General features: G+C 46.4%; 2 protein-coding genes across 2 annotated transcripts in view; both read right to left on the reverse strand.

Moving 5' to 3' along the window:
• Positions 1 to 6,813: 6,813 nt before the first annotated feature.
• On the reverse strand, positions 6,814 to 19,557 carry Htr3a (5-hydroxytryptamine receptor 3A). The gene is made up of 9 exons (XM_051156380.1): positions 19,271 to 19,557; positions 16,692 to 16,858; positions 15,509 to 15,553; positions 14,450 to 14,559; positions 12,664 to 12,833; positions 9,099 to 9,259; positions 8,548 to 8,758; positions 8,242 to 8,463; positions 6,814 to 7,611 (listed from the first exon to the last, which is right to left on the reverse strand). Exons 1-9 carry the CDS (start codon positions 19,335 to 19,337, stop codon positions 7,313 to 7,315), a joined length of 1,452 nt encoding a protein of 483 aa, XP_051012337.1. The 5' UTR covers positions 19,338 to 19,557; the 3' UTR covers positions 6,814 to 7,312.
• A 23,794-nt stretch (positions 19,558 to 43,351) lies between these two features.
• Positions 43,352 to 71,261, reverse strand: part of Htr3b (5-hydroxytryptamine receptor 3B) — a 28,559-nt gene continuing 649 nt past the window's right edge. The window contains exons 2-9 of the mRNA XM_051155844.1: positions 66,657 to 66,823; positions 55,294 to 55,338; positions 54,935 to 55,044; positions 53,793 to 53,962; positions 52,898 to 53,055; positions 44,657 to 44,867; positions 44,387 to 44,569; positions 43,352 to 43,587 (exon numbers count right to left, since the gene is read on the reverse strand). Coding sequence (XP_051011801.1) covers positions 43,352 to 43,587; positions 44,387 to 44,569; positions 44,657 to 44,867; positions 52,898 to 53,055; positions 53,793 to 53,962; positions 54,935 to 55,044; positions 55,294 to 55,338; positions 66,657 to 66,823 — 1,280 coding nt within the window. The remainder of the gene's footprint in view (positions 43,588 to 44,386; positions 44,570 to 44,656; positions 44,868 to 52,897; positions 53,056 to 53,792; positions 53,963 to 54,934; positions 55,045 to 55,293; positions 55,339 to 66,656; positions 66,824 to 71,261) is intronic.

Consider the following 71,261-nt stretch of genomic DNA (forward strand, 5'->3'; position numbering starts at 1 on the left):
CCTTTGATGCTGATGACCTGAGCTCAATATTGAGAACCACACAGTAGAGGAAGAACTGGCATAGATTGTTGTTTGACTTCTACATGTGTACTATGATACACACATGAGGGAGAGAGAGGGGCCAGGTGTGGTTGTACACCTTTGTAATCTCAATGCTGGGGAGGCAGAGTCTGGCAGAAGCCTGGGCTGGCAGCCAATCTAGCGCAATCAGGGAGAGCCAAACCAAAGACTGACCATGTCCTGAAAAACAAGGTGGGGAGCACTGGTGGTTGATCTCTGGGCTTCACCCTGAGTTTCACACATACCTGGGTACAGGAGAACACACACACACACACACACACACACACACACACACACACACACACAAATACATTTCTGTGTTAGTTACTTTTCTGTTACTGTGATAAAACACTATGACCAAAACTTATGGAAGAAAAAGTTTAGGCTTCCAGATTCAGGTGGAGAGTCCATAATGGTGAGGATGGCATGGTAGCAGGTGGCCAGGACAGGAAGCTCACACACACACACACACACACACACACACACACACACACACACACACATACACACACACACAAAAAAACTGGATTATGTGTTGGGGCTAGAGAGAGGGCTCAGCGATTAAAAGCTCTTTCTGCTATTGCCTAGCACCCGAGTTGGGCTCCCGGCACACATACCTGAAAGCTCACAATGGTCATTTAACTCCACCAGGGACATCTGACACCTCTGACTTCTTCCAGCACTTGCACACTCATGTACATGTTCCCCCGCAGAAGCATATGCATGTGCATAATTAAAATTCGATCTTTTCCCCAAAGATTTTTTTGATGCAGGGAAGCCCATGAAGGAGGTGGAGGAGGGACTGAGGGAGAGGGGGAGATGGAGAGGGGGAGAGAGTTGGAGGAAGGTAGATATCAATGTCAAGCTGAGCTAAGACATTTTGAGCTTGGCTTTGAAGGTAGGAAGAGCTAACTCCCTGCAGCTGGTACAGGTAGCCCAAGTCTGGGAAAGGCAAGGAGGCAGATTCTCCTTTAGACTTTCTAGGAGGCACTGAGCCCTGTGGCTCCATCTTGGACTTCTGTCCTCCAAGATGTCAACAGCAAACAAATGATACCACCACCATCACCACCACCATCACCCCCCCCCAAAAAAATAAACCCAACAACAACACAGTTCTCATTCCAGGTGAGATAGATGGCTTATTTTGGGTTAAATATGAGAGGCAGTGGCCAGCAATGTGGATTCAGTTATCCTGGATGACATGCTCCACTGTGGACATAGTTACAGTCACAAGACAAATGCCAGTCCGTGCATTTGCCAACTGCACTGTGGTAGGTGGGTCACAGTAAAGCCGGGAAGTCCCTGCTGTAGGGCTAAGGTTCTGTGCCATCTCCTGGCATGCTTAGCTTTGGTTAATGGAAGCTCATGTGCAGTCTGTTAAGTCCAACGTTTTACCCGGTAGTCAAAAGCATGTCAGCCTCGATTCAGACATGGGTGATCAATGGCTATTAATGGGCACTAAAGATAGCCCGTGGTAATTTTAGCTTGGGATCTGCAACATTCCAAGTCTCCACGGTTTTGGATGTTCTAATTGGTCAATCAATATGCACAGATCTGGCTTTTTTTTTTTTTTTTTTTTTTTTTTTTTTTTTAAGAAACTTCAGTTCACAAATACTTGCTACAGGGCAGGTGTATTAGGTTGAGGATTTGACACAGATGGGGGAAGGCAGCACGATTAGTGGGCGTGGCAGTAGCCATACTGTGGACATTGTCCATGTTGTCCTGATAGCTAAAGGAACGATCCCTGAAAGCCCTGCTTAGGATAGCCCTGTCTTCCTCAGTCTTTCCTTAGCCAGGCTCCGGGGTGAGTGAGCATCCCTCAGGCACTTGCCCTGTCTGTCCACTGACTGATCAGCTCCTGTTACTTGTGCCCAGCACCCCACTCTGTAGCACCCCGCTCTGGCCCTTCTTTCCCCAGGACAGTAAGGAGTGGCTCCAAGTTGGTGTAGCATGGGCTGGAATTGGACAGAAAAGAGAAACAGAGTCCTCCGAGGTCTTGTGCTGAGAGAGCTTTGGGTGAGAGTATTCTGCGCTACCAGCCATCCAACTTTGCAGATGGGTGGATAAAGCCTAGGATTCTGTCAGCACATAGGCAGGACCCTCAGAGCGTAGGGCTCAGTTGAGTGACAGAGGGGACGGTGACACAGCTCAGGAATGCTGGTCCAAAGGACAGGCTTGGCCTTGAAAGAAGGGGGCTGTAGACACCACTGGTGAAGGATAGGGGTCTTTATTTGGGAGGCACAGCAGGGAAGGGGGCAATAAGAGACTTTGTGACCGACTTTCCATAAAACTTCTGGGCTTTGCTGCCACCTGGTGGACAGAATCTAGAAGTCATGGTTGTGGTTGTCTTGGCCAGGTATTGGGTATTTCTTTCTGAACCTTTAGTGGGGGGAAGTTTTTAATAGCTGGGGGGTGTGAGTTCCAGAGAACCTGTAGTCCCAGGTGTCACACTCACTAAGCTCTTTCTTCTGTGGGATTACTGCTCATTACAAAGGGACACAGTAGTGCTGCCTTGGAGACCTGGCCAGGCTCAGAATGAGATCCTAGTGTACGCAAGGCTCACACACAGTCAGAGAAGGAACTCAAAGCTGATGTTTTATGGAGGAACTCTATTAAGAAGCCGAGAGTATGGAGTGCGTGTGAGACATACCAAGGGGACAGAAGGGACACTAATGTCTGTATGCAGCATGGCACAGGCAGGCTCGCTTTAGCCTGTGGCATTAAGGTAAGTTCCTAGCTGGATTTGGCTTTGCCTATCCTTACTATGGAACAAGCAGGGCAAAGGTACCCATCCACCACTTACCAGGCTCAGTTCTCACTGGTGCCCTGAGCCAATCAGGAACGACCAGCATGATGCCAGATGTCTCTACTAGAGCCTTGTCTTCACAGGGATTGCAGAGCCCGTAATGCCTATGATATGGGAACCGTGTGAGCCCCACTTTACAGATGAGTAGGTGGACATACAAAGAGACCCGGGATGGGGACAGATCTTCCACTTGGGGTCTGACCCTCCAGGACACGCTCATATTGTTCTCAATAAACATGTTTCAGAAAACAATGGGATGTCCCAGCACAGCTCTGTGCTCTCTCCTCCTAAAAGCTCCAATAGCAAACTGAGGCAGCTCTGTCCTCCCTGGGCACCCTCTCCCAAGCGACAGAAGATAAAGGTCTCTTTTGGAAAGGCCACTAGGAAATGAGAGGCAATTTGCTCTTTTCCAGACTCCTGATTTAATAATCATTGTTAGCATTGGCCTCACCAGGAAGTTCTTCCTCCAGTCTAACCTCCACACTTCCGGGGTGGGGGCAGGGTGTGGAGTGGGGAAGAGATTGAAGAGCTAGGCTTCTATTTCAGGATGGGGTATTCTTATTCCCAAAAAACCACAGTTTGAATTTCTCTGGCCATCACAAGCTTAAATTATAGAGGACTAAGTTAGAAAAATGGAACAACAACACTCCCCCCACCAAAAAAAAAAAAAAAAAAAAAAAACCCACCCAACTCCCAGCTGTGTGCTTGCCTTGGCGGGGCACCTTCAACCCCACAAAGGTCAAGGCACAGGCACCCCATGTGGCTGGAGGAGAAGAGCGAGGAGTTGGTGTTAGGCCAAGGCAGTTGTGTGGGGTGGGCTGTACCAATCTGACTTTATTCTCCCTGCCTCCAGCGCAGCAGTCACAGGCGCTGCCCCTTCTTGCCCAGCACTCCCCTCCCCCAGACATGCAGATCGAGGCAGAGGGAGTGATTAGCATGGGACATTGTCCCCAGATAATGGGCCCCAGCTGCCTCCTGAAAGAAGAGACAAAGCGCCTGGCGGCTCCACGCGCATTATCCCCTCGTTAAATCTCTGTTATTAGATTAGATTCAGAATGTATTGATTCAGAGGCAGGGGGAGGGAGGAGAAGCTGGCTGGCGAACACTGTGCTGTACTCTCCCCCCTAACCCCCATCACCAGGAAACTTTTTCCTCTGAGCTAGCCTAGGGGAACTTGCTGTCTCCTGCGCTGGCCATTAAGCTCAGCCTCCCTGTTCCGGCACTCCTGAAAGCTGCCAGGTGTCCACTCTAGGGCACGCCTTTGAAGCATTGTTGAGCACAGGTGGGCAACATCGGGAGCAAAAGCGGTTTCCCTCCTGGGAGCCAGTGGCAATCTCCTGGCACCCTCGCCTGCAGATTTGCGGAGCACCAGGGCTCAGCACTGCAATGCACTCTCAGTTGTCGCTGATGGAGCTTTCGGGGAGACATACCGGGTGGGGAAAGGACATGGAGCACTTGGAGTGTGAGACGGGGAGGGGAGGGTGGTGCAGTAGGGACATGGCAACTGGAAGCCGGTCCCTTTGCGTTGGACAGAATCAGAAGCAGTGGGGCCATGCAGACTAACACAGTTCTGCCTTTAGAACCTGGAGTGTGCTGAGCTACAAGGCTAACCTCAAGTAGAACCAGAGGCTGGGTCTCTGCCTTGGCCTTTTACTGACTCTTTTACCTAGAGCCTTGCGCTTTCCTTCTCTGGGCCTATATGTCAATCACTCAAGGATTGTCTGCCTAATTTGTCTTATTCCTACCTCAGACTCCCCCCTCCCCAGATGAGGACAGCTCTGGGCTAGATGCCAGTATCTCCTGAGAGCCACCTTGACCCCTCACGCCAAGGACTTCTTGGGACCACCAGACAATGATGGGTGGGAGTAGGCAGGTCTTTATCCAGTCAAAGACTGATTAATTATTCACGTCTCTTGCCACTTGCCACAAGTCTCCCTTCATTTAATCCTAAAGCTCATGTCAGTATCCCAAGCATGAATTTAGGGTCATTGTACCCTTTTATATGATTTATTCCAATATAGCTATGTTGGATAACTCTCTCTGCAGGGTCTCACTATAGCTCGGGCTGACCTGGATCTCATTATGGATGCTAGGCTGACATTGAACAAACAGTAATCCTCCTGTTTCAGCCTGAGCGTGGGGAGTTAGGAAAGGGAGGGAGGAAGGAAGTGAGTGGAGGTGTCCTCAGACAGAGCAATGATCTCCCAGGACATACAGTCCAAGGTTAGCATTGATGAGTAGAAGTTGCTGCACCGGAGACATTCTCCAGCACTGGGCCTCAGTTTCCCATCTATGGTAAGCATGACCCATATGCCGGATCAATGCTCCTATTGGATGTGGCCAGTGGACCAGAAGATGTTACATGTGGCAGCTCATTCCTGAGGTGGTTAATTGGCCGCCTCAACGCTGGGCTCTGTCGCCCCATTGATTGCGAATGAAGGGTGAGAGGGGAGAGATGGGGAATCAATAAGCTGATGAGTGTCTTACTAGCTCTGTGGTTGAGCACTTTGTCAATAGCCACCCACTTAATGGCCAGTGGTGCATTGACTGTCCATCTTTCTAGCCTTGTGGCCTGGGACATGAGAACCTTCTGATAGCGTGTGAGACTATGCCCAGCAGTCCTAGTAGGTACGGCAGCTTTTGGCTCTAAAACCAGGGTCCAAGTGAGGAACTGCACAGCCTATTCTGAACAGTGAGAACTGTCCCCACCTCTTGCCTAGTCTTGCTCAGCCAAAGGCAACTCTGGGTCCCACACTCTCCAGTTCCTAACAGACCCTGATGTCCACACAAGCAAAACAAAACTAAACGTGAAATCCTGAAGCCGTCTCAAAAGGGCATGTGTCTAGGGTAGAGGTGGCCATGAGACTTCAGTCCCAGTTCACCTGAGAAGGTCGCAGCTAGTTAGAAATCTAGGAGTTCTTTCTATACGATGGGGATCTGGGGACAAGAAGCAGCTAAGAAAAGGGAAACCCGGCAAGCCTTTTCTTCAGTCTTAGACTCTTCCAGGTGTGACAAAGCCCAAGGCCCCAAGAGTTCTGCCCTCATCTCAGCCTCCCAGATGGTTTATGAAATGAAATTTCAAAGCTTGGCAGTTTGAGAATGTATTGCGCCGAGTGTTTATACTGACTCCCTTATTGTTGGCAACCCTGGGATACTTTAGGTCATAATGAAACTGTTTGATCATCATCGGAGACACTTTTGATGGGTCCTGTCCCTGTAGCCTGATGTTTGTCTAGTCTCCCTCTACCATGCTTTACCACGAGTGACAAGCAACTCAAGATAGAAATAAGGTAGGAGCAAGCTAAAGTGTCAGAGGAAACCTCATCTATGTGCTCATGAGACTGAGACAGAATATTCCCTTCCTTATATGCCGGTTAAGTGGGGGGCATTGAGTTGGGGACGTTCCTTAGCATCTCTTAAACCCTGGCATCTCGGACTGGTGGCCAGGATAAGATGTATCTAAGAGTGCTATCTCAGCTCTGCCTTCCTCCCAGTCCTGGTTTTCGGTTAGGGGTGCCAGGCACTGGCTAGTAAAAGTTCTCAGAGGAGTCCCTCAATCCAAGCCTTGCAGTTTCTGCCACATCTCCTAAGCACCAAGGGGTTGGGTGCTGGCCGTGGTGCTGAAGGCTTGTCTCTTATAGGGGAAGCTTGGTCCTTGCTTCCCATGTTGACCATGAATCCAGAACAGTGGCCCACATGGATGCTTCCAGAATCTTCCAAGTGGGTCTCAGAAGGCCTTCCTTCTCTCCTCTCATTTAATAAGTGGTCAGCATTGACCTTCAAACCGTAAGCCACCTCCTTTTGTTTCGTCATGATGGCTATCACATTGTCCTCTGGTTCTCTGGCCCAGGAAACAGCAGTCAATTGAAACTGCTGGCAATTCCACCCTACAACCTTTCCCCAAAGCTGAACATAAATGGCCACAGACAGAGAATAAGATATCATTGCATTTTATTATCCCTTACCCCCACTGACTGATGAAGCTAAATGCTAGGGGAGTAGCTACAGGTGAGCTGAAGAGGGAGCCATTAGGGGCTGGGTAAAAATGAATGCAGAAGTCTCAGACACCTATGCTAGAGGATTTGCTTTTCTTCCATCGAAAAACAAATTTTGTGCAAGTGAGCCGTTCCAATGGCCTTAATCATGGAAGGCCTGGGAAGGAAACGGGGGCTTTATGCGTTGATGAGTAAAGTCAGAGGGTAAGAAGGTACTCGGTTTCTCTTGATCTAAGATATCATGCTTTAAAACCATGATGGGGATGTTGGGGATAAAATGGGGGAGGCGGAATGAGTCTTCAGCGCTAAGTTTAGGGGGCCAAGGGTCCAGACACTGTTTGAGTTTACTCAGAGGAATTGGTGTTGAAAACAGGATGAAGAATCTAAAGGGAACTCCTCCATCCTTTTCCTAACCAGCCCCATTACCCCCTCCCTGCCAGGTTGTGCGCACTCAAGAATAATGCCAAACAGACCAGAGCGTGACCAGGGTGATGCTGTAGGCCAGCACAGCCAGCAAGTAGATGCGGAACAGCAGCCTGTCCAGCACATATCCTACTCGCAGCCAATCTCGAGCCACCTCCCGCATCTCATCCCGCTTCTCCAGGAAGTGGCGGATGGAGGATAGCTCTTGCAAGAGCCCACGCACGGCCAGCGAGGCCTCTCTTGGTGGTGGGGGAGGGCTACCTCTGCCCCTTGGAATCTTCTCCAAGTCCTGGGGTCCCCCAACATGGCTGCAGTGGTTTCCCATGGCTGGAAGAACAGAGAATGGGTCTGAAAGGGAAGGCAGCGAGATAGCCTGACGCTGTGGAGGTGGAGTGGGGTGTTAATGGCAGCCAGAGTAAACCCTGGGTGTCTTCCTCAGTTGCATGCTACCTTTTTATTTTCTCTCCCCTTAAGACAGGGTCTCACTATGTATTTCTCACTGGTCTGAAGCTCACTATGTAAACCCGAATGGTATCAAACTCACAGCGACTCACCTGCCGTGTCTCCCAAGTGCTGGGATTAAAGGCATGCACCACCATATCCAGCCCCACCCTGGCCCTTTGCAGCCCATGATCTCATCCTTTACTCACCTAGGCTAATAAGGAGGTTTGAAAGCAAAGCAAAAAAAAAAAAAATCCTGGCTGGGCCTGGTTGTGCATGCCTTTAACACCATCACTTGCAAGAGAAAGAACAGATCTCTGTGAAAGCCAGCCTGGTCTATATAGCAAGTTCCAGGTCACCTGGGCTATCTAGTAAGAGTGGAAAGGGAGGCAGGGTTCCAGTCTGATTGACTTCTTTGACTGAAGCATCTCCTGCTTCCATCCTGTATCCAGTTCCCAGGTCCTATCCAGCATCCCTGGCATGCCACCACCTCCAGATTCTATGTGGATCTCTCACCTGAGCAGTCATCAGTCTTGTTGGCTTGGAAGGTGGCTGGGGGCCTATGGGCCATAGGCTGCTCCCCTAGGCAGAGCAGCCAGGCCATCCTCTCTAGGACCAGGTGCCTCAGCCAGGCAGGTACTGGCCGCTGTAGGTCTTGCTTGTGCACCAGCCGCACGATGAAGATGGTCTCAGTGAGGCTTATCACCAACAGAGCCATGCACACCACAAAGTACACACCTGAGCCAGAGAAAGAGACACGCTAAGTGTAGGGGGAGGGCAGATCCTTGCCACAGTGAATTCTTCTCCAGAAAGAGGCCTTACCGATGAGGGGAGTGCCAATGGCCGTCGCCGGCAGTGTGTCTGACACAATGATGAGAAAGACTGAGTACCCCAGAAGGAGTGTGATCTTGAAGGAGACTCTCTCGCCACTGTCTGGGGGCAGACAAAAGCCCACGATGTCCACAACCATGAGGAAGATACTGGGCAGCAAGAGGCTGACTGCATAGAATAAAGGCCGCCGGCGGATGACCACCTGAGACCAAGATAGAAGTTTGAGGGATGACTGGGCAGACAGGATCCCAGGAACCACCACTCCATTCCCAGCTCCTTCTCCTATAGAACTTCCAGCCTGGATTGCTCAAGGAAGAAGAGTAAGAAAAACCATATTCTGCCTCTGGCGCTGGGCTTATGGCTAATGAGAATAAACATGGGATGCTTCAGTTGAGTTCCCATCTTCCTTGCTCAGGTTGCATGGGATGTGTATGTGCCTGGAGTTGGCAAAAGGCCTACTACGTGCTACCCAGTTTGCCTCCTTATGCTACCCTAACGTGGAGGTCTAGGTGCTTTGGTCATCCACCGCCATGCCCACTCACATAGAACTTCATTTCTGCATAGCTGTTGCTGGTTTCCATACTGAACTCCTGAAACTCAGGCAGCACCCCCAGCAACTCCCACTCGCCCTGATTCATGAAGATTCTCTTGTCTGACCTCACTTCTTCTGGTGGTCTCCATAGGGAAATGTTGATGTCCTGGACTGAGAGAGAAGACAAAAGGCGTTAGAACCCCAAGCAAAGAAGGTGGGGTATAGAGTGGACGATACCCAAGGAGCCTTGTTGTCAGCTCTCTTAGACCTCAGACCTCTGGCCTTAACTTTCAGCCTGGTTTTCTCAACTATACAAAGAGAAGCGATAGAACACACTTTGTCTGTCTCACGAGCCTATAGTGAGGGTGTGGTGCAGAGAACTGCAGGAAGCAACCGTTAGAAAGCTGTCTCTTGCCGGGCGTGGTGGTGTACGCCTTTAATCCCAGCCTCTGGGAGGCAGAGGCTGGCAGATCGATGTGAGTTCGAAGCCAGCCTGGTCTACAAAGTGAGTCCAGGACAGCCAAGGCAACACAGAGAGACCCTGTCTCGAAAAACGAAAAAAGAAAAAAAAAGAAAAGAAAGCTGTCCCTCCATGCCTGTGATCCCAGCACTCAGGGAGGCAGAGGCAGGTGGATCACTGTGAGTTCAAGGTCAGCCTGGTCTATAAATCAAGTCCAGGACAGCCAAGGCTACACAGAGATACCCTGTCTAAAAAACGAAAACAAAAAAGAAAAAGAAAAAAAAAGCTGTCTCTGTGTCTGTCTCTCACGCTCGCTTACACATACCTTCCAAACAGCATTTTATGTTTCTTTGTTAGAGTTTCTCATCTAGGAAATAGGTAAAGCACAATGTTGTTACCTCTGTCTTCAGAGAACTGTCTTTGAAGAATTTTCAAAAAGAGAGAGAGAAATCCTCCTCTGTCTGTCTATCTATCTATCTATCTATCTATCTATCTATCTATCTATCATCTGTCTATCTATCTATCTATCTATCTATCTATCTATCTATCACCTATCTATATATATCTGGAAAGACAGCAATATTCGCTGGAACAAAATATTGGAAAACGTCTAAATATCCAGGCAGGCTTGGTGGCATGTGCCTGTAATCTCAGTACATGGGAGTCAGAGCCAGGAGGATTTCCAGGACATGTTAAGATCTCATGTATTGAATTCAAAGCCCAAAAGTAAAGTGGGGGGGGGGTGGATACTAGAGAAGGCGTTCAACAGTTAACACTTGTTGCTTTTCCAGAGGACCTGGGTTTGGTTCCCCACACCCTGATGGCAGCTCACAACTGTAACTCCAGTTCTAGAGGATCCAATGTCCTTTTCTCTCCATGGACACGAGAACCACACAGGATGCACATACATACATGCAAGCAAAACATTCATACACAGAAAATAAATTAGTTAAAACATTTTTTAAGTAGCGAAGGGGCTGAGGAAATGGCTCAGTGAGTAACGTGTCTGCTGTTCAAGCACAGTTCGATCCCCAGAAGCCACATAAGAAGTCTGGGTGTTGTCATACACACTTGTCATCCCAGCTCTGGGGAAGTGAAGACAGTGGAATCCCTGGGGCTCAATGGCCAGCCTAGCCAAATTGGCAAGGACAAGGAAGAATCCTCCCTTTAAAAAAGAGAAGATGGAGAACAACTGAGGGAGGCACCTTGGGTTGACCTCTGACCTCCACATATATGAGCACCATGTGCATGCACATGTGCAGTGTACACATCACACACACACACACACACACACACACACCTATCAAAAAAACAAAAGAAAATATCTAAATGTCCATTAGTGAAGAAAAAAAAAAAACCATTAAACATCTAGGTGAGTCTATTGCAACTAAAATTTATGAGGAAGACCTCATACACACTAACTTTGAAAAAGGTCAGGGCTGAGCATGGTGGGATTAAAGGCCCATTCCTTTAATCTATGCACTTGGAAGGCAGAGACAGGTGAATCTCTATGAGTTTGAGACCAGCCTGGTCTACAGAATGAGTTCCAGGACAACTAGGGCTACACAGAAAAAGAAAAAGGAAGAAAGAAAGAAAGAAAGAAAGAGAAAAGAAAAAAAGAAAAGAATTCATTGTTGAATCAAGTAGCCATATAGAATATGCATTATGCGATTTCCATAGGTAGCACATGTGTGTGTGTGTGCACATGCATGTGGGTGGAAATGCATAGAGAAGGAACTGTAGGACTCTATCATGTTACGTTGTATTTAAAATATCTGTATGAATGTTTTGCCTGCATGTATGTTTGTGTATTGTGTGTGTCAAGTGCCTATGAAGGCCAGAAGAGGGCATTGGATTCCATGGAACTGGAGTAGAGACAGTTGTAAGCTACCATGTGGGGTGACAAGACCAGAACTTGGGTCCTCTGGAAGAGCGCCAAGTGCTCCTAACTGATGAACCATCATTCCAGGCCCATAACTGAAGTTTAATGTAACAAGTAGGTCAGACAAAAAGGACTAGCTTGCTGCAGTCCAGCAGTATGCCTTTCCCAGCCCTCCACTGAGTATCTGCCATTTATACACTCAATAAAAATTCTTAGGACCAGACACTGTGCTGGAGTCTAATAGTGAACCAGAGACCATGTTCCCACTCCTCCAAGATTATATCTGTGAGAAAATTAGACATAGACTGAACAAGTATTGGCAAGTAATGAAGTTAGTAAGAAAAAACAGGGTTTAAAAAAAAACTGCTAGTCTAGGGGGCTATGGAAAGTCCTCCCAGGAGCTCTTGAGAGCTGGGGCATAATCGGCTGAGTGGAGGCATTGACCAGGCTGTGGTTGGGGTGCGGGGAGCAGGAAAAGGAGGAGAGACAGACAGCCTAGGAGAGAGAACAGCCTGTGATAAAGAGATCAGCCAGGACCTCTAGGCCTCCAGAGGAAGGCAGCTGGCCTGGCACACACCCGATGAAGCTACTGTGAAACACTGTGGGCAGGACCAGGTCAAGGATTTGGACTGGGTCCCAGGACTGCTGGGAAGCCATTGAGGGGTTTAAATGACATGATCAGATTTGCATTTTAATAAGAACTCCCTGGCTGCGGTAGGAAGCGTGAACCACAGTGGGAATGGTGAACGGGGAAGACCAGGGTAGGAGGGGGAATAAGGACACACCGGGTGGGGAGTGGGGGGGGGGGTGGGGTTGGCCAAGGGCTGAAGAGGATTGGGTGGGTCTGAGACACATTTCCTGTCAGGTCTTCTTTGAGATACTGGGTGAGAACTGTCCCTAGCTGTGTGCCTTGGAGCCCATTCACACCACCTCATTAATCCTGGGGGACAGTGAGAACAGCGATACTGGTGCCATCTGGAGGAAGAGCAAGCAGAGGCTCATAGACGTTCGAAAGACAAATGGCATGATATATTGCTTGTCTAGCATGTTCAAGGCCCCAGAACCACAAAGGAACAAGACAAATGAAAGAGCTGAGCCAGGTGAAGGGAAGAGAGGGAGGGAGGGAATAAGTGGTACCTTGATTAAGGGAGGATGTATCAGAGAGACGCTCCTGGCCCCAAGTCCCTAAGAGCCCCAACCTCTGCCCCACATACCCCAAGCCCACATACTCACTGGTATGCAGCCAGCTGGTGAAGGTCAGCGAGCAGTTCTGCACATCAAAGGGGAAGTTATAGATGTCAAGGCTACAGGCGGTCACCACCTGCAGGGGTTTGTAGTTTTGGACTTCGCCTTGATGACTCACATACACATAAGGGATGCTTGGAGACTTCCCCACGTCCACACTGGTCAGGGAAGAGGGACGGATCAATCTGTAGGCTGAAGGGGCAGATCCTGGAAGGCTAAAGATCTTTTGAGTAGCCCAGTAGGGAAAGGAATTCAAGGAGGGTCTGGACAGCAAGAAAAATCCAAACATTTTGTCTGGCCTTAATTTTCCAGTGTTATCAGTCTTAGCTTTCTGACCTGCTATTACAAAAATAAAGGCTGTTTCTCTTGTTAACTCCTTTAGCAACCCTAGCTCTCAAAGGCAGAGAAGAAATCCATGGATCTCAAAACCACTGGCTGTAGGGAGCTAGCTAAGCTGTCTCCAGGCTGTCACACCCATCCCACACCAGACAGAGTAGAACTGACTCCCAGAAAGCCAGTGGTTAGATAGGAAAGAAGAACAATATGTTCCATTCTGACTCTGATTTTTGCTTTGCTTCCCATGTCTAGAAGCCCCCAAAATGAGAGCAGCCATCTAGAGGGAAGAGAATAGAGACCATGAGTAGGAAGTCCAGGAGCCCTGGAAAATCCAACAAGGATTGAGCCCATCCTCTTGACTGAGCCTGGACCCCCAAGGCATGAGGTAGGCTGAGCCCATGGCCTTCTATGTGGTAGACTGAAAAAAATGAAAAGCTAAGATAAAGACAGAAAGAAATTTCTAGAACTCCTGGCAGCTGTGCTATGTGGGGCAGTCAAGGGTGGGTCAAATTCCATGGTCTTCTTTAAGAAAATGCCATGGAGTTGGACAGCACAGTTGATACTGCATGAATCCCTCTGGTACATTCCCTTATTATTTGAGGAAAGGTCTTACGTATTTCAGGCTGGCCTTAACCTTTCTATGTAGTCAGGAATGTCCTTGATCTTCTAATAATCTTACCTCCATCTCCCAAGTACTGGGGTGATGGCCATGTGCCACCACAGTGGGTTTAGTCACGGATGTAGACTTTGTGCCTGCAAGGCACATACGCTATCAATTGAGTCATAGTCCCCAGCCTACTTTCCTCCTTCTATCTGTATTTTCCCCCATGCATTTCCCTTGCCTTTGAACTTGGGTGCCCAATTGGTGGACCCTGGATGAACTTTCAGGATGGAGAGAAAGTCAGCTGGCTGGAGGCAATGGGATCATGCTGGGCTGCTGGAAACAAAAGCTAATGGGACCTACTTCACGCTGGAGGTGCCAATTGTGGCCCATTAGGCACACGTGTGGCTTGGGAGAGCCCAGTCTGTGGTGCCCAGTCTCTTCTGTGACCAGGAGCATTGGCTGCCATCAGTTCAAAAAATGTACTGGTCCCCTCTGAAAAATGCAGCTGTCTCCATTAAGTAATTAGAACTCAGTGTGACATCACTCACTGGCTTCTGTTCCTTTGATGGAGGATCCTGGACTAAGAAGTATAAGGTTGTAGTATCCAAGAGGGGGGGGGGAGGGAGAGAAGAAGGGGGAGAGATGGAGGGAGAGAGGGAGGGAGGGAGGAAGAGAGGGAGGGAGGGAAGGAGGCAGGGGATAATCAAAGAAAAGAAAACTGGGTAAAGGAGAGCTTGAACAAATTCTAAGCTGATCCAGAGAGGTAATTGTCGCTGGTTCCAGCTTCCCTGGCCATAGCCTCCCAGCCCCCTATGCTTTGATGAGAGGACTCACAACTCATTGATGAGGATGTCAGGGACCCAGATGCTGTCTGTGGGGATGGACAGTTTGGTGACATTGTCAAAGTCCTCAGGAGTCCACTGCAGAAACTCATCAGTCCAGAACTGTGGAAGAAGCAGACACTGTCATAGGCAGCTCCCTCTGTCTTTTGTGAGGCTCACCTGCAAATCAGACAATAGGTGGGCATCTTCTAGGGGGAAATCTGGGCATTGACCTACACCCTTCACTGGCTGCTGAGAGACTCCCCCAACCCCTACAACTCTCGATCATCTGTGCATGTGTAACAGCACAGGCCACTGCTGCCTCTTCTGGGGAAGCCTGTAGCCCATTCTTGTTGGTCTCCTTGGCCGTGGGACTGGGTGTGTTCTGAATTAAGGGGTCCTTCAGTGAGACAGAGATGGAGGTGTCTGGTAGGGATACACATCCCTCTATTACACTCCCTGTCCCATAAGTGTGTGATGGTTATAGGGCATGACCATGGCCAGGTTCCAGAAACCTGTGTATGCCTGATGTGTCTACACAGCCTCTAGGACAAGGCCTCTCTGGGTTACTTTTCTCCTCAGAAATCAGCCAAGGCCGGAAACATCTGTATATCAGTGTGACCTACACCTGTCAGAACTGGACAAGTGACAACAAGGCAGCAACCTAAGGGTTAAGTGGATGGCTTCTTCCTGTTTCAATTGCTCAATTTGGTTGTCATCCAATTTAGTGTAGAAGATTGAAGAACTTTCTAGAAGTTGGAGCTGTTCACATTAAAGTAAAGCCACACCACTGTGGTGTGAATTCTCAGGCCAAGAATTATCCTTCCTCCAGGGTTAGCTAGTTAGCACTTGTCGGAGATGCTCCAAAGCATCTGAGAAACCAGGGGTTGGGGCTGGGAGGATGCCCCCCCATCTTCCCCTGACCTCAAGATGGGACATTTTAGACTCTTAGATCTTGATTATGTCTACTGTGCATCAGAACCTTCTCACCACTTCCCTTCACCCTGGCCATTGAGTTTCCTGAGTCCTTGAGAGGGGGACATCCAAGGAAGTGAGAAGCTGGTGTGCTCACCTGCCGGTACCAGATGTAAGTGGTCAGTACCTGGTTCTTCTCATCCTAGGAAAGGAAAGGGAGCTGGCAGGTGGTCCCACAGCCACACACCAGTCAAGCAGGAGCTGGTGTGGACACTGAGTGTCTCATCTGCTGGGACGGCAGGACAGGGGAAGGGGATGGACCTGAGCTGCTGGCCAGCCAGGAGAAGATGGTCTGTGAAGAGGACAGAACTAGAAAGAAATGAAATGGTCTCTTTTCAGCTTCCAGGATACATAGTGAGGGCATCGTGGTATATGCCTGTAGACTAGAACTCAGGGGGCTGAGACAGGTAGATTGTGTGAGCTTCAGAACAGCCTGGAAATACAGTAAAACTGTCTCAATAAGACAGAAAACAAAACCCTAGAGACATGAATTGTGTATAGTTTCTGTTGCTATATGTTTATCATATTCATATATATATTTAATAGTATGTGTATAGATACCTTACCTTTTATTATCTCTCTATACAATATATTATATGCATAAATATATGTACTACATATGTGGACAGCTATGCTATGAAATTAGAATTCAAAACTACAGAATGGAAAAATTGATTACTCTCCTTTTCCCATCTGATTCTGAGTCTGCCTTTCAGCAGCAGCACAACAACCTGCCTTTAGCTAGTCTCTCCAAAGGTGTTCTAAACACTGTGATCCCCTCCTGTATGGGGCAGGGACGTGTAACCTAGCAAGCGGTAAATTCAGGTCCCACCTTCCCACTGCAAGGCAGAGAGTCAAAATTCTGCAATTGCCTTTTTGTCAATCTCCATGCAATGCTGAGCCTCATCTGCCTAGCAGTGCACCCCACCCTACTCTTGTTATTGATTAGTTAATTGACCGATTAGTGTCTACTGTCGCCATTTAGTGACACCTGCCACTCACCTGTGTAAGGCACTAAGGGTATAGAGATGATATGGGGGACACAATTCCCCTCGTGCACTATATGGATAGCCACCTGCAGGTGACCACATCTGGGAAGGGGTGCACCTAGGCCGCCTGGGTTTGTGGTTTGGGCAGCCATGCAGATACAACTTCAGTCTGTCACTAGCCTTGGTGCCAGAACACAAGGACTAGGGCTCTCAATGCCCACTGTACTGGCCAGTAGGCGATTTGGCCTCACATGGCTTCTCTGACCCCTAAACAGGTCGAGGGCAGCTCACCACGCTGAGGATGGCGTACAGGATGACATCGATGGAGACAGTAGTAGGCTTCCTCCAGTCCCGCACAGGCCGCACCCCTTTCCTGTAGTTGGCCAGGAGGTGATCGGACAGCCTGAGCAGAGTGGGCCGGGCAGTGCTGTGGGCTTGCGTGGCTCCCCTCCAGCTGCCTGGGAAGGAGAACAGTGTAACGCGGACGCCAGAGCCCTGCTTCTCTTTGTCCCAAGTTTAGACTCTGTTAAAGAATTTCATCCTGTCGTCAGGTGAACCAGTTCAGAGAGTAAAGACATCTGCCACCAAGCCTCACGGCCTGAGTTCAATCTCAGCATCCGCCTGGTGGAAGGAGAGGACTTCTGCAAGTTGTTCTCTGACCTCCTCATACATGCCAAGGCATATGGCATATGTGTGAAAACACACACACACACACACACACACACACACACACACACACACTAATACTAATAATAACAATACATAATTTTTAAAAAGCCTAGCTCCAGGCCCTGGTGCTATGCTGGGGATTTTGAGCATTCCTTGCTTTCCTTCTGGAAAACAGTGGCAGTAACTAGGAAAGGAAGAGTGACATGTGAAAGCCCCACTGCTGTGGACAGCACACATACTAAAATTGAGACGATACAGAGGTTATGGAGGACCCTGCACAGAGATGGCATGCAACCTTGTGCAACAGTCCATATTTCATTATGTAAAATGAAAGGCAACATGCAGTAGATGTGGACAGCACAGCCCAGAGAGCCAGGGCCCAGACAGCAAGAAGGTAGGACTGAAGAATGGGTTGGTCCTTTGCAAACCAGGGGCCAACAAGGCTGGTTACTATCAAACAGTACTGTGTCCTCATCACCTGCCCTCACGTGTGTCAGCAGGTGACGAGGCATCCTTGCAGGCTCTTCTCTGGTGTGTCATCGGCCTGGCCCCATAAGCTTCCCTCTGGTCTAGAGGGACAGAGGTGAGCGAATAGCAATGGAAGACAAGTGACTATTTTTAAGTTTGTGGTATTTTGTTTTGCTTTTCAGACAAGATCTCACATAGCCTAGGCTTGCCTAGAACTTGCCATGTGACCAAGGATGACCTTGAACTTCTGATCCCTCTGCTGTCACCTTCCAAATGCTGGTATTAGGGGCTTTGCTATACCTCCACTCCTGGAGCTGGGTGTGGTGGTGCACACCTGTAATCCCAGCACTTGGGAGGCAGAGGCAGAGGCAGGTGGATCACTGTGAGTTTGAGACCAGCCTGGTTTACAAAGTGAGTCCAGGATAGCCAAGGCTACACAGAGAAAACACTGTCAAAAAAAAAAAAAAAAAAAAAAGAAAGAAAGCAAAAACCAAACCAAAACAAACAAACAAAAAAAACCCTCCACTCCTGGTTTATGTATGCAATGCTGGGCATTGGAGCAGGGCTTTTGTGCATGTGTGCTAGGCAGGCCTCCACCAACCAAGCCCTATCTCCAGCCTCGAGAGACTTTTTTTTTTTTTTTTTGAGAATCTTCTCTGGAATAATGGAATGGTATCTGCACAAGTCTTCCATTTCAATCTCAGAGCAGCCTGCCAGCGTAGCTAGCAAGACAGACCATTATACAGACAAGAATCCCCAAGGCTCAGGAGGGTAAATAGCATGCGCTGCTAGCCAAGAAACTGAGATCCAAACCAGATTCCGCATCAGCACCTGGGACTCTGAGAAGCTTGTAAGGGGGGGGCGGGTGTGATGGGCTTTGGGGGGGGGGGCTCTTGGAGATCTAGCTACTGCAGCCAGACCTCAGAACAAGGTCATGGCTGGGATGGCAGAGCAAGACAGGCAAGGGAGCCCAAAGCACTGACCACATGCACATCTCTACCCTGCTTCTCCCAGTGACAGCTTGCAGAGGAGAACATCCTGTTCCTGGCCTTCACGCCAGTCCTACCCCTTGGTGGCATTCTTCTCATTGTCCCCCAAGGTGCTAAAAGCCAGCTGTGTGGAAGGAACCAGGTCCCCTGTGGCTGAACGACCTCTTTCTGAGGTAGTCAGCAAAGGGTTGGGTAGAACGGGCAGGGAAGTTTGGTGTCACTGGAGGTGAGCCTTGGAGGAACCTGGGGAGGAGAAAGCTCATGGGACCCATGCAACCGAACCAGCAGACGCGAGAAAAAAATGGTCCTGGTCCTCGTTCTGCTGCTGGAAAGCTGTGCGGCCCTGAACGAATTATTCTCCCTCTCTAGACTGTGATTATAAGAAGAAGAAGAAGAAGAAAAAGTGGACCGAATGAGCTCACAGGTCCGTAGCTGCTACCATTTGTTACGCTGAAAGGCAAGGCAAAGAGACCGTCTCCCAGCACCTATCTATGCAGTTCTTATAGACTGACAACTACTCCACTCCCTTCTCAGCATGGGACTCACTTTGGATTCAACTTCTCACCTAATTAGACCCCACACCTTAGAGTGCTTCCTCACTCATTATCAGTGAGATAACTGACTTTCCTGTAGCCTTTCCGTGGCTCCAGCCTCTCCTACCTTCAGCCTTTTGAGACCTAAGGTCTTCCTCCCACCCACCCACTCATCCTAGGTTGCTATTCCCTTCACCACCAAACTCCTTACCTTCTCCCTGGGCTAGTCGCATGGCAAGGAACACCGCCAATAGCACCTGCGGGATGCCGAGCAGCATGGCAAGCGTCCCAGGCGTGGGAGGGCCTCGGTGCAGCCACTCAGGGTGAGTCCCCCTGACTGCGAGCCTGCACACCCTCTGCCAACCTCATGTCCCAGGCAGCCTGCTTTTCCAACTGCTGTCTGCACCTTGTGAGGCTGCAGCCTGGCACTCCCGGGCCACCAGAGTTGGGGAGCCGCCAAGTTTTCTAGCAAGCAGCTTTTCAGCTAGATCAGGTTTCAGGGCGGGAGGGAGAGGAGGGGAGTCTGCTGGCAGATGTCAGGAGAGGGAGCTCAGCCCACCCATTCAAGTAGGTGGCTTGGCTGCATCTTGCCCAAGAAATGTTTTGGGGAGAGGCCCTAGAGGATCTGTGAAGCGAAGATGCAGCCTGACAGTTGTGAGTTGTATACTGTGAGTCTGTCACTGTCACTGTTGTCCCTTTACAAGTATAGCATGGGGAGGGCCCAGTGGTGGCTTAAGGGGGGAGGGTGTGGGGGTGCAAGAGACATACCTTGGCTTCCCAAGGTGACGTGCTGCCCCTAGCAAAGCATGTGACTGGACATTTTCTGCAGACCTAGAGGATAGCGGGGGTCACACTAAAGGTTTGATCCTTTATCCTCATTCAATTAAACATCTTTTAAGATTTCATTTTGATTTTTTTTTTTTTTTAAGCCAGGGTCTCATGCAGCCCAGGCTGTCCTTGAACTCACTAAGAAGCTGAGAATGGCTTTGAACTCCTAATCCTCTTGACTTCACCCCTCAAGTACTAGAATTACTTAAGGCAGGTGCCACCAAGAATGGAGGGAAACTAAATGCGTTTTTTACATAACTTTACCTGGTTTCCTGGGCTTTAACAGATATCATTAAACATATAACTTTTTGTGATTGCATTCTTACAGTGTGTTAGAGGACATAGCTGAGTACTTGCCTGGCATGTACAAAGCCCTGAGTCCAATCCCTAGCAACACGGGGTGGGGGTTGGGGGGGAGAATGCTTTAGACTAGGGCTGATGGTGCTCACCTGTAATCCCAGGGAGGAAGAGGCAGGAGGACCAGAGGTTCCAGGCCACCCTGAGGTACACAGCTAGTTCCAGAGCATTTTGGGCTACATGAGACCCTGTCTCAGGAAACAAGCAAATAAACAAAAAATTAATTAAAAGTTCAATAACCAAATGGACCAGGCACTGTGACACTGTGATCTGCACCTGCAACCTCAGCGCATTTGGGAGGCTGAGATGGGAGAGTGGTGATCTCTGTCTCTGTCTGTCCCTGTGTCTGTCTGTCTGTCTGTCTGTCTCTCTCTCTCTGTTTCTGTCTCTCTCTCTCTGTCTCTGTGTGTGTGTGTGTCCCTCTCTTCCTCACTCCCCCCTAACAATAGTAACGTATATACTTTAAAGATTTATTTTTACTTTTAATTATGCACATATGGATGGGTGTGGGAGAGGTGGGTGGATATGCACGTGTGTGAGTACAGGTGCCTTTAGAGTCTAGAAGAGGACATTGGATCCTCTAGAGCTTCAGATACAGGCCATGTAGGCCGCCTGTCATGGGTGCTAGGAACTGAATGTGAGTCCTTGGCAAGAACAATATATGCTTTTAACCTCCAAGGCATTTCCCCAGCCTTGTAAAAAACTTTTTTGAATGTCATGTGTAGTTGTTTTTATACATTTTATTAGATATAATAAGTACGTGCAGTTTTCATCATAGAAAATTATGAAGAATAATTACAAGCACCCATAGGCTTCCTACCCCAGAAAGAGTATGTTCTTCTGTGAGTTCCTTCCATAAAGTATATAGTTTAAAAAATAGGAGATTAGAAAGATAGCTTAATGGTTAAGGGCACTGAATGTTCTTCCAGAGGACCCAGGTTCAATTCCTAGCACCAAAATGGCAGCTCACAACTGTCTGTCACTCCAGTTTTCGGTGATCCAATGCTCCTTCTGACCTCCTTATTCTCTTGTATGCACACACATAAAAATAAATAAATGAATGAAATATACTACATATATCATTTCATAGCTTTCTCCCCTTCTTTTAAAAAATTTTTTATCATTTATTTATTTTTGTTTATTGATTTTTCAAGACAGGGTTTCTCTGTGTAGCCTTGGCTGTCCTTGACTCCCAAGCTAGCCTTGAACTCACAGAGATCGGCCTGCCTCTGCCTCCCCAAGTGCTGGGATTACAGGCGTGTGCCACCATGCCTGGTTTATGTAATGGATTTAATCTTGAGTCAAACCAAAGATCTCATATATGTTAGGCAAATACTCTACCAATTGAACTAAGTCCGAAGCTCCCTAAATTATAGTTAAAAGATAAACATATGCCTTGGACAGGCTGCATCCTTTCCTCATGCGCATGTGCTATAGGCTCTGCACACAGCACTGTGACATTTCTTGGCAGAATCCCTTCCTAGGGACGCTAGCCAGGATTTGGTTCGATAAGGTTCCATCAAGCTCACAGAGCTCCCGTTGCTCTTCTATAAATTCATTTGCTTCACCACTAACCATTCAGAAACACAAGCAAAATCAACCCAGAGATTTCCTCTTGAAAGACTGGAAGTGCGACCAAGTGGCAGACCAAAGGACACTTGGTAAATAGGGGATTTTAAAATCATAAATAATGTGTCAAGCCAGACATCCCCAGAATGAATATTCTCAGACTCCATGGTTCATAGAAAGGCAAGGCAAGACAGGAGGGCCCAGGGGGCCACCTGAGCTTCTAATCTGAGGACCAAAAAAAAAAAACCTCAGAGATGCCAGCTGGAGGCCAGCTAAAACTCCTAGGTTACCACTAGCCTTTGCTTGGGGGCCACTGTACCTGCAAAGTTACTGCAGATGGCTGCAGGGTCTTGCCTCTCATTCATATGCATTGTGAGGCCTGCAAACAGCATGCTGCCACTCCTTGATGGGCTCCAGGGCTGGGTCTTCAGCAGACTTAGGGTCACTATGGCAGCCACTTCACCATTAATGAGCTGGCAACTGCTCCCCCACAGCCTAATCGCTCATTTGAAGACAGAAAGTCAGGAGGAAGTATCCTAGAGCCACCTTGTCCTGAAAGGGGCCACACCACGGTGGGAGAGAAAAGGGAAAGGAGAACCAGAAGATATTTGGCGGGGGGGGGGGGGGGGTGGACCTAGAGAAGAAGAGGGAGAACTAAAAAATAGAGGGAGAAAGAAAATGGGGGAGGAGACAAGGAGGGAAAATGGGAGGAGGTAAGGAAGAGGATGCATATGAGGCAAGTGGAGGTAGAGTGTGAAGTGCCCCTTGCCATCCCCCTGCCCTGGGAAGTGGGCCCTCTACACTGTAGAATGGGATGCCCACCGTGTATGTACATCAGGACCTATTAAGAAGTAGGATGGATAGGGCTGGAGAGATGGCTCAGAGGTTAAGAGCATCGGCTGTTCTTCCAAAGGGCCCGGGTTCAATTCCCAGTAATTACATGGTGGTTCACAACCCTCTGTAATGGGATCTGATACCTTCTTCTGCCAAGCAGGTATACATGCAGACAGAGCACTCATAAACACACCCCCAGCTGCTTGTGAGGCTGAATTAAGGGGACCAGGGTTCAAGCATGGCTGGGGGTATATACTCAGCTCATAGCAAGCTTGCCTAGATTCAGTGCCCAGCCCTTCACAAAACCAGGCATGGTGGTGCACACTTGTAACCTCAGTCCTGGGGAGCAGGAAGATCAGAAGTTTAAAGTCAGCTTCGATAATACAGTGAGTTCATGAGCAACCTGTGGTACACATAACCCTGTCTCAAACAAACAAACCTGCAAGCAAAAAGTTTAAGACTAGCCTGGGCAACTTAGCGAGACCCTATCTCAAAATTATAAAGACTAAAACAACAATAATGGCATCAACATAATCTCTAGATGTGGCAGTTCATATATGCCTATATTAACTATTTATATAAAACTATGTGCCTATAGTCAGCATGAGAGAGCTGAAGGCAACAGAAGCAGGAGTCTGAGGCCAGCCTGAGCTACATGAGATCATAGCTCAATCAAAGAAAACCCCTCCAAAATATAAACTAAATAAAAAATATTTAGAGTATTCAGACGGCTAAAAACAGTTCAGTTGAAGGGCGTACCTTCCTAACACTGCCACCCTTTAGTATAGTTCTTCATGCTGTGGTGACCCCCAACCGTAAAATCATTTCAGTGCTACTTCATGGCTATAATTTTGTTATTATTATAAATTGTAATGTAAATATCTGATATGAGATCCCCAAGGGGGTTTCCACCCACAGGTTGAGAACTGTTGTTCGCTCTTCAACACTAAGAATTAGAAAAACAAAACAAAACAAAACAAAAACCCATGAGAAAGCCCAGAGATCCTGTCCCACGGGCCGCAACCCTTCACTTCTGTGTTCAGTACTGGAATCCTCTGGGACATCCAATTGGGTTAGGAGGAAAGAGGATGCACTGTATGCAGCGTGTGCATTAGAGAATTAGTCCCTCAGATAACAGGATTAGAGGGAGCCGAGCAGGCCACGGCCGCTGATGGAGATAGATTGCCCCGGAGCCTTTCTGATGGAACAGCAATCAAGTTTCCCCCGAAGAAATGTCCTAATAATGGATTTGATGGCACAACAGTCAGAGGGAACTTGGAGCCACAGCCAGTGGCGGGGTGTAAATTGCCTCAGATGAAACTGTGGAGTCACTTTTGCCCCCTTTAAACAAGATAAGAATTAGCGTGAGGCCTTGATGAACTCGCCTTGGCCAGTGGGACGAGGGAACAGCAGAGGCCTGGCTAATTTGATTCCCGAGCTCGGCTTCAGGCCGCCAGGCTCCTCCCAGGGAATGGAAGCAGACACTCAGATGGCATATGGCAAGGAGCCAGTCTGCCTAATGAAAAGCTCTGAGAGTGCAGAACCCACAGGCCTAGCCTGGCTCTTTGTGTCCAATATTCCCAGCAATGGAGGAGGAAGGCCGGACCCACAAAAGTACATGCTGGAGTGTGTTGTCAGCCATCCAGGGATGCCGTCATGCATGCACCCTCCAACCCACTTCCCAGGTTGAAACAGAACTCAAGTGAGGCACCTGCTCGTGCCTTAATCCTCACAGCTGGTTTGGGATAGAGCTGAGATCCTCCAGGCTCCTGGCTCTAGCGTTTTCCATTGCAGCTGTGTTTTCTGTCTTCCACAGTAAATTTTTACTAGTCTGTAAAACTTTTACCACAAAAGATCCTGGCCATTTAAAACCTATAAAGTTACAAAAACTGTGGCCAATGGCAACATCTGGCCCCACTATGGGCCCACCTGCCAGGGAGAGACCAGGAGAGGCATTTATCTGTCTGGCTTGTCCTTACGGTGTTGATTGAAATGCTCATCTTTCTCCATCACCTTGTGGTCAGGGCTCCTTGGAGCTCTTGGTCTCCTTGGACCCCCAGGCCTGGTATTTGCTAATAATGAGTCTCATTGGACCCACTTCTGTCCTACTGAGTGTCAGGCCAGGAGAACAGACAGGTGATCCCAGCTCCATGGACCAGATGTATCAAACATAGAGGCTGAAAGATTCAAGGATTGTTTATTCATGGAGAGACTAGACACTGGAAGGGTGAGGAGTGTCTGACAATGTCCTAGTTCTCTACTCAAAGAGACAAGGATGGCCTACGTAGGGAAGAGAGAGGAGTAACAACATTCTAAACAGGAAGAGGGTCTCTCCCTTCCTGGCTATTTCCCCCTCCATTTGAGTGACTAACTTTGGTGCCATCAAAGCTCTGGATCCTTGGGATGTCTGCACTGCACCGTCTTAGTAACAGTAAGTACATATACTGCCTGGTTTTTTGTGTCAACTTGACACAAGCTGCAGTCATCAGAGAGGAAGGAGCCTCAGTTGAGGAAACGTGTCCAGGAGATGCAGCTGTAAGGCATTTTCTCGATTAGTGATCAAGGGGGAAGGGTCCAGCCCATTGTGGGTGGTGCCATTCCCGGGCTGGTGGTGCTGGGTTCTATAAGAAAGCAGGCAGAGCAAGCCAGGGGACGCAAACCACTAAGCAGCATTTCTTCATGGCCTCTGCATTAGGTCCTGCCTCCATGATCCTATCCTGTTTGAGTTCCTGTTTTGACTTCTTTCAGTGATGAACAGCAATATGGAAGTATAAGCTGACTAAACTCTTTCCTCCTCCAACTTGCTTTTGGGTTGTGGTGTTTTGTCACAGAGATAGATACCCCAAGACGTGACCATTTGCTGAGCATCTACTGTGTGGCAGATTCTTGGTCTTAGTTACTCATTGCTTTCTATGAAAAAGATGTTAATAAGCTCGAGGAGGTGGCACACACCTTTAATCCCAGCGCTCAGAGAGACAGAAGCAGGCAGATCTCTGTGAGTTCGAGGCCAGCCTGGTCTACAAAGTGAGTCCAGGACAGCCAAGGCTACACAGAGAAACCATGTCTTGGAAAACCAAGAAGAAGGAGAAGGAGGGAGGTCCATGTATTCCATGTATTTTTGTGTTGGGTATAGGTTCATGGGATGGGACTGCACTGGAGGATAGAAACGCTTGTTTTCTCCTGTTACCAGATGAAGAGGGCTTTTCTAACTCCACTGGATACCATAGCAACCCCAGAAGGTCATGATGGCTTGGACACTGTCCCCAAGTGGTGGATGGGCGGTTGATGTTGCTACTTTTTACAGGCAAAGCAGATATTAAGACAGCAGGCAAGGGGACTGTGGACTTGTCAAGCACTGGGGTGGCTCTACGGAGCTATTTCAGGACCGTGAGAAGAATTGGATCGATCTAAAGAAACAGAGACTCCAGACCTTACAAGTTTAGACTTCAGTCATTACAAACCTTTCTGCTTGCCTCCCTGTCTCTTATATGTGCTCACGCCCTTAGCACATACTCACATTGAGCTGCAAGTGGTGTGTCCAACCTCCAATCCCAGCACTTGGAGAGCTGAGGCAGGAGGGTTGCTGCGAGTTTGAGATCAGTCAAAGCTATACAGTAAGGTCCAGGTCAGTTTGGACTATAGAGTGAGACTCCAATTCTGCCCCCTTCCCATATATGAGTGTGTGTATTCACACAGGAGTGGCCAACCTTCCCTGTCCACATGAAGTGGAAGAGAAGAAAGGTGACTTTGTCCCTCATTAGGCTAGCGTAGTGGTGGCAGTAATGGCCTGAGAGAAGCTGCGGAGAAAGGCAAGCCCTGTCCCACATGGAGACAAACCGGGGGACGTTCTTTGCTAAGTCTTCAACAAGCCACAAAGGAGCTGAGGATTCACTGACAGAGACACTGAAGAAAGAGCAGGCCAGGTCTGGGCTCTTCATGTCTTCCTTCCCCGTCTCGGAAGAGAAAGATGGAGGCCTCGTTCCAGGTTTTGAAATTACAGTAGGACTGGGATTGATTAGAAAATATTCTATAATCCCAGCACTTGGGAGGCAGAGGCAGAGGCAGAGGCAGGTGGATCTCTGTGAGTACGAGACCAGTCTGGCCTACAAAGCAAGTCCAGGACAGTCCAGGCCACACAGAGGAACCCCGTCTTGAAAAACAAAAACAAACAAAACAAAACAAACAAAAGGAGAAAAAAAAAAAAAAAAGAAAAAGAAAATGTTCTTTCTTTATTTTCTCTTTTCTTTTTAAATATAAGTTTCAAATTTAAGGAATTGCTTAAAAGGAATAAACTTCCATACATATTTCATTGTGTCAGTTCTCCCTGCCTCACTCCGATTTGAGTAAGAGCATGACTCGGCCTCTTGGGTGTGCCTCCTTTTTGGAAGAAATTGCAGCCTTTTCAATTTGTTTCATTATCTTGAGGATAGCAGCTTCTCCTGTGTCTCAGCCAACACCACCAATGCTAGAGAACTCCCCAGGGCGGAGGTCAGTCTGAATGTACATCTAAAGTTAGCAAGCTCCGAGAAGGGTAGGTGTTAGTGGGGCGCTAGCCCATGTGGCCACCCCAGAGCTGGGGCTAGGGGCAGAAGATCATATAGCTTATGTTTCTCTCAAGGGAATTAATGAATCCCAGGCGGAAGGATCCATGCAGGCTATCTTACTTGTGTGGGGGAGGGTGGGGGGAGGGGTGTGGCCCCTCATCCATCTGGTGACCCTTAGAACTGGAGCTGGGAGCCAGATATTGGTTTGCCTCAGATTGCTCTCATACTTGAAACCTAATTCCTTGCTTCTGGGAAAAAATAGAGCTTTAATGTATTATAATGAGTATTTTCTGAGAAAATTTCAAAGACAGACCTCAAAGCCCCCCTCTGGGATTCCAAAACAAAGTTTCTTTCAATCTTTAATTGCACTTGGTGCAATCTGAATCATTTCCTTTTCCCTGTAGAAATAAGTCCCACGTCCAATCCCGTCCTTTAATGGTCTCTTGGTGGAAACATAAACACCACAGATAGTCCCGGCCCCTTCCAGAGAGAAGAAAACAGGCAGAGAATGATGCTGCCAGCACTTGTACAACACTAAGGGGCTCTCGGTGCACTTGCCTTAACACTCTATGTGAACTCCTGATGCTCCCGGCTAGAGACCCCATTTTTCTTCTATAGGCGAGGTACTTCGGTTCTCAGACACGGAGGAACTTGCTACAGGTGTCCATGCTTGGTTAATAACCTTATGTCAGGCCAGGGCAGCACCCCAGAAGATCTGATCCTGTCTTCCCCCCCCCCCCCACTGGGAAAAGTAAGACACAAAGAAGAAAAAAAAAAAAAAAAAAAAAAAAACCACAACAAACTGTGATGGCCATTGCCTCTGGGGATGGGATAGATAGGATACAAGGAAGATTTATTTTTCACTCCCGACCTTGTTTGCTACTAAATTGTAAATATATGTTATATGCAAAAAAGGCAAAACGAAACAAAACAAAAACCAAAACACTTGAATGAGGTTCTAAGCAGAAGCAACAAAAATGGTGAACTGCAGGCCAGTCTTATCCCATCATGGAATGCCTGTGTGATCTTGGACAAACCGGCTAAACTATCTAGGCCTCTGTGTCAAACCTGCCAAACTGAATAATGTGATAATTGCCCTGTCTGCTAAATTTGCTTATCTATCAAATTTCCTTGGATCTGTGGCAGCCGTATACTTAACACTTATTAATATGAATCTGTAAAGGTGATACAGTGTAACTTGGCTCAAATGGTGTATATTACCTCTCCATTCTCTTTCTCTACCACACAGAAATGATTCTTAAAAAGCATAATTTATGTTAATTGTTTTCTAGGACCCTTTGCTTAAGGACACTAATCTCACTTGAGAGAGCTCTGGCCTTGGAATCTAGTCACCTCCAAAAGGTGCCATCTCCACAGCTGTTACCCTGGGGGTTAAATTCCACCAGCGTTGGAGGGACACAGACATCCAGTCTTTAGTAATACTGAAGTGTCTAACCTTGATATTTTTGTGTCTGAGTTGGATGTAGCCAATTTTACCCTTATAGGTTGCTGTAAGGATTAAATAAGATGCATAGGGGATAATCAGATGGCTCAATAGGTAAAGGTGCTTACTGCCAAAGCTGACGTCATAAATTCAATCCCTGGGACCCAGATGGGAGAAAAAGGAACCCAACTCCTTACAAGTGGTCCTCTGGCTTCTGAATATGCCCAGTGGTGCACATACACACAAGAAATGAGTGTAATAACATTTTTTTTTTTTTTTACAAATTAGATGCATGCAAAGGATGTAGGCTCACGACTTAACATAAGAAAGGGATCAGAAGAATTAACAAATGAAGGGAAAGGATAAAAGCATTTTAGCAGAATTAGAAACAACCAAAAATGGCTGTTCCCGAGCAGTTTACACAGCCCACACAGTGGCCAAGGGTAGAGTCTGGGAGTAAGAGTGGGATAACTAGAAGAAATGTTATGCCGAGATCACCCAGATCTCATGACTCCCCAAAAAGACCACCAGGACTCGATACTGATACAATATACACAGGGCCCCACATTACGAGCTCAGAGCTTCGGATCACAATCCTTCCTGATGCAACAGGATAGGAGAATGACACCGGAGCTTCGAGGGTAGTGGGTTTACAAGGAAAAGCTGTCATTAGGGGTTAGGGTCACAGGGAAGTAAGGAAAAAACCATAAGTGGAGGTTGTGAGTCTCAGGAATGCAGACCTTCAGGCAGGTTGGGTGGAGGCTGAATCTCCAGGGAAGTTGTTTTATCTCAGAGAATAACTGGGCATTAATTCTATCTAATTGTTCCGGTGGAGTTTCTGGAGAGCGTTGGCAGGTCTAGATTATGGCAGTGCGTGGTCTTTCCCAGAACGCAGGAAGTAGTGAAGTCACCAGGAGGACAGCTTCTCACAGGGCATGGCATTAATTGTAGAATATACATTACATATAAAATATGGCATTAATTTTGCTCTTACAGCAACAGTTTGCTTATGTCTCAAGAGACCACTGTCTTCTCAGAGGTCACCTTCTTGGACTATCTTACCTAGATTATGCCCCAAATTTCTTTAACATTTTTCTATGATAGATGATATTGTATATTTTACTTTTTCCTCTTGTTTATTACTTGTCTCTCATCTCTGAAATATAAGCCCCACAAGGCAGGGAGTCGTGTCTCTTCTGTTGGCTGTTGAATTCTCAGAACCTAGAAGAGGGCCTTTGACAGCAGAAGCTGTTCAGTCAATATCCATTGGCTGAAATTATAACTGTTACAGCTCTGTGGGGAAAGGGTCCACCAACGGAAGTGTTGCAGCTCTGAGGCGAAAGGTATCCTGGGAGTCGGGAGCCAAGGATTACTATGAAGTCACACAGCACGACAAACCTCACACAAGACATTTGTTGGGAAAGACACAATGGGGTGGCTGCCTCTGCTCAGGAGAGAAGCAGCAAAGAGCTAAGCAGGAGGCAGGCTTACATAGGGTTTCTTGGCACAGGTGTGGGGGAGAGGTAGGTGGGAGAATAGGAGTGGGGGTGGGGGTAGGGGTAGGGAGGGTGGAGTTTTCTAGGGTGGCTTGGGACTGGTGGGATTCTGTGGCCTGATCTTGGAGCAAGCTCAGGGACTGGTGGGATTCTGTGGCCTGGCCTTGGGGCAAACACAAGGATTGGTGAGAGTCTCTGGCCTGATTTTAAGCTTTTGTTTCCTCTGTAGGGCAGAGCTTGACCAACCAACAGTGTCTCAAGGAACTGGAAACCCCTCAAGACACAAATGGGATAGAGTAGTCTGGGGACAGGGCCTGGCCACTCAGGTGCCTCTAGGACCTACAGAAATGAATAGCTGAATCAATGACATCAGAAGGGAAGAAAAGCAGGAGATCCATGCAAATCTACCTGTGCTCTGGGGCTCTTTCTGCCCTCTTGGGGAGGCCTCTTAATTGAGACAGGAAGGATGTCTACATATTGAAGCTAGGACTGTTGACTGCCTCTTCTGGGCCTCCAAAGGAATTGGGCGGATGCCTTTTCTAGGGGAGATATAAATAAATATCTATTTGCCTCACTAATTACCCTCCATGAACACACCAAACAAACAGTTTTACCCAAGTCTCACTTGGTGAGCCAATAAGCTTATTGGAGTTGTTTACAGGCACATGGGTGGCTCGTAGACAGCGCATTACCAAAAGCTCACATGGGAGATGAACCATCCTCCTACATCCAGAAGGGATTGAAGGCAGTAGCTACCCAACGCCCCACCCATCTGTCTCATATTCTTCCTGTTTCTTTCTTGATATTCCTGACTTTTGAATAGGGTATAAAGATGTTTGATTATTTTCTTTCATTTATGGCTGGGCACAGGGTCTCCATGTCAGAGCAAGAGCCACTTGCTCTCAGTGGTTTGACTGATTATAAGTTCTCACCAAAACTACCACCAGCTGGAAAAAAAAATAGTTTCCCTTCAAGATGAAGATGACACCAATAACCTATGGGTGTAAACACAAATGTATAGAAGGCAACTGGACAGGCATATCACGTTTTCTTTTTTTCTTAGACAAATGTCTAGTCCATCCTTTATCTCTCAGCATTCAAGTAATATGGCATCCAGGAAAAAGTCTTTCAGACTTCATCTTCAAGACAAGCTGAGACCTCTCATGACAGCCCCTTTTGTTTCTTCAGAACTCTCTCTCTCTCTCTCTCTCTCTCTCTCTCTCTCTCTCTCTCTCTCTCTCTGTGTGTGTGTGTGTGTGTGTGTGTGTGTGTGTGTGTGTGTGTGTGTGCCCCCTTCCTGATTCACTATGTAGCTGACTGGCCTAGAACTCACTATGCAGACCAGATTGTCCTTGAACTCACAAATCTACTGCTTCTGCCTCCTGAGTTCCAGAATTGAAAGCATGTGCCACCATGCCCAGCTTCTGTGAGCAGTCCTTTTAGTACCCTCACCTATCCTATCCCATAATAAGCACTCTTGATCTCCTTCCCCTATCCTACTTTCCCTTTTGTCCATACCTTGTTACTTCACAATATGACACATGATAGATCCCATGTGACTCAACTATTGTCTCTTGACACCAGTGGAATGTTAATTCCCTAAGTGCTTTGCCTATTGATGTATCTCAACTGTTTAGAACAGAGACTCACATACAGTAGATGATTAATAAATATTGGGTGCTGTAAGGTTCAATGACCACTTGCAGGACCCTGTAGATGTTGGTGACATGTTGGTTCATTGGTTGATTCCACATGTTTACTGCTCTACAGCACTAAGTACTGGGCCCTGAATGTATACACAGGCTCTCCTATAGGTACCACAGCTCCAAACTATGGCTATGGATTTGAAGAAGCCTAGTAGAAGATTTAGATTGTGGCTGGCTCTGTGACTGGCTCCATGTGGTATCATGGATTCCCAAGTCCTCATCCCTGGCACCAATGACTGTCACCTTCAGAGGTAAACAGAGTTTGTGGGTGTGATTAACTGAAGATGAGATTTTTTTATTCTGGATTATCAGGGTGTCTTAGTTTGAATATAAAATTTCCATGAAAGCACATATGCATACACACCAGATGGCGATGCTCTTTTGAGATGACCTAGCAGACCTAGCCGGAGGAGTAGGGCACTGGGGATGGAAGGAAGCTGGAGGTTTATAGATGAGTTCTGCTTCCTGCTGCCTCTTGTTTACCTGGTCCTTGGAGATTCTAGTAACAGACTCACACCGCTGGAAACAGAGCTTCAAGCCACTCCCCCTCAGCCTTCCTTCCCCCATCATAAAGGGACTATTTTATCTCAAATTGCTAGCCAAAATAAACCTCTCTTCTTTTAAATTGCTTCTTGTATTTATATGTTTATTCACAGTTTAATGAATGTGTATAGTATAGTTCAAACATCTTCACCTCCATTACCCTTTCATCCCTCTTCCGTAGAATCTCTTCTCAAGGAAACACCTTCAGCTTTCCTGTCTTTTTGATGTGGTTTTTACGTTTTGTGACACACTAACCTTAGTTAAGGTTGCTTGCTTGAGTATGAGTTGGTGGGCCATTGTCAATCAGAGCGTGGCTCTCCTGGAGTTGCTACAAGCCCCTAAGAGCACGGGCAACTTATCAGTGGCCACACCACTGAGGAAAATGATACCTCGTCTGCTAGTAACCATTAACTGTCATTAGTCCCTCAGAGGTTGAACCTCTATAACCCCACCTCCATCCCCAGCGGTATGAATGTTGGCAGGCCTTATCTTGTACAGATCTTATGCAAATAGTTACAGCTGTTGTGAGTGCATGGGTGCAATCGGCACGCCAAGCCCAGAACATAGCACTTCATAGCTCTCTGGCTTTTGCATTCTTTTTTTGTTTTCTTTTGGTTTAGTTTGGTTTTTTTGAGACAGGGTTTTGCGTGTCTTCTTTCCATGATGTCCCATGACCCTTGGAGGAGATGAGATAGATGTCCCACTTACAGGTTAAATTTCTTCCTGTCAGGTATTTGGTTACGTTGACAAGAAGGTAGCTAATACGTGGGGTGAGCCCTAAATGTAATCACAAATCTCTTCATATGAACGAGGTTTGACGACAGAAAGGGGAGGACAGAAGCAGACACTGGAGTGTGGAGCCTAGCAGATGAGGGACGAGTCACCAGGGAGCAGCCACCAGGGACAAGCCACCAACAAAGAGAGGCAGGTGGCCTCTAGAAACTGGAAAACAGCAAGGAAAGCATTCTGCCTTCTTTGTAGAAGGAATTAGTTTTGCCAGCACCTTGGCTTTGCAGGACACCGTTCCCCCCGACCCCCCAGAGCTATAAGAGAATGAATGTGTGCTTTTTTAAGCCACCAAGTCTGTGGCAATTTGTCATAGTAGCATCAGGGAACCGATACATTTCATTCCACAGACGGCTCTGTCCCATAATCACCAGTGCAAAGGCTGTGTCTTGCTTTTGTTGCAGTGGTAGTTTGTGGTGTTTGTTTCTATCTGTTGAGGCAGGGTCTCACCATGTATCCCAGACTGGCCTTGAACTTACAATCTTTCTTCTGTAGCCTCCCAAACTTTGAGATTATATGCATGTGCATCCATACCCAACTCCCAATCCCTCTTTCTTTTTATCCTCTCCCCTGCCACTTTTTTTTTTTTTTTTAAGACATAGTCTCCTGTAGCCCAAACTGCTCTGAAACTTCCTATGTCTGCCAAGGATGACTGCAAACCTCAAATCCCCCTGCCTTCATTTCCAAAATGACATATACTCAGTTTATGAAGGGCTGGGGATCAAAACCAGGGCTCTATGGATGCTAGGCATATGCTTTACCATCTAAGCTATACCCACAGCCCTAATCATGTTTTTACACATCAACAGACCTTATGCCCTCAGGCACTAAGGTTAAAGCCTGGCCACAGTACAGTGGCCAAGTGCCTGTTATTCTGTATAGGCTTGTCCTGTCTTTAATGCGTGGCATGCAGCAAGTACCCGTAGGTGGCAGTATCTGTGACTAATTAAAATCACTGTTGTCATCTTTACCATAATCTTGAGATAGTATCTTCTTCCAGCCACATCTCCAGAATGAGAGCGCTGATGGCTCTCAATTCTCTGTTACCGAAACCACACACACACACACACACACACACACACGTATGCACACATGCCCACTGCTACCTAAAACAGCAGATCAAGACTCCCAAGCCTTTAAACCCAAGGTGGTCAACCAGGTCTCTACCAGTACCCTGGAGAAGCCCAGGATGGCAAAGAGAATCACTTCAGGGTACCAGAGAAGCCAGAAGGCGTGGGTGTATCCAGGAAGATTGACAGGCTGCAGAGAAACCTAAGACCTAGAATAAAGCCACCTTCTGGAGCTCTGGAAGAGATGCTCCCTGTCAAATGTAAAGGGAATATCTTTAAAGTATTGCCTGCAGGGGAGGATGGGAAATGGAGAGCACTTTCATTCTCTCAGGGACCAGGGCTGAGACACGGTGGGGAGGAAAATAGGCTGCTTGGCATCAGGGACCTTGTAAGGAAGACCAAGCAGCCACTCCATGTTATGATGCCTCCTCCTGGGACTTGCCCTCTGGGTGGCAGGGACAGGAGTGGTGGCAGCAAGGTGGCCTGGTTGACACTTGGGATTCCCAGGTCCTTCTCACTCCCAGAATGACCTTCGCTGATGCCAGAGGTGAGGGTGGATGGCACCACGTTCCCTCCAGTCCCAGACTTACCTCCACCCAACATTCTGCCGCTTCTAGCTCTGAGGAGATGGGAGGGGTGTGGTTAACAGGAGGATTACATCTGTCAGAAGCAAGGATCATGCCCCAGAGGGGAGGAGTGCAGGGTTTTTCCCTGAGCAAGGCAGGGCTCTGATGTGGTAAGGATTTGATGTGGTGTAGCATGGTCTTATTCCTTGGACAAAGTGGCTATTTGCTGTCAGGAACGGGCGCCAGAGGAAAGGGCCTGATGCATGCTCATTCACTGTTTCCTTGGACGACCATCTGCCCACAGCCTGTAATTCAGAGACCCAGCTGCACTGGATGCTTGACTACTCTGATTGTGAAGAGGGGAGATTACTGAGTGGAGTGCAGTGATTGGCAGGTGCCCGAGGGCCCAGCTGCCCTGGTAGCAGAGTGGACTCCAAGTGACACTGTTCTGTCTCTGAATGCCTACCTCCCAACTGTTCAGGCCTCCTAGAACTCCACAGTCTCCTGCAATCTTGTTCCTTAGAACCCCTGCTTCCCCACATTCATAGTATGTGGACAAATGTGCAAACACATCCCATGCGGATCTGCTTGAACTCAGACTCAGGATCAGTGGGTCTGGGAGGACGGAGCACCTGCACTTCCAACAGGTTGCCAGGCTGATTCTAATCTGGGTCTCTGTCTGTCTGTCTGTCTGTCTGTCTGTCTGTCTGTCTGCCTGTCTGTCTGCTTGCCTGATGCCTGTGCCCCACCTCACCCCCAGTAGTCTGTTGCTGAGGTGTTGAGGAGGATTCTCAATGGCGCAAAGCACAGGTTTGACACTCAATAAGTCTCGACACCTCAGCAGAAGAGCTTATGGTACAGCAAAGAAACAAGAGCAAACCCAGAGGTTCTAAGATACTTGTATAGCTTGCCCAGAATCACAAGTGGTGGGTTAGAAATCAAAACATGCATTCTAACACTAACCGCTTCCTCCAACCACACAGAAAGTCATACCTGAGCCACTGAAGAGATGTCTCAGTGAGTTAAGAGATTGAGTGTGGCCGAGCACAACGCACACCCTTAATCCCAGCACTCAGGAGGCAGAGGCAGGTGGATCTCTCTGTGAGTTCAAGGCCAGCCTTGTCTACAAAGAGAGTTCCAGGACAGCCAAGGCTACAAAAAAAAAAAAAAAAAAAAAAAAAAAAATTTTTTTTTTCTTAAAAAAAAAAAAAAAAAAAAAAAGGCTGGAGTGCAAACATGAGGAACTGAGTTTGGAGTTTGGACTGCCTTTAATCCCAGTACTCAGGAGACAGACGTGTATAGATCTCTTGAGTTCTAGTCAGTGCTGTTCAGACAGTTCAGTTGAGTCAGTGAGTTGAGGCAGTGCAGTGGAGTTGAGTTCATAGCAGTTCAGTTTGTGGAATTCAGAGGCAGTTTTACAGGGAGAGGTTGAAGAGAGAACAAGCTAGACACAGGCGAAGACAGAACCAGCCAGAGAATGAGGAGCCAGAAGATTGGGACAGATCGCTAGAGTTAGTTTGAGGCCAAGCAGAGTGACTCACTGTGAAACTGAGAGAAGCCAGATTGAATCAGTCAACTTGGAGAGGAGTTTGAGCCAAAACAGCTGAGTTGAACTAGCCAGCCAGAGTTCAGAAAGAGCTAGAAAGGGTAAGCTTATTCCATAGTAAGTCTCAGAGGCTGAAAACATGCTAGGCCTAGATTAGATTGTTCAGAGGCTAGAAGCTTCCAGGACTAGGCCTAGGTTAGCGGACGGAGGCAGTAAGTCTCAGAGACAACAATTAAATCAGGCAAATAAAAGATGCTTTTACAGAAAAGTGATAGAAGATACCAGATGTTGACCTCTGACCTCTACACACACACACACACACACACACAGATCTGAGTCTGTACTGCTGTAGCTGCATCTGGAGAATTCCCTAGGGCTTCGTGGGTTCACGTGTTGGGCCCTAGCATTGTAATACTGGGACGTGGAAACCTGAGGAGGTACAGACTACTAGGGTATCTTTAGGGTGTTCTTCCAGAGGACCAGGGTTCAATTCCCATCACCTATAGCTGTCAGTAACCCCAGTTCCAGGGGACCTGACACCCTCAATAGTTTCTATGGGAACCTGGACATATTTATGTATCCAGGCAGCCCATGCCAAACCAGCAGATTTCATCAGAGGAAGTCTGTCAGCCTTAAGAAGTACACTGCCGTGAAACCAAAACATGTGATTCTGAGTCCCCAAACCTGTGCTCTCCTGCATCACCACTGCTGAAAGACAGAGTGCTCAGTGAAGTCTCTGGTCATGGTGAGCATCTTGCTGGGGATCTCTGCTGACACAGGGCCAGGTCCCTAACACACAGAGCAGACGCTCAGGTCACTGCTTAGCTGAGGGGTGAGTGAGACAATGTATGAATGACTCTATCTTGCGGGGTACTGCCCACCTCGAGAAGCCCTTTCTCTCATGCGTGGCTCAGAGCACAACGGTCTCCTCTGTTGAAGCCACCCGTTAAGTTTTGTAGTGTGTTCCACTGACATGCCCGGAAAAGCAGAGGAAAGAGATTTTGTACTTCTGAGACCCTCAAAGCAGACTGAGGACCGTCACTTTCATGATCTGTGCGCTGGCGCTTTGATGTCTAGGGTCCTTCTGATACTGGAGAGCCTGCCCACCATCTCCCCCCTCCGCCCACTCCCCCACCCCCCCTCACCCTCACCCCGCCATGAGTCATTCTCTAGATATGGTGAGTGGCTAGCCTGCAAGCACGTTGTCTGAATATGAGCCAACCCATCCAAAGCCCACTCTGCCTCTACAGGCTTCATATGAGTTCCTATGCTCCAGGTGGCAGGCACGCACTCTACTCACCCCAAAGTCGAACATCTTGACCACTTAGGGGTAGCCTTCCTACCACAGAGCCGCAGAAACCAATCAAAGCCAGTGCTGAGCCTATGTCCCCTGACTTCTCTATTCCTTCTTACAGAGAACACAGTTAAAGCTCTTGCTTCTTCCTCTGCCCCTGGTACCCACAATGAGACTTGGCACTTTCTGGGAAACACACTACCTAACCCCTCTCCACTATAATTCGCTGTGGCTCCCACTCGTGGGAATGGTGCGCAATAAAAGATCTTTCCTGAGAGTAAGCCCCTGACCTGCCAGTCACACTGTAGCTCCGATTGTCGACTAATACACACTGTAGCATTTATTTAACAAACATTTACTTACTATCTATATGTAAGTGTCTCTGCAGGGTAAATGTGCGCATGTCACGTGCACATGGGAGACTGCAGAGGTCAGAAGAGGGAGTCATATGCCCTGGCACTGGAGTTATGGGTGGCTATGAATACCATGTTTACTTACATGGTCATCCTCTGCAAGAGACGTAAGTCCTCTGAACTCTTGAATTATCTCTCTAAACCTTGTAGCATTTATTTTTAAGACAGGACATCACCATGCAACCCAGGCGGACCTCACACTCCTCCTGTCTCTGCCTCCTCCTAAGTGCTGGGATTTCATGTGTGCATTACCATGTCCAGTGTAACATACTATATTTTAAAACAGAGATAAGGGGCTGGCTACATGGCACAATGGCTAACGGAGCCTCCTGCAAAGTCTGACAGCCCTAGTTTAATCCCTGTGATGCACACATACACACACAAATAATTAAACAAGTCTAGGACTTAAGACATCCTCTCCTTAAAAAAAAAAAAAAAAAAGACATCCTCTCGTACTTCAAGGAGTCTGCTTTTTTTTTTTTTTTCAATACACTGTTGAGTAAAATGAACGTTCTAGAAAGTAACCATGCTGGCTGTGCCTCTGAGTGTACCTATCGTACTGCTCAACCCCTCCAGAGGTGTCAACTCCCCAGATTGAAAGTTTGGTGTGAACTCGTCCTCCGGCATTTGTGCTCCATGATGGGTTAACTTCACAGGAGCAGGAAGGAGTTGACCCAGGTGTGAAGAACCTCATGTGTTTGGGTGTATAGCATCCAGGAAGGTAGCTTTGGGAAGTGAGAGCTCAATGGGAAAGGGTCCTTTGGATGCTGTGATGACATAAGGAGGAAGGAACAAGAGGAAACTTAGACAAACTTCTGCTAGTATACCATCTACCAAACTCCATCTTGCTTCTCAAAAGACTCAAAAGCTGCGGCAAGACACACCAGGGAAGGAGGAGGAGGAAGAGGAGGAGGAGGAAGAAGAGGAGGAGGAGGAAGAAGAGGAGGAGGAAGAGGAGAAGGAAGAGGAAGAGGAGGAGGAAGAGGAGGAGGCTGCTTCTACTGGACCTGGAGCTGAGAAGCCAAGTCTGGCCAAGGAAACAGGGAAAAGAAACCCTTCCAGCAGCACTTTTCCTGCCCTCAACATGGAGCTCTGCAAAGAGCATAAGGCAGACAACCTGGAAGATCAGGAACACAGTGAATCAAAGGCTGGCTGTCCACACACAGCCTGGCTTCCAGTGATACCTAGGATGGCCAATAACCTCATTTGGCTCAAGTAGGTCCTAGGTCTTTGGAGCTGAATGCTAAGAAAGAAAGAAAAGGTAAGAAAGCAAGGTGAAGGTGACAAAGTGGCTCCCTCCATCTGAGCTCATACTGGAGCCCACTGCCTACCGCCCAGCAGTGCCTTCCAGTTCCTGCAGCAAACAGGGCTACCATTCCTGCTTTTATGGCCTCTGCCAAATGAAGCACAAATTTAACTACATCACTTCCCCAACAGGACAAGGGAGAGGATGGGGGTATCGTGCTGGGCTCCTTCAGCCCCCTAATCTAATCACTGGTGTGGGTCATTTCAATTACGGACAGCAGAGAGCAGTGGGGGACGTAACTGCTCATAAAAGCCTCCATGCTGGGGCTCAACTAATTATGAAGTTTTCACCGTCTCGGCAGGTAAATAACTCAGAACTGAGTAGTGGCGACATCCAAGGAGTCAGCCAGGGAACTGAGAGGGCCATAGACAAGACATAGGAACAGACATAGGCATAGGCAAGCTGCCAAAGAGAATGAGGTGGGATGCCATGGACATAGAGTGGGACAGCAAGGGATAGGCCTGTCCTTTCCAGAGTAAACATACTCTGTCTTGGGGCCACACTCCTTTCACGGCTACTCTGTTTCCTGATTCTCACCCTCTTACCCTGGAGGTGAGGTCACAGAAGACTTGCTGTGTATAGAGATTTAAATGCTGGAAAGCTGTTAAAGACCAAGGCCATATGGGTATCCTTGGAAGCAAGGAACAGCCTCTGTCACCTCATTATTTGCAACACAAAAAGGCTGGGGATGTAGCTCAGTTGGTAGTGTTCTTCCCCAGAACAAGCAGGGTCCTCTGTTTACTCTATACACCATATAAAATCAGATGCGGTGGTGCATGCCTATCATCCCGGCATTTAGGAGGTAGTGGCAGGAGGATCAGAAAATCAAGGTCATCCTCAGATACATAGCAAGTTCTAGGTGAGCCTGGGCTGCACTTGACACCCCCATCTTTAAGAAATGAAGACAATAGCTGGGCACAGTGGTGCACGCCTATAATCCCAGCACTCTGGGATGCAGAGGTCGGCAAATCTCTGTGAGTTCGAGGCCAGCCTGGTCTACAAAGTGAGTCCAGGACAGCCAAGGCTACACAGAGAGACCTTGTCTTGAAGAAAGAAAGAAAGAAAGAAAGAAAGAAAGAAAGAAAGAAAGAAAGAAAGAAAAAGAAGACAGAACAAACAATAGGATGGAGGTCACCACCTCAGATATATTAGGGTGACATATTAGCTTCTTGGCTTGCCTGGGACCTGTGTTTTCCTTTGTACTCTAGACATCACCCTGGAGCTGTGATTTCTTAGATTCTGGGGGAACAGCAGACGACAGGAGCAGTCACAGCTGGGAGAACCCCATTTTTGTTCTGTTCCTCAGTTTCTTCCTCTCTGAAACAAAACCCATGAAAAGAATGAGCATGTGGAAGGGCTGAGCTAACTAACACCCTTCTGTAAACCGGGGCTGCTGGCAGCCACGTCCCAGGAGGTCTGTAGAGCATATGCTTTATAGTGATGCTACTGCTTTGGGCTGCAGATCCTGCTCTGGGGGCTGCCGCGATGTCAGGGCTGTGGGACTCTGGACAAAGGGAGTCCAGTTAGTGCCCAGGTTCCAACAACAAAAAAAAGGAATGTTTAAAGAACGTTATAAAGAGCCTAGGTGATGATAATTGGGATGATAGTAAAAAATGAGCTAGGCAGGAGGTGGAATGGAAGTCTCTTTCAGGGCCCTTGGCTACAAAGGGGACCCCCTGATGACGTCAGCCCTCGACCTTCAGATTCTATAATAATATCAACTCCTTGGGAGAAACAGAGTCCATACTTGAATCCTGATAGAGATTGCTGGAACTCTGACCCCACACCAAAGGCCCTAGACCGGAACCTCTCTCTGTTGAGAGCAGGCAGCCCCCTGCTTATTTGTCATCTATTATTGACTTTTTGAAATGTCATTAAGTTGCTTCATTTTGCAGATAGTAAATATTTATAACATCAATTTCAAGTAAGTCAAATTGTTGTCTGAGAAATGAAGTTCAAGCTCCCCTGGGTAAACAATGCTGGAACCGGCACCAGAATCAGACCTCCTGCCTCCGCCTCTGGTGCTTCCTCTAGCAAGCATTTAGGAAGGGGGGAAGGCATGCCTTTCTGACCTTCACACTCTGATGATAATGGGAGGAAGTAGAGAAGGCCAGGATCAAGGTAGAGGCTAACAGAGTGCCATAGAGGCAGAGGCCAGTGGTAAAAAGTAGGAAGTGAAGAAGGAAACAGGTGGAGTTTGCATGGACACTTCCTGTTCACAAACTTTTTGTGTATCCCCATTTCATTAACAGCAGCAGTGGAATTTCATGGACAATTGGCGTTGAACACTAACTGGGAGGTAATGAAAGAGGGAAGTGCAGGTAAAGGCTGTTGGAATTTAAATTCTTTTTCTTCAGGGTGGGGATGGGAGGGCAGATTTTTTTTTTTTAAAGGCAATTTTAGTCCTGGAATAGGTTTCTAGAAAACAGCTTTGGGTTTTCATGGCCTGTGTTGGCAGCGCCACGTTGTTTGAAGTCTCTGAGCCCTGCTGTGTCTTTCTGCCCACCAGCCTCCAGATGACAAGTGATGGGTAGAGATGTGGATGCCCAGGGACGGGATGTCTGACCTTGGGTAGATATTGTCCCTCTGACTTGGGAAAGTACATCCAATAGGTGTCCATCAGGCAGTGAGCTAGAAGGAAGTTCTTTGCCATCAATCATTACGGCAGAATCCCCACATGTAGAACTCTATGGGCCTGGGCTAAGTGGAGGGAAAGCAGAAAAAACAAACAGAAAACTGGAAGCCCACACTCACACCAAAGACCCAGACGGGAATCCATCTCTGTTGACAGCAGGCAAGTCTCAAATTTATTTTTATCATCTATTATTTACTTTTCAAAATGCTGTTGAGCTATTTTGCTTAATTTTGCCCTCATATTCTATGATATGGAGAGAGTAAATATTAACAGTCCCTACTATAAATAAGGCAAATTGAAGGCTGACAAGCAAAGCATGAAGTCTCTTGAATGAATGAATATGATAGAAGCAGGCTCAGCATCTGGGTCTGGAAGCACGTGGTCTATTGGGTAATCTCTGTCTGTCTGTTGTCTGTCTGTCTGTCTTTCCCTTTTCCTCCTCATATACACACATGCATTAAAGAAGCTACCAAACTTTTGTTTTATTGAGACAGGGTTTCTCTGTGTATCCCTGGCTGTCCTGGAACTAGCTTTGTAGACCAGGCTGGCCCCAAACTCAGAGATCTGCCTGCCTCTGCCTCCTGAGTGCTGAGATTAAAGGCGTGCACCACCACCGCCTGGCCAAGGCTACCAAATACTTAAAGGGAGAAGGCTGTAAAGTAATATGAGATCAAAGAAAGAACTGAGGAGACAGAGCTATGTATCGATGATCCTGAAGGAATTAAACTGTTTTGAGCAGGGCTCAAGCCAAGTTAACGTATAGACTGTTGAAGCAGAAAATATCAAATAGATCTGGCCATGGTGGCACAGGACATGCAATTTTAGTACTTGGAAGGTAGAAGCAGGAGTCTCAGGGGTTCAAGGTTAGCTTGCACTACAAGAGACCCTCCTTCAAAAATCTAAAAACAAAGCCGGGCATGGTAGCATATGTCTGTAATCCCAGCACTCCAAGAGGTAGAGGCAGTGGAATTTCTGTGAGTTCAAGGCCAGCCTAGTCTACAAAGTGAGTCCAGGACAGCCAAGGCTACACAGAGAAACCCTGTCTTGAAAACTACAAACAATCTAGAAACCAGCGTTTTTGCTTTAACCTAAGTGTATGCGGATGCTGAGGTGGCTCAGGGAAAGTGAAAGCTTGCTTGTTACTGTGTTCTGTTTATACATCTTTATAATGAGCATATATGTTTACTGGTTAAGTCAATAGCCAATGAGATGCTTGTCTCTGTAGTCACTGAAAAGAGACAATGGCATCCTGGAGACACTTTTATTAACCCTACTCACTTCTTTTAGTCCCTCTCCAAACTCTGTTCAGCTTTCCCTAAGCGTTTGTGACCCCATATCAAGTGAGACCAGCAGTCTCACATTCTGCTCCACAGTGCCCAGAGAGAGCACAAAGTGACAGTATAGAGCCCCAGCACAACAAGGTAGATCCGGAAAAGCAGCTGATCAAAGTGGTACAGGATGGCCAGCCACTCCACCTTCTTCTGGTAAATCTGATCCTGAGTCCGGAGAGAGTTGTTGATGGACTGGAGCTCGAACCAGAATCCCTTCAGAGTATCGGACTGGATCCGGTGCTCCTGATGGGCTGGGGACTCTGCATGGTAGAGGAAAAGACTCTAAATGAACAGGGAGCTATTTGTTCTTAGTCTTCAAGGAAGGGTCTTGGTTGGCATTGAGGACTCTCACCCTATCCACTTAGCCGAAGCACAGCTATGCTGAGGGAAAAGCCAGGGAACATAGCAGAGCTGGACTGGGTCAAAAGGCAGGTGTGTAGGCTACATCTATCTAGGAAATTTCCTCAGCCACAATGATCTTTTTTTTTTTTTTTTTTACGATTTCTTTATTTATTACATATACAGTATTCTGCCTGCATGTACTCCTGCACACCAGAAGAGGGCACCATATCTCCTGATAGATGGTTATAAGCCACCATGCGATTGTTGGGAATTGAACTCAGGTCCTCTGGAAGAACAGACAGTGCTCTTAACTGTTGAGCCATCTCTCCAGCCCCCACCACTTCTGTATATAAAGCAATCAGAACCCAACTATTCATATTCCTCCCCACCTTTGTGTGTAGTGTGTGTGTGTGTGTGTGTGTGTGTGTGTGTGTGTGTGTTTGTGTAGTCCATAGTTTTTGAGGTTTTGGCTCAGTCACTTTGGTGGAAATGAAGCAGACTAGAGGTGACTGAAGGCCTGACCTTTGAGCTAAAATGACCTCTAGCAGGAGGTAGCCTTCAGTCCAAAGAGGAAACCTCAAGCACAGAACTGGGGCCGAAAAGCAGGTGTTTCCTAGTATTCACTCAGTCCAGACAAGACCCGATTCTTCCTCAGTGGAAACAGGTCCTCTGTGGGACAAAGCAGGCAGGCTGGGGGTCTGCAGGCTTCTCACAAACCTGTGGTCTCAGCATGTGGAGCCCCGGGGTAGCATCTAGACTCATCAGCATCAGAGTCGCCTCGAAGGCACAGAAGGGGTCCTTCTTGCCCACTGTGCCGCTCCTCGTGGAGGAATTTGATCAACAAGATGGACTTGGATAAGCTGAGAACCAAGAGGGCCATGCAGACAGTAAAGAAGACCCCTGGAGAAAGACCAGAGCAGGGAAAAGGGGGTCAGCTGTAGTCAGGAGTGGTCTACCAGGGCATCAGGTGACACTGGGGCTGCTTACCAATCAGAGATGTGCACCCTGCACTTCTTGGCACCTCGTCAGACATGTTGACCCTGAAGACTGTGTAGCCCACCAACACACTGGCCTTAAAAATAATTCTTGCGCGGCAGTTGGGAGGCAGGTAGAAGCTCCCCAGGTCCACGAGCATCAGGCAGATGCTAGGAATCAAGAGGCCTACGACATAGGCCAACGGGCGTCTGCGAATCACCACCTGGCGGGGGGTAAGGAAGCTGTTTAGTCTAAGCGGAAGATCTAACACTTGGCTGAGTCCATAGCCCTTAAAAATCCCAGCCCTTGTGTTTAATGAAAAATGGCATGTAGCTTATGGTAGGAGTGTATTTGAGGCAGCTGGGTATGCTGCCAAATGCCTGTAATCTCAGAATGTGGGGAGCTGAAACAGGAGGATTGCTACAAGTTGGAAACCAGCCTGGACTCCATAACAAGACCCTGTCTCATATAACACACACACACACACACACACACACACACACACACACACACAAATTTTGTGGTTCGAAAAGATGGAACGGTAAGTTTTCATATAGACCTAACATGCTATTGTGTGTGCATCTGTGCACAGATGCATGGCCACGTAGAGGCACACAGAAACTAGAGAAGGGCACTGGGCGTCCTCCTTTATCGTTCTTTGCCTCATTTTCTGAAACAGGCCATCTCACTAAACCCGAAGCTCAGTACTTATCTGGCTAGCTTATGAGTTCTCTGGCCCATTCTCTGTTCCCCAATGCTGGGGTTATAAACTGGGGCTGTAGCTCAGTTGATAGAGTGCCTGTCAAACATGTACAAAGCCCTGGGTTCTATCCCCAGTACAGCATAAACTGGATATGCTGGTACATACCTCTTATCCCAGCATTTGGGAGGCAGAGGCAAAAAAGATCCAAGTCCCATCTCTGAGGTTGGGATTCCCCTCAGGGCTGTTAAAAAGACCTCTCCTGGTGTGGGAATTCAATAAAGCCTGATGGGACAAATGAACATTCTGGTCCCTTTGCTGGTGGACATGGACCAGCATTCTTAACAGCTCCCATGTCTTGGTTTTGCCAGAAAATGGGACACTTGACTGCTTCCTGTGGGTTAGATTGTGTGCTGGGTGCTTTTACATCTATCATGTCATTTGTTTTCTTCTTATTGTCAACATGTTGTATAGCTAACACCCTCCATATCATAGATTTTGGAGGCACTGTGTCCTTAAGTAAGTTGAGGCAGTGGCTGGGCTGTGATGTGACCCCCACATCTTTTGGTTCCTAGTGCTGGTCAGCTGTAGCCTAGCTAGCAATCTGTCTTTGCCCAGATGTCAGAGAGGAGACAGGGTTGCTCTGGGAGAAAAGTACAAAGAAATGAGCACAAACACAGAGGGGGTATAGAGGCCAGTGATGGGGTGCTAGCTGTCAAGGGGAGTCTACCACCACACATCTTGTTGATGAGAGCTGAGGCTCCCTAGCCATTGGATCTGGGAACATGTCCCGACTCAGTGGAGCTTGGCAGGCCAGAGCTGTTTGGTGGATTGTAGACTAGCTGTTGTGTTCCACATTAAACACAATTGGCTGCAAATATCTACACCAGTGCAATACACATTGCTTTGCAATAATTTGGTTAAAACACATTTCTACCAAAGTGCAGTCAACAGGAAAAAAAAAAAAAAAGAAGAAAAGAAACAACATAATGAACCATCATCAACCTGCATCTCTGCTGGACTGTGACGGGGAGAGCTGTGAGAGGTGGTAGTGGGAGAAAGAGCACTGAGTGGCCAGGGCCTGGGATGTTGGAGATCTGGTCCCTAAGAGTGGGGGATGAAGGGGTCATACATGTTCAGGTGGAGGGAATAAGTGAGAGCACCCTGGGAGACTTCATGGCAGAGATTTCATGAGAGGGGAGAAAAGTCTATGAGTATCACCCTAAAGACAAACACAAAGCATGCTGGTTAAGTGGGAAGGACTCTGCTCTGTAGTCCAGGAAATAGAGCCTTTGCATGTAAACCTGTGTGATCCCCTATGGGACAGTCAGCCTACACTTTTGAATACAGAAACTGTCATTGGCTGGAAACTTCCTATGTAGACTAAGCTGATAAGCTAGGGAACCGCAAGGGTCTGCCTGCCTCTACCTCCCCAGTGCTGGGATTACAAGCACATGACCACACAAACTTTTCATGTTCTGGGGATTGAACTCAGGTCTTCCTGTTTGCAAGTCAAGCACTGTCCCAACTGAACTGTCTCTTCAGCCCCCTCCCCTTCTTCTTCTTTTTCTTCTTCTTCTTCTTCTTCTTCTTCTTCTTCTTCTTCTTCTTCTTCTTCTTCTTTGTCTTTCAAGACAGAGTTTCTCTGTGTAGCCTTGGCTGTCCTAGACTTGCTTTGTAAACAAGGCTGGCCTCAAATTAACAGCAATCTGCCTGCCTGCCTCTGCCCCACAAGTGCCTCTCCCCCTTCCTGTTAAAGAAGCAGTATGCTTTCGCTTTGCCAAACATCCTGGGTACAGTTGTGCTTCTAAATCAAATTCTGATGTAATTAGCACAGGTAGAGATGATTCCTCTCTACCCAGATGCAGACAGAAAACATAAATCTAGGCTGAAACCAAAGGCAGGTGAGTGACCCTGATTTCCAAAGAAGTATAGATTTATCATGCCAAAGGTCCCCAAGGTGTGTAGAGTGGAGGAGGGTCTGGGGAGAGTTATGAGGTCCACGGGATTTTGACCTGTGCTTCTATCTACAACAGTCCTGAACTTGGAAGAACCTTCCCTGGATCTCAGTAGAAGCTGAAAGCAGAAGGGAAAAACACAGGCACCCTGTTAACCAACTAGCTTCTGCTGTGACATAAAACAAACTTTCCTATTTTCATCTGTCTTACAAAACTGGAAAGGTGACTATGCCTGGTAGATGTTCTTCATCTATTCGCCTCTCTTTAGCAAGGATGCTACCATTCCTAAAAGAAATCAAGTAGTGTCACAATTTGAGGTTTCTTCTAAAACAAAGGACCCACCTTTATCTTTGCTTTAGAGTCAATGCCTTCTAAGGATTAAATTAATGCTCCCTACAAGCCTGGTACAGCCTTAAACAAATGAAATAAAAGCAAAACAAACATCTATTATTATTGTTGTTTTCTGAAATTTTTGTTATCTCAGCTTATCTTCGGCTTTCCTTTCCTTTGTTCAGCAAATCCTGAGCAAGAACAGACTGTAAATACTGGAGACTCGGTGTCATAAGTAGGGCTAGTGCCTATCCTTGCCTGGTCTTATGAGTTCAGGAGCCAGAATCTGGTGGTTGGTAACTCTATGGGCAGAAAAGACCCTTGCTCCAGAATGAACCACAACCAGAGTCCCTCTCTCATTTACGTGATGATAGTTAAGACTTCTTCCTAAACGTAGGTGCTATTTTATTCAGTAATGGAGACTGAGCAGAGGGCTTCCTGCGTGCTAGACCACTACCCTACCAACTGAGCTATATCTCCTTCGGAGGATTTTGATGTCTATGATAGACACCAAGAGCCTTTCTTACATCCCTCTACCTTATATGTCCGCCAGTGTCCTAGTGAGCCTTAATATCAATTTTACACAGCCTAGACTCAGCTGGAAGAAATGACTTGACTGAGGAATTGTCTAGATCAGACTGGTCTGTGAGCATTGTCTTTAGGAGATTGTCTTGATTATCACTTGATGCAGGAGGGCCCTGCCCACTGTGGGTGGCACCATTCCCTAGGCAGGTAGGTGGTCCTGGGCTGTATAAGAAAGCTAGCTAAGCTTGAGCCTGGGAATGAACAAGCCAGAGAGCAAGCACTGTCACTCTTTGGTTTCTGCTTTAGATTCCTGCCTTGCATTCCTACCCTGACATCCTTCGATGATAGATTGTAACCTGAAAACATGAGCCAAATAGACCCTTTCCTCCCCAAGTAGCTTTTGGTCACAGTACTTTACCCTGGTGACAGAGCTCAAGCTGCAATAATCATTGAGCCTGAGATGTTCACTGCACTACATCAGAGTCTGTTAATAATCCTACTTTTAGTTCCAATAGAATGTGGATGTGACATTGGCCCAAATGGGGGGCATCTCATTAGGGTCAGTCTTCATATGGGCCTCCTCTCATAGATCATGTGAGAACCAATGACTCCTGTTTCTGCTGAGGGGAATGTGCCACTAGCTTAGTGTGACACTCTTCTCTGTAAGCCTGCCCTGCCCAGAGCTCATCGTTCCTAATGGACTAAAGGAGCTGGTGCCTTTAAATTCCACAGAAGAAGGGGGGAAAGCACTTTAGTTTCAGTCCGTGTTCTCCATTAGACACCCTTCAGGTGTTAGCAATATTATGCGACAATTTCATTATCCATTAAAGCCAGGTAATAATAAGTACACAAAGGTATTTGGAGCCTATTGATGTTAATGAAAGAGATCAATCTAATTCAGAATATGTGTGTGGAGAGCTCCTTGGAGATGGAATAGGCCCCAAGGTTAGCCTCTAATTGCCTCCTGGATGGTAGACCCCACCAGTACTCAATTTTGCATGACCGTTTTTATGACATACTTGGAATTTTGATGCCCAGACTCACGCTTCATACAGAAGCCCGTTTTCCTCCCCTTCCAAGTCCTTCCTAACACCCCCAGTTCAGAAGGAATGGGAACATTGCCGCCATTTAAGTGAGAGCCTTGCGCCTGAGTGAGAGCTTTGGGGGTGCAGACTGTGGGTTGGGTTGGGTTAACAGATCATTTGTGATTCCTGCATTCTTTGAGCAAAGCCTAGGAAGATCCTGGTGTTTAAGATTCTTCCACTCACCCACCCCCATCCCTCCTTCTCCTTGGAAGGCCATCCTGTCAGGCATGAGCTACAGTCACATTGTTGATCAAGGACTCCTAAGGAGTACCAGAATGCCTTAGATCCTAAATTTGAAGCATTCAATGGAAGCCTCAACAAAAAATCGCCATTGCCTAGAAAAGACGTGAAAATCATGATGGAAAAAGAGAATGAGCAAGGTTTCTCTCTTTCCCAAATCCCTCTTTTCATTTCCCCAGTACTCTGTGAGTTTCCTTTGCCTGGCAAGTTCCTCACGCAGTGTGGGGTTATCTTGATTGGTCTTTTCCATCCAAAATGACTTCTCCTGACTTTCTCCCTATCTCTGCCCACTCCTGAAAAGTCATACAGAAATTGAATGTCCATCCTGCTGTTTTCTGGGAACCAGCACCTCCAATATGTATTGGAAGTAATCTCCTCTCCCATGGCTGTTGGATTGGGTCCCAGGCTGTACACAAACATCCTTGCCGGAAGAAGAGCTTTGTCTGGGCTCCCATGTGGAATGTAGCTAGATTCTACAGTGGCAGTGGCGCCCTATTATAAGGAGTACGTGTCCCAGCACCAGTGGCTATGATTGTGCTCACTGGAGCTAATGGCATTCTGAGCATTTGATGCCAGGTAAATAGTAGCTGTGTGTGTGAGCATGACATGATGGCATGTTTTGAAGAAAATGTTGTCTCTCTTGCCTGTTCCAATTGTCCCCAGATCTGTCTGGGACACAGCAGGTGATTAGATTAAGAGGAAGATGGTCCTTTGCTATCAGGACACGAGTGAGCCCATTGTTAGCACAGAGTGGGACTCCAAATACGACAACATTGGCTAGAGGGTTTTGAATGTCACCAGGATGCCTTGGATGCTAAACTCAGAATCTCTTTATGGCATAAAAGAACAATGAAGCCAGGCACGGGCACTTGGCAACCACAGGGGAGGTGTGGAAGTTGAGAGATGGAAACTAGCAGGGTCCTGGAACAGGCAAGTCGTTCCAAAGCTGCAGGATCACTTCAGAATCTTGTTAATATGATCTGCGATTTTGCTCACGATTCTTTGGGGCATCAGTTCTAGAGAATCCGATGGACGCCAGCCTTGCCAGGCAACCCACTTTAACCCCCAGGGCAAAGACACCTTGGAGAACACTTCCAGGCTGTGCTTGCATCCCTGCCTCCAGCATGTCATGGGAGCGTCATAATGGAGAGAAATGTGGCGATGAAGAGGGCAAAGGAACTGGACCGTGGTTCCTCTGTGGAGAGATACCTTCCAAGAAACGGCGCTTACCCTCTCTCCTCTTCCAAACAGACCCTGCTGCTCTCAAAAAGAGAAGCTAATATTTAGAGGGAAAGATGGCATGTAATTGCAGGGATAGAGGGAGGGAAGGATGGAGGGAGAGAGAGAGAGAGAGAGAGAGAGAGAGAGAGAGAGAGAGAACACAAGGCTATACACACTCACATACCCGTCTACCTGCTGCCTCTTGCCTTGGTCTGCCTGCGTGCAGTGTAGGTAATGGTGTGTGCAGCACTCCATGGAGTGCTTGGTAGGTGACTGGTTCCACCTTGCACATGCCATTCCCTCACATTTCCCTTTAATGCTCTCCATTATTTGGGCTGCATTAATAATGTTTGCAGGCTGATATCTTTAAAATTAATGAAGTGTTTACTCTTAGCCAAGAAACTCATTGGGAAAAGGAAAAAAGAAAAAAAAAAAAGCTTTCTTCCCCCTACTTTCATTTTCTTACTGAAAATGATTGGACAAGAACTGGGGGTGTGGTCAGCGGTAGAGTGCTTGCCTAGTGTGAGAGAGGCCCTTGTTTGGGCCCTAGGATCACAAAACATAGAAAACAGAGTGGGCACACAATGAAGATTTTGTTAAATTCTGAGTCAGGAAGAACTCCAGTCCAGAATCTCCTGTTCCGCAAACATGTGTTGTGACAGGCTGCTAGCCGAGGGTTAGCCATGATGGAAGCTCAAGCCCCAATGCTTGAGTTTAACAGGGGTTTTTCTAGTTAACACACAACTTTCAAACAGCGGAGGCCACTCATGCCCTCAGGAACAGTTAACCCCACTCTGCTTCTTTGCTTCTACTCTTAGTCTGGTCTGCAGGCAACTCCTTACCCCAAGGCCCGTTTCTGGAGAAACCCGTGTCACGTGCACTCCTGTTTGCAGTCTCAACTTTTCAACTGGAGTCATTCTTTGACATGAATACCCACCTCTCCCACCCCATCACAAACAGCACCTTTATACTGCACAGCGAAGCAGGTCTCTCTGCTGAATCGTAACGCTGTGAGTCTGCCTGTGCCTTGACCCTGCCCGTGACCATGACAGGGTTGTTGGCCCGAAAAGCCAGAGGAGCAGAAGCTTTGCAGGAAAGGTGGTGGGCAGCATTGTCCTCCCTCCTGGTCCTCAAGTCAGACAACTTTCCCTGGGAACAGTTTGGCCAAGAGTCCTCCCACCGAAGCGTCAGAGCACTGAGATCAACATGGCCACTGTATGCCCTGGTCAGCAGTTGCTCCCTCTGACACTGAAGCTACTAGTAGCTTGCTTGCTCTATCTGTGTCGGCCAGTCAGTCTGTTGGTCAGTCTGTCTGTCTGTCTATTTTTTTTTTTTTATTTCTCATGTTTTTCCCTCCCTCCCTTCCTCCCTCCCTCCATCCCTCATCTTCTCCTTTTCCTTTTTTTTTTTTTTTTTTTTTTTTTTTTTTTTGAAACAGGGTCTCATGTAGCCCAGGCTGGCCTCAAAGTCAATTCTCCTCTTCTGGCCTCCACCTTCTCAGTGCTGGTATTACTGGTGTGTGTGCCATCATACTTGGTTTATGTGGCCAATGATCAATCCCAGGGATCCATGTAAGCTAACAACTGAGCTATACCCCCAGCCCCACTCGTTGTCTCTGTGCATTGTGCAGATGACTATTGGCTCATCCCTTCAGATATTTGATTTAGTAATATGATCATTAGATGCATCTGCTTCTAAAATTAATTGATTATTTTCCCAATTAAAAATGGGACAATTGTGTTGATGAGACAGTTTTTGTGTGGTTTTTTTTTTTTTTTTTTTTTTGTGTGTGTGTGTGTGTGTGTGTGTGTGTGTGTGTGTGTGTGGTTTTTTTTTTTTTTCCAATTTGTTGTAATGCCAATGGTATATAGATTGCTTTGGGCTTTATACTCATGCCAATTAAAAATGATAATGTTTGTGTAAACCAAAAGGTTTGAAGACTTCTGCTGTGGGATGGGTCAGATCTCTGGAATCTGTACACTGTTCTCTGATTCTCTTGTAGAAGATTACAATTTTAGCTTGGTAGCGTGTGAGCTCTGCTCTCAGATGCTGGCACACAGGTGGATGGGCAGAGCCATTGCAACACGCTATTCTCAGATGATAATGAGGACATGTAATCGGGAAGATTCCGTAGCTAAGCAGAGAAGGCAAAGGACTACAGAGACACCGGTGATGGATGAGAAGGAGAACCTACATTAAACTGAATCTGTGCGAAGTCTCCAGCGCTGCTCTGCCGGATGTGGTACGTGGAGGATATGGAAAGAAGTTGCCACTCACTGTCGTTCATAAACACCCTTTTATCATTCTCAATGTCTTTTCTATTCCTCAGGAAGCCCAGGTCTATGTCTTCCACTAGAAAACCAAAACAGAAAAACAGAAACTTTGAACTTCCTGCAAGAGAAATGGAGACCAGCATCAGGCAGTTTTCCAACTCCTGACCCCCACACACAGTATTACCAGTATTTGAGTTAAAGAGTAGAGGTGGGAGAAAAAAATACTCCTAGTCTTTTTTGGGGGGTGTCAAACTGTATATAGCCTTGTCTGTCCTGGACTCGCTTTGTAGACCAGGCTGGCTTCGAACTCACAGAGAGCCACCTGCCTCTGCCTCCCAGAGTGCTGGGATTACAGGTGTGCACCACCTCACCCAGCCCCTAATCTTTTAATAAACGATGAATTTCGAGTTTGCAGCCTGTTCTCCACAGTATATGAAGCATGTCCTGTGACTTCTAGAACATTCTCAATGATGATAGAATGCTGATAGAATAACAACAAATTGACCGCAGTGGTGAGTTATAACATGGTACTTTGTCAGAATTCTAGAAAAACCCATTGCAGCAGAAGGGTTTTGTGGTGTTGTTTGTTTGGTTTTTGTTTGTTGTTTTTGTTTTTTTATATCCTTTTGCCTCCACCTCTAAAGTTGTGCTGGGATTTCAAGCATGTGCTACTACATCCACTTGAGGTTTATTTTTAAATAATCAATTATGTGTAAGAATAGAATGAAATAGACCTGAAGTCAATATCATTTCACCTAGGCCTGCCCACACAGCATAGGTATCCCCAGCAGACTGTGCCTCTCGTGGTTTATTTACCTGTGTGCAGAATGCTGGTGAAGGTGAGACTGCAATTCTGGATATCAAAGGGGAAAGCATAGGTCTGCAGACTGCATGCAGAGACCACCTGGATGGGCTTGTGGTTTCTAATGGTTCCAGAAGAGTTCACGTACACATAGGGAAGGTCAGGAGACCTTTCAAGGTCCACACTATGTGAGACACAAGAGAACCTGTCATGAAGAAGACCTTAGTCGTTTCGAACACACACACAGAACTGACTACGATGTGGCAGTGACCAGGAGACCCAAAGCTAGACTTAGAATGATGCTTCCAGGGGCTGGAGAGATGGCTTAGAGGTTAAGTGTACTGACTGTCCCTCCAGAGGTCCTGAGTTCAATCCCCAGCAAGCAAATGGTGGCTCACAACCATCTATAATGTAATCTGATGCCCTCTTCTGGCCTGCAGGGGCACATGCAGGCAGAGCACTGTATACATAATAATAAATAAATCTTTTTTTTAAAAATTATGCTTCCCGTGAGATGATTCATCCTGAAGGACATGTTCAAAAATAACAAGGCTCATCAGTTAACTCACCTGCTTTAGCTATAGCACAAATAGTAACTCCAGGCACCAGTAATCAAATTTGTATTTTCTTAAAAATATTTATTTTATTGTAAAGTATATGTATATAGGGATAGTATGTGCATGGGAGTTCAGGTACCCACCAAGACCAGAAGAGGACATCGGATCCCCAAGAGCTAAGTTCCAGGGGCTTTTGAGCTACCCAATATATGTGCTGGGAACTGAACCCATGTCCTCTGGAAGAGCAGTACAGACTCAAATACTACTAAATCATCTCTCCATCCCCCAAATCTGTTTGTTTGCTTGTTTGTTTGTTTGTTTATTTGTTTGTTTATAGTCTTGGCCTAGAACTCACAGAGATCTGCCTGCTTCTGCCTTCTGAGTGCTGGGATTACAGGAGTGCGCCACCATGCCCAGCTCCAAATCTGTATCGTGAGTGATATCAACTCATCACCATTCCATCCTTAATATTCCTAATAGTATGACTCCAGTAAGTGGAGAAAACAAAAGCATAGCAACAGTGACTGAAAGTAAACGGCACTTGGCCTAAGCAGGCAGATCAATACAAAGGCCATAGAAATACGCCCCAGCACACTTACAACTCATTAATGATGATGTCAGGGGCCCAGATGGCACTGAGAGGGAGAGAGATCTCTTGAATCTCATCGAACAGGCTAGAGTTCCAGGACAAAAACTCATCATTCCAAACCTGTTAGGAGTAGCCAAACGGGAAACATCAAAATGAAAAAGCTTAGGCGCGCTGACATAACTGAGTCCTGACCCAGTTCACCAGCCCATGACATGCTCCATTAGGGGAAAGGGAGTCCAGTCTGTGGCTACATCCTTGCATGGCCTCTAGTAAGCCAGGCCTGCTGCTGAGCTGGGATTATACCTAAAGCTGGTATTTTCTCCTTAGAGTAGTCACCCAGCATGCAGAGAGGGAAGAAGAGTCATTTACCTCTCGGTACCACAAGCTTGTCTTTAGTTTTTGATTCTGTACATCCTGCAGAGGAAAAAGAACATGCCCCCACGAAATCTCAGTGCATCAGTTATCAAAGGCAAACTCAACCATCTGACAATTGAAGAGGGAGGAAAATCAAGCCCAACCAACCAATGCTGATTTTTAAAAACATTACCTAGCATCCTTGACACCCGAGTAGTCTCGGTTTCCGCATTATCGTGCACACCTGTGGCTTTGATTGTTGCTCTGTATCCAGGATAAAATAGCACTCTAACTGCACTTAACATTTTGAGTGATTTTCTAATCTCTTTTCCACTCTAATTAGTTACTCTGCCATTAATCAAACTATAAAAAAAAATGGTATGTAGGTCTTAGCCAATATTGAGCTGAAAAGATGAAACCAAGCTTCTATTTCTAATCAAGATATTATTCATAATCATTCAATGCGAGCTATCTGTGCTGACACACGCAGCCATTTCTGTTAAGTTACTTTGTGTTTAAATTTATCTGCTTATGAAACAGACTGATGAGCTCAATATAGGTGAGGTATACTTTCATGACAACAGATGTCATTTCCCATGTCTGCAATAATTTGGTGATTATTTTGTTTGTTTGTCTTGTTTTTTGAGACAGGGTTTCTCTATGTAGCCTTGGCTGTCATGGACTCCCTTTGTAGACCAGGCTAGCCCGAAACTCACAGTGATCTCCCTGCCTCTGCCTCCTGAGTGCTGGAATTAAAGGCGCATGCCGCCACGCCCAGCCCCATTGATCTTTTTTAATTTAAAAATTATTTTATGTGCAGGAGACTTTTACCCTCATGCATATCCTCTGTACCATGTTCATATCTGGTGCCCATAAAAGGCAGAAAAGGTCATTGGACTCCATGAAATTAGAATTACAGATGATTGTAATATACTGGAAGCTACTATTTGGGTGCTGAGATCGAACCCAGATCCTCTGGAAAAGCAGCCAGTGCTCTTAACTGTTGAGCCACGTCTCACCCTGCTGGTATTTTTCTTAAAGATCCCTTGAAACAGCAGCAGCAGCAGTAAAAACAACAATGAAAGCTTCTTTACCAGCACTTTTCATATTTAACCCAGTAAAAAATATTCCAAAAATAAGATGTCCTTGGGGATTAAAAGAGAAGGATTACTTCACACATATAGTACCTAACAAATATTAACTATAAAAATGGATCATAAGTGCCAGCACTCGAGAGGCAGAGGCAGGCAAATTGCTGTGAGTTCGAGGCCAGCCTGGTCTACAGAGCGAGTCCAGGACAGCCAGGGCTACACAGAGAAACCCTGTCTCAAAAAACCAAAAAATAAAAAACAAAAGGCTCATAAACCTGAATGTTTGAGCTAAGGCTGGAAAACACTCAGACTCCTGCAGCTTTGAAATAGGTGATGTTTTCTTAGATATGATAGAAGAAGCAGAAGCAACAAATGAAAAAGGTGGGATTTTTATGAAAATTTAAAAGTTTCAGGTGGGTCTGGAGAGATGACTCAGCAGCTAAGCGCACGTGCTGCTCTTGCAGAAGACCCGAGTTTGGTTTCCACACCCACATCTGACAGCTTACAACTGCCTGTGACTACAGCTGCAAGGACTCTGATGGCCTCTTCTGGCCTACATAAATATGAGCACACAAAAAGACATGCCAGCAAGCACACACATATAAAAATAAGAATAAAAATTTGAGGGCTGGAGAGATGGCTCAACAGTTAAGAGAACTTGTTGCTCTTCTACCAAATTCCGGAACCCAACACCCTCCTCTGGACTCTGAGGACACTGCGTGCATGTGGTGCATGGATAGATATGCAGGCAAGCCCCCGTACGTTGCAAATAAAATTAAGGATTTTTTTAAATTATAAAGGAAAACAAAGTGGACAAAATTTTAATTTTATTATTGAAGAAAAAAAAAAAAAAAGGGAGAAGACCTAAACAGTAAAATTAGAGAAGAAAAATAAGGCATTATAACATCATCACCATCATCGCTATTGTGTGTGATATGTGGTGTATGGGCCTGTGTATGCCATAACACACATGTTGAAGTCAGAGGAGAGCATTAGAGAGTGAGTTCTTGCCTTCTACTGTGAATTCTAGGAATGAAACAAGTGCTTTGGCCCATGGAGCCGTCTCACTGGCCTCAGGACATTACAATGCATGCCAAAGAAGCACCAACACTCATAAGAGACTCCATGAACTACTGCATACCAAAATACTTGAAAATCTAGGGCAGATGAGTGACTTGCTAAAGAAATGTATCAAAGTGGAACCACAAGCTCATCAGAACCTAGTCAGAGAGAAGCTTGGAGAGCCACTCCTGTGGTCCCATCACTCCAGTGCCAGATGCAGGAGGACCCAGTACTCAAAGCCATCTTCAGCTCTATAAGCAGCTTAAGGCTAGCCTTAAGTATATGAGACCCTATCTTTAAAACCCAATCAGAGGTCGGAGAGATAACTTAGCAGTCAAGAACACCGCCTGCTCTTCCAGAGGACCTGGGTTCAATTCCCAGTACCCACATGGCAGCTTACAATTGCCTGTCACTCCAGTTCCAGGTGATCTGATATCTTCACACAGAATATCTGCAGGCAGAGTACCGATGTACATGAAATCAATTTTAAACAAACAAACAAAACCTAGTCAGGGAGCTGGAGAGATAGCTTAGCGGTTAAGAGATCTTGCTGAAGATCTGAGTTTGATTCCTTCTGTCTCCATTTCCCAAGTGCTGCATCAGGCAGTCACCAACGTGCCCAGGGTGAGGAAAAAAACCCAGGGTTCCATGCACACTAAGCAAGTACTGCCCAGCTGAGCTACCCCCAAAGCCTGAATTAAATACAATAACCTTTTTAGATTTAAAAAAAAAAAAGTCCTCTTTTTACAGTCAAGAAAGTGAGTTGCTACTGAATATGCATTTCTAGGTACAGTGGGAAAGAAGAAAGAGTGAGCAGACAAGAAGCCCTGTTTTCCAGGCTCACCAAAGGCTGCTTTGAACTCCCTGGTTCTACAGATTTTTATGGACTTTAAATAGATGCTTGGGAGAGGCAGTGTTTAAAGTGGTATGCAAAGTGAAAAGATTGAATTCACAAATATTTCCCCAAGGAACAGCTTGTAGATGGACCAGTGGGGACCCCCAGCCAAGATTGGCTCAGCAGGGGTTCTGGAAGTCTTTTTTTAAAAAGTCTTCTACTGAGAGCCCAAGATTAGGGGGTGCCACTCACTTCACTTCTATGAGCATAGTGATTACGGGATATACTATGCCTTACCCAAGTACTGCTAGACTTAGTTACAATCAACGAGAAATCCCTACAAATATATATATATATATTTTTTTTAATCCAAAATGCATTACATTAATGGGAAGCATAGCCATTAACTGTGCCTTCACAGGAGTACCGTTTTTTTTTTTTTTTTTTTTAACTACATTTATGTGTGTGTACCTGTGTATCTGGGGCAGTAAATGCACATGCCATAGTTTGAGTGTGGAGGTCAGAGAGTAAGCTGAAGAGAGGGTTTTCCTTTTCTGTGTAGGCTCTGAGGATGGAGCTCAGTTCCTCAGGCTCAGAAGCAAGCTCCTTTACCTCCTGAGCCTCCTGAGGATCTTACAGGTCTATTATCTTTGTTTCAATGACTCCATTATCTACTGATTTCTCTGTCACCGTCACAGCACCCTATAAACATCTCTCACTGATCCGGATGACTGGGAAGAGGGTCTCTCTCCTTTTTGTTATCATTTGATCCCCCTGACTCTGGTTGCCAGCCATATTGATACCTTCACTCACTTTTCTCTTCTTGCCAATTGCTTTGCTGTTTTAAACCTACAAATGCTGGGGTTTTTTGGTCCTAGAATCTTATGGGGTGACTAGGAAGATTCATCATTCAGTCCTAAAGAATGCAATGTCAAAAAGTAGTTTGAGGCTAAAATAAACAATTTTTTTTCTTTCTTCTTCTTTTTTTTTTTTTCCCATAGAAACAAGTTTCCCAATGCCAGCTGGTGAACATAATTGGTTCTCTGGTGCCATTATTCACAGATCTTCCCTCAGTGTGCCTCTCTTTTTTCTTTAGATACCTTCCATCTTGCTTGTTAAAAGCAAAGGATATTTCCGAGAATTGGAATTCATTAGTCTTCTTAACAGAGGGAGTCTATTTAGATCTAAATTGGTGGTTAGCAAATATACGGATAATTCCCTCACATTCTTATTTATCTTTCCTAGTTCCGGAGACTATGGAAACAGATGCCTCAACGTCTGGCTGGGAGGCTCCAGTCTATGGACTGGAATACAAAGGTACCCAGCATTCGGAATTGACAAAACTCAATAGAAACAAATTGAAGCTCTTCACTGTTGAGTAGATTATCTCTATAATCAGATTTCCCCAAGGTACTCATAATGCTCAGAAATTCGAAGACAAGACTGTAGGCTTTTCCATAAACAAAACAGGAGGCAACAAAACATGAGAAGGGAGGCAGGCGAGGTGCTGCGATGGGAGCCAGGCTGAGTTCCTCATTCAGACATAAGTTGCCAGCAGTACAGCTGCAGCAGAGGAGTCCATCCGACAAGTTCGCTATTCACAGCGGGAGCAGCCAAGTCCGTGAGTGATTTTATCAGATCCTTCGGAACTGTTCTGTGGCTGCAACTGCTTTCATCTAACTCATCCTAAATATAATGGTGACATCTGTAAAGTGTCTCTGGAGTGACCTGGTCATCAATACAGATAATCTTAGAATTAGTGTCTTTTAACTCACTGGCTGTTTTACAGTATTGATCTAGTATCTTGCAAGTAACATATATTGCGATGCTTATGGTGGAAAATAAGAATACAAGCAACCAAATCTCTGTATCAAGAACCTTGTAACAAATTGGGCAGTTGTAGTTTCTTGAAACAGGCTCTCAGGTAGCCCAGGCTGCCCTCAAACTTGCTATGTAGCCAAGATGGCTTTGAATTCTTCATCCTCCAGTGTCTACTTTTCAAGTGCTGGTATTACAGGTGTGCCTGACCACACCTGACAGAAATAGGAAATTCACCAAATGACTATGCCCAGTGAGAATCACAGAGTCAAGCCAGGTGTGGTGGCACATATCTGTAACCCTAACACTTGGGAGGTAGAGGTAAGAGCATCAGGAGTTCAAGGTCAGCCTTGGCTACATTATAAATTTGGAAGATAGCCTGTGCTATTTGAGACTCTTTCTCAAAACCATCAAACAAACAAACAAACAACAACAACAAAACCCCCATAGATTTAGGTGAACTGAAAGGCAGAGGACATCAGTGTTACCTTGGAAAGCAGAGGGAATTTTCTTTGAGAAGCTGAGATTTGAAGGACTATAAAGCTGTGCAGATGGGGATAAAGAGGAGGATGTGTAACAAAGGAAACAGAACGAAGGTCATACAATAGCAGGGAATGAGGAAGCCAGGTTCCTTGAAATACTGAGAAATACAAAGCAAGGTAATGCTGCATAAAAGGATCAAATTAGAAGTATAAGAACTTTCCAGAAAGAAAAATTGCTATATCCAGTGACATGTAGAGACCCATACTATAACCCCAGCACTCAAAGGGGTAGGTGGTGGCCAGACAGCTCAAACACAATTGTCATATAGTGTTTGTCAACTTGACACAAACATGAGGAATCCCAACTAAGGAAATGCCTCCATTCGATTGGTCTGTGGGCATGTCTGGGGGGTGTTTTCTTTATTGCAAATTGATGAAGGGAGGGTGTCCAGCCCACTGTGGGTGGTACCATCCATGAGAAGGTAGGCCTGCGCTGTATAAATAATTGAGCTGGACATGGTGGTGCATGCCTTTACAATTAGCACTGGGAGGCAGAGCCAGGTCCACATAGTGAGTTCCAGGACAGCTAGGGCTGTGTAATGACACACTATCAGAAAGAAAGAAAACAAGGAGAGAGAGAGGGGGGGGGGAGGAAAGAAGGAAAGAAGAAAGGAAGGAAGGAAAAGAAAAAGATGGGCTAGAGAGAGGGCAGTTAAGAGCATTGGCTGCTCAAGCCGGGCGTGGTGGCGCACGCCTTTAATCCCAGCACTTGGGAGGCAGGCGGATCGCTGTGAGTTCGAGGCCAGCCTGGTCTACAAAGTGAGTCCAGGATGGCCAAGGCTACACAGAGAAACCCTGTCTCGAAAAAAAAAAAAAAAAAAGAGCATTGGCTGCTCTTATAGAGGAACTCAGTTCAATTCCCAGAACCCACATGGCAGCTCATAACTGTCTGTAACTCTAGCTACAGGAGATCCAACACCCTCACACAGACATCCATGCAGGAAAAACAGAAATTCACATAAAATAAAAATAAATAAATGATCTTTAAGAAAAGAAAAAGGAAGAAAGAGAGAGACAGAAAGAAAGAAACAGAACAAGCCAGGGGAAGTAAACTTCAGTTCCTGCTTTGGTTTCCCTTGATGTTGGATGGTGACCTGTAAGCCAAACAAATCCTTTCCTCCCCAAGTTGTCTTTGATCGATGTTATATCACAGCCACAAAAACTACAAACTAGGACACTTATGAACGTAAAGACCTGAGTTCAATCCCCAAAGCCTATGTTACAAAAAAAAAAAAAAAAAAAGAAAGAAAGAAAAAAAAAAGAAAGAAAGAAAAAAATTGCTCGAAGCGCTGTCTCATACTTGTAATTCAAGAGCTAGGGAGGCAGAGACAGGTGGACTCCTGGGGATCACTGGTAAGCCAGCCTAGCCTACTTGATGAGTTCCAGATCAGTGAGAGACTCTGTTTTAAAAAGAAAACAAAGTGGATGGCATCTGAGGGGCCTGTGAGATGGCTCAGTGGGTAAAGGTGCTTGCCACAAATCCTGACCACTTGAGTTTACTTTCTGGGGCCCACAGAATAGGAGAGCCACTGCACATTGCAGCTCAAATACACACACACACACACACACACACACACACACACACACACACACACGTAGGCACCCATGCATGCACATGCGTGTGCACGCTTGTAAGTTAGAGAAGGAATCAGCCAAGCATCTCTTTTGTATTGACTAGGAAAGTCACACCAGAGGGGCTAAGATGCATTGATGAAGGCAAATGTGATATTTCAGAGATGGGACAGAATGAATAAACAAAAATATAATTTTTAAAAGACAGGAATGGCAGTGATGTTGAAGGAAGGGCCAACTGTGTTTTGTCCTCTGGCTTCCACATGTGCCCCCAGCACCTATACACAGATTTGCATGCATGAACATGCTTGGACACATACACATGCAAAAGAATATTTATTCTATATAATTATATAAGATCTGTGTAACCTAGTCTATTAACGAATAATTATACTTTACAACACAGGATGGAGAACATGTCTTCAGAAAACTAATAGTGTGGGGAGCAGGAGCTGTCTCTGACACGGACTCTGTTGCCTGCTTTTCCATCACTTCTCCCTGATGGGACTGCCTTGCCAGGCCACAGGGGAAAAGGACGAACTCAGTCCTGATGTGACTGGATGAGCTGAGGTGGATGGGTAGGGAGGCTGCCCTTTTCTAAGGAATAGAGGAGCAAGAGGAAAGAGAGTGGGGTTGGGAGGAGAGGAGGAGCCTATGACTGAATAAATAAATACACTAATAAAAAAAGAAAAGGTAGTTTTCCTTACCTACAATAAATGCTTTTACTAAATAATATGATTTTACCAAGGCAGGAAGAGTTAGATTTTTAAAAGTTCAATTTGATATGTCTGTTCCAAGGTAAAATATTAATATAAATACTTTACTTCTTTTTTATATTCATCCTCAGTTAAGCCTATGAAAGGAAGCTGAGTGATTCTACTTTATCTTAATCAATATGAAGTCAAAACAGGAAGCCTAAAGAAACATCTGAGAGTCATTCTTAACCCCTCTAAGAGCTCATTATCGCCTGCTCTGGGGTTTTGAATGACGTAGCTCTTATTGTGTGCTAGTTATTCATTTATTCGTTTATGGAGACATACTTTCTGCTGTGTCCCAGGCTGGTTTCACGCTCACAGCAATGCCCCTGCCTCAGCCTCCCACATGCTGAGATCACAGGTGCACACCACCATGCTCTCATGTCCTGTGTTTTTAGTCAGGTCACGCTTACCACTGGACTCTGGGGAGCAGGATGCCCATAATAACTCAGCAATAACTACAGGGTGAGCGGCGCTATCTCTTCCAGCTGGGCAAAGCACCAGCCTCGGAAATTAAGTCTCCAAAATTCTAGCTCAATATCCAATTAAAAAGAGACTTAAAGAAAAACAGACCTTAAATGAGTTATCTGCTAGAAAAGTGTGATACTAGGCCTTTTGTGTAGGCATAGCTCCTGGCATTGATTTAAGCAGTACTATCTAACACCATAAGGCTGGTATTTTCACTGGCTTGTAGGAAAGCCAAGCTGAGAAAAGTGACATTTAAGGGCTAGAGGGAGGGCTCAGAGGTTAAGAGCAGGGGCTGCTGCTCTCCCACAGGACTTGGGTTCAATTTCCAGCACCTACATGGTGGCTCCTAAGTGTCTGTAAGTCCAGTTCCGGGGGATCGGATGCCTGTTCTGGCCTCCACAGGCACCAGGCATGCAAGTGGTGCAGACACACACGAAGACAAACCACTCCTACACATAAAATAAAAATAAATAAAGCTTAAAAAAAAAAAAAAAAAAAAGAGAAAGATCTGGGCATGGTGGCGCACACCTTTAATCCCAGCACTCGGGAGGCAGAGGCAGGCGGATCGCTGTGAGTTCAAGGCCAACCTGGTCTACAAAGTGAGTCCAGGACAGCCAAGGCTACACAGAGAAACCCCGTCTCAAAAAACTAAAAAAACAAAAAACAAAGACAGTATTCTGGAAACAAACAGCAACATAATGTTGGCAAGTGCACAAGATAACGTTAGTTGAAGTAGCATTTTAAACAGTAAGAAAAAGCAGGAACAGTGACCTGGAATCCTACCGAGCAACAGAAGGAAACGGACTGCGTTACATACATAGCAGGGGAACCTTACAGAAGTGACACAAAGGGTGAAGTGAACAAAGTCTGGCCAGATGTGCTTGCTTATGCCTGTAATCTCAATACTTGGGAAGCTGAGGCAGGAGGATTTGCTAAGTCTTCAAGCCCATCCTAGGCTAGAAATTGAGACTGTCTCAAAACAAAACAAAAAGTATCAAAGGTCAAAGGTCATGTGTATGTGGTTCCATGTTTATAATGTTCCTGAAGAAGACTAAAGGTTGACGGTAGGGTTGGGGGACACAGCTCAGCAGGTAACACACTTGTCACAAAAGAGTGAGGATCCGACTTGGGATTCTAGAGCCCATGCAAAGCCGGACACAATAGCAAGAACTGGATTCCCAGTTTTCCTATGGGGAGATGGAGCCAAAGAGAGAGGAGAATTCCCGAAAGCCCAAGAACCAGGCATCTGCAGAAATGAACAGCAGAGATGCCCTGCCTCAAACACATTGGAAGGTAAGGACCAGTACCCACGGTTGTCCTCTGACCTCTATACATGTGCTGTGGCATGCATGTATACACACACACACACACACACACACACACACACACACACACACACACAGAGTTTGTGGTCAACTCAATGGATGGCCTAGGTGGGATTTGCTTGGAAAAGGGATAGGGATAGCAGAGATAGCACCAGAGAATCGTGGGATGGTCGTGGCTACGGAAAAGAGGGCTACCCAAGATTTATATCCTGAGTGTCCTCCAAAGGTCAATGTGTGTACCGGCAAGTTTTAAGCCAACTTGACACACTCTGGAGTCATCTGGGAAAAAAGAATCTTAACTGAGAATACGCCTCCATGGTATTGACTTGCAGGCAAATCTGTAGGGTGTTTTCTTGATTGATGATTGATATGGGAGGGACCAGTGCACTGTGGGTGGGGCCACCCCTAGACAGGTGGTCCAGAGTTCTATAAAAATGCAGGCTGAGCAGGACTTTAATCTCAGCACTCAGGAGGCAGAATCAGGCACATCTCTGAGTTCAAGGCCAGTCTGGTCTACAGAGTGAGTTCCAGGATAGCCAGGGCTACACAGAGAAACCCTGTCTTGAAAACCCAAAAATAGAAAAAATTAAAAAAGGAAAGAAAGAAATAAAGCAGGATGAAGGAGTTATTAGGAGCAAGCTAGCAAGCAGCACTCCCTCATGGCGTCTGCATCAGCTCCTGCCTCCAGGTTCCTGCCCTGCTTGAGTCTTTGCCCTGACTCCCTTCAATGTTGGGATGTGACCTGGCAGTTGTAAGGTGAAATAAACCTTTCCCCTCTAAATTGCTTTCAGTCATAATATTTTATCACAGCAATGGAAGCCCCAACTGAGATAACATGTTAAAGGCTAGGTCAGCAGTGCCATGGTATTGGAAGGTCATTAAACCTGTAAAAGCCGGGGCCTGGTAAGAAGCCTCTTCCTCACTGGGATATGCCACTGAAGGGGACCATTCCATTCCTAATCTTCTCCATGTGAGGTGAGTGGCTTGGCATGCACCTGCGGTTTGTGCTGCTGATGGCATGCACCTGCAATATGTGATGCTGATGGCATCTACCTGTGGTATGTGCTGCTGAAGACCCCAAAGCTATGAAGCCCACTAGTCAAGGAATGGAGCCCTCTAAAACATGAGCCAAAATAAAGCTTTATACATTTGTTGTTGTTTGTTTGTTTGTCTTGAGGCAGGGTCTCAAACAAGTCCTTCCCATCTTTAGCAAACAGTTTAGAAAAGTTCTTTATCAATTCATGACAGCCAACGCAGAGAGGCTTTTGTTTGTCTTTCAAATTTCAAACAGTAAGTAGTGGATCTAGTAAGCATGCCCTCTCTTACTGGGCAAATGTTCAACCACAGCTGGGACCCCAGACCAGGATGTCTATTTTATTTTTTATTTTGTTTTATTTTTTGATTTTTTGAGACAGGGTTTCTCTGTGTAGCCTTGGCTGTCCTGGACTGGCTTTGTAGACCAGGCTGACCTCGAACTCACAGCGATCCGCCTGCCTCTGCCTCCCGAGTGCTGGCATTAAAGGCGTGTGCCACCATGCCCGGCAGGATGTCTATTTTAATAGGCCATTATCGCTAACAATAGAAGAGAGAAGTAAATCAACTTGATCTCCAAAAATGCAGATTCCACCTAGTACCAGCCGTTCAACCAGTCTCAGGGATAGAACACTGTCTAGGCTTCTGCATAAAGCACAGAGGACAGCATGAAGTTGGCTGTGGAGCTGTGCACCTGCGATCCCATGCCCAGAAATCCAGTGCCATTCTTTAGCCACATAGTGAATTTGGGGCCCGCCTGGGCTACGTGAGAGCTGTCTCAATCAATCAATTATTCAATCAATAATTCCGTTCAAGTCAAATCAATTCAATAAGACAATCAATCAGGACAAGAACAAGCAAGGGCAGGTCGTCCTTACCACATCCAATATGGCATGGACACAAAGGTCCAGGTAGACTGTGGTGGCTTCAGCCCAGTTGTGAACTGGTCTGACCTCCTTGTAATACTGTTGTAAGAGCTGCCTGGTGAGACGATGCAGAGAGGAGTTCCTTGAGTGAGGTGTCGCTGTGCCTAGGATACCCAGAAAAAGAAAGGGGTGGCTGTGAAGGTGAAAATAATGAGCATCTTCTGAGAGCTGTAGCCTGTCTGGGACATGGTGGCTCTTTGTGAGACAGTCAGCTGACTCTAGTCTGTGTAAATTTATGACCATCTGGTGGGCTATCCAGCAGACACTTAAAGTGAGCTGATGGCCCAAGTGCCCTAGGATGGCTAACCTCTGTTATTAATGTGAACTTCCACTGAGGAATTGCCTCCACCAGACTGGCTTGTGAGCATGTCTGTGAGGGATTGTCTTGACTATTCATTGATGTGGGAGGGTACAGGCCATTATGGGCCGATGAGACTCAGCCATACGTGAAAGGCAACTGATGCAGACCCTGGGACCAAGCCAGTGAGCAGTGTCCCTCGTGGTATTTGCTTCCATTCATGCTGCTACGTTCTTGAGTTCTTGGCTTGCCTTTTCTTGATAATGGACTATACTCTCTGAAAGATGAGCAAGCTGCTTTTGGTCATGGTGGTTATTGGGCAACAGGAAAGCAAACTAGGACATGCCCTCAAAAGAGATGGAATTGTGAAGAAACATAACTTAAGTTAATTTTCAGCCATGCGAACTGTACCTACAGTTCCATTTCCCAGTGGCCATGCAGAAACAGAATTTGGTCTCTAGTCCTGTAACGCACTCTGTTGCTATGATGAAAAAAACTCACCTATACTCTTAGCTCATACTTAACCCCTACGTTGATTTGTGTGTGTACCCACATGGAGGATACTGGCTGTCCCAACTTATCACCCAAGATAAGATCTCTCACTGAACATGGAGCTAGCCTAGCAACCACAAAGCCCTTGTGATGCTCAAGCCTTTGTTCCCCACAGTGAGGAGCTCTAGGTACATATGCAGCCTGCCCAGTTTTTTTCATGGATGCTGGGGATTTGAACTCAGGTCCTCATGCTCTTGAAACAAAGCACTCTTACCCACTGAGCCATCTCCCCGAGCCTGTTTTGTTTTTTCATTTTTCTTCTTTTGATTTCCCGTGTGTAATCGACAATCCATTGATCCCAAAGATCTGCATGGATTTCCACATAATGGAGTTAATGAGAGTTCAATTCATGCTTTTTGTTTGTTTGTTTGTTTCCATTGAAAAATCTATTTTCTCACATTGTCTGTCCTTTGAATAACGTGTGCTTGTCAGAAAATGAGATCTTTGCTTTGGGAAAATTCTCCCTGGTTTCAGAACACAATCGTTTCCTCTGGTCTAGGAATCTTGATTTGTTAGAGGGGTCATGATTGGTGTCGAGGCAGGAGAGAGCAAGCGAAAGAAACAAACCCCAGGGATTGGAAGTGACAGATTTGTGAGGGCTTTCTCTGAATTGCAAAAAGATATTTTGTTCACAGGCTTTGCCAACCCTTGGGGGATTCGAAGCTTCGATAAGTCATTGGACTGAAGCAAATTGCACACCTCCTGACATGGTGCAAGATGAAAGCTATCTGCGGTGTCCTGCGAGCGGATTGCCCTATTTTGATGAGCTCCTGAAGGTCTGAGGGATCCAGCAGGAAACAGAATGAGATCGCTTCTCCCTGTGTGACAATCCTGTTTGGAGCCATTTCTTTATGAATGCAGTCACGTCACCTGGCACCACAAGCAGCAATTTCTATGATTTATTAATGTCTGGGGAGTACGCATGGACCAAAACAAACAAACAAACAAACAAAACAAAACAAAACAAACCCCCCAAAAAAACAAAAAACGCTAACAATGATGCTAGATCCTGGAGTTTCCATGCCAGGCTGGTGGCAGGCAGTGGAAGCTCTGCTTTCATTACCATCAGAACTGTGAATTTAATGAGCATGTTAACTCCATGACTGTTCACCCATGGAGAAGCTTAGCATGGAAACAGCTACTCAGGCATGCAGGACGGCTTGCACGGGGCACCGTTTTTAAGGTTTTTGTGAATTGTTATTGCCAAAACACGCGGTGTGAGTCTCTACCTAGGAGCATTTCTCACTGTTATACCCCAGGGAGGGCAGGTTGGGGACATCAAATCCGGCTGGTCCCGTGATCTCCCTACAAAGTTTGCTCTGGGCAGCAGCTTTTTTTAGCCTCTCTTGGGAACTCCCAATTCAAGTCTCAGTTGGAGAAATCCTGAAATGGGCAGGATTCAACACAGGATCTCGAGATGGAACTAAAATATAACGCTGAGGGGTGAAGGTATGTTCCCGCTACCCTCTGCTCAGAATGACTCAAAGCTTTCTCTCTGCTTCCTTATCTAGGAAATAGCTCATAGGTCTCCTGTGGCCAGAACCATGCTTTCTAGAGTCTGTCAAAACGCCTTAGGTAAAAAGAGAAAGTTCTGGCAGCCAGGACTAAGAACAAAAGAGAAAAAATAAAAAAAAACAAAACAAATGGAAGAAAGCTTTCATGGATGCACAGAGAACAAATTCTGGCATAAACTGGGAGGAAATAGTAAATTGCATTTCTACTATGAATGCAAATTTGCCAGAGGAGAAAGATCAATTACAGGAGAGAGATTAAGGATTTAAGTGACCATTAATTAGCAGCAAATGATGCCCCCTTGAAAGCTAATGTGACATTCACACAAGCACTAAATGACTCAAAGTTCAGGGCTGTTTCCACAGACACTGATGGAAGCTATGGGTAGGCGCAGGAGAGCTTCCTGGTCAACCCTGCCTCCTTGGATGAGATAACCAGCTTCCATTAAGTCCCTTGTATTGTTTCTGTAGAGTAGAATTGTTAGGGACTGAGCTGCAAAGTGTTTGGAAGTGAAGAGATTTGAAAGAGCAGCAAGAATACAAAGGCAGGCCTGGAATCCCAGGCCCCCAGAGATCTGAGGAGGGTTGTGTCACAAATCCAAGGCCAGCCTGGACTACATACTGAGATACAAGCCAGCCCAGATTAAAGAGCCCCCAGCTCAAAAGCAAAATAAAAAACACTATTTCTTTTTCATTTGGGTTTTGTTGTTGTTTGTTCAGATGTGTATGTGTGTGTGTTATGTGTGCATGTGTGTGCGTGCGTGTGTGTGTGTGTGTGCGTGCGCGCGCGCGTAAGGATGGTGTAATTACTACAGAGTCAGTGAGGGTACAGCTGCCCCAGGGCCATAGCTTACAAATGAAGAGGCTGGGGCTGAAGCACAGCTGGTCTGCATTCAGAAAACCACCTCTTAGGCATGACGCTTAGAGTGACCTGGCTGTCTACAAATACTAGGACCAGCACTGAGTAAGCCCTTGGAAGGAAACCAGATATGGTGCTCGCAGTGCCTGTTATTGAGCAGAAACAGCCAGCGGTCTTTTCAGAGACTTTGCTTCCAGGTTGATAATATCAACATTAGTGCTGCAGATTACATGTCTATGATCTGACCTTCAGGAATATTCTGGATCAACTTCACAGCCTTGGGGTGAGGATCAGTGGGTGGAGTCCTTGCCTAGCATGCATAAAGGCCAGGCTCGCAGAAACCAGGCTAGGTGGTGTAATTTGAGAGGTGGGAGCAGGAGGATCAGAGTTTAATGTTCAGCTGCACAGTAAGTTCAAGGCTAGCATGGCCTATCTAAGGCCCTCAAAAGCTGCCTAAAGAATGAGTTGACTTACATGGGTCTTGTGGCTAATGAGCAATGAGGTTGGAAGTGGACTAGCCTCGTCCCTAGCAAAAGAAAAAAAAAAAAATCAGTTCTGATATTTACAAGTCAATTCTGTAAAACGACAGATGTCTTTGTCACAAACGTCCTCAGTGTGATTCACGAGATCATTAGACCCTGTTAAAACATTCTTCTTGCCTCACTTAAAATTAACTATTACTACAAAACACCACAGGGAAAAGCTGGTAAGAAAAAAGTTCCCCGACTCTTTTTGACATTCTTTTCCTATTTTATCTTAGTTTCATGTCAATAGTTATTTTCTGCACAGAAATCCACTTGGCATTAATGAAACCTCCTCTGTTTTGCTCTTAGAATTAAGATAGGCTTTTATCCTTGAAGTTTAAGTGTCCAGGATTTTTATGACTATTTTTCTTCCCTACCAAATAGAAAAATCATTGCCAACATTTTCTTTCTTTGTGAATTTCCAGCTTTCTGGCTACCAAATTCCATTATTTGGCCCCATAACTTCATCAACTCATCCTACTCCTGGCTTCATTTTAAATTTTGAGAATTCAGACCTAAGCTCTAGGGGAAAACTCAAAGAGGTAGGGTGTAAGGACAAGATAAAATAGTGTGTTAGGAATCACCAACAGAAATAGTTTTTCTTCTCTCTTTTTAAACACAATTGGGGTATAGGAAAAAAAACACGTAACAGATAAGAGAATGGGTTTTAAGAAAAAAGAGAGTGATGCATACACAGGTGTGGGTGTGGGCCACGCATAGAATACACGTATTCTTTTAAAATCAATTGCATCCTAATGAAAACAGCTCAATTCCATATAGTTAATGCAACCATGAAAGTATAACTCCATACAT

This window comes from Acomys russatus, chromosome 14 (assembly GCF_903995435.1).
Source record: "Acomys russatus chromosome 14, mAcoRus1.1, whole genome shotgun sequence".
Lineage (NCBI taxonomy): Eukaryota > Metazoa > Chordata > Mammalia > Rodentia > Muridae > Acomys > Acomys russatus.

Coding starts and splice junctions, on each gene's coding strand:
- Htr3a (XM_051156380.1), bottom strand. CDS start 19,337: ATGCTGCTCGGCATCCCGCAGGTGCTATTGGCGGTGTTCCTTGCCATG. Junction 16,859..19,270: donor GCGACTAGCCCAGGGAGAAG/GTAAGGAGTTTG, acceptor TCTCCTTCCCAG/GCAGCTGGAGGGGAGCCACG. Junction 15,554..16,691: donor TGTACGCCATCCTCAGCGTG/GTGAGCTGCCCT, acceptor TTCCTTTCCTAG/GATGAGAAGAACCAGGTACT.